Raw genomic sequence first — 72,089 nt, forward strand, 5'->3', positions numbered from 1 at the left:
TTTTTTCTGAATAGAAAGAGATCCAAGATATAGCAACTTATTTTTATTTTTGAGGGGATATCTCAATATATCCAGATCACTGGACCTGCAGAAACATTCACTGAGTAAAAAGACATTTATTTTTATGAGATCACAAAATTTCATGGAATGAAATGCTGTTTTCTGGATTTCTTATCAGAATAAGCTCATTACTTGGTGGACAAGTATGATGTCCTGTGGGACAGTACAATGATCAATATTCTGCAAATTAAAATGTGTTCTAAATTTAGAAGCAAAATGGAGAAAATGTATTGCTCTCTTGCCTTGTGGAAGCAAACTACTTCTGAGTATTTGGCATAGGGGAGATGAGGAGAGAGAGAGAGAAAGAGATTGAATTTCCAGATCAATAGTAATAATAAAATAAAAACTAGTTTTATAACTAGCTATAAAACAAGTGCTTGGAATTTGACTTGTGTTTAATTTCCTCAAGTAAGGAAACAACGTCTGGAAGAATAGCTGAAATTGAAGTTACTTCCTGCTTAAAATAATCCCCTTTCATATTCCAAGATCACTCTTTCTTGAGCTTTAGGCTAACAAGTGAAATAAAGGAGATGGGACAGCAACCACCTGTGACAGATGGCTATTGACCCAATAATACTGCATATCAAGATATGCAATATTTTAGCAGCTTAAAGCAACAACCCTATTATTTCTCATGACTCTAAATTCAATTGGGTGGCTTTGCTGAGCTGGGTCAGGCTTGACTGCTGTCTGCTAATCTCATTCACACATTTGTGATCAGAGGGCAGGATGCCGTAGGATGGCCTCAGATGGGATAACTCAGCTCTCTACCTGCCCTTCTCCACACAATTTATCCTCCTACAGGCTACCAGGGCATGTTTTGATGGTTAGTTGGAAGAACAAAATGGGCTAAACAGCAAGTCTTACTGTGCAAAAACTGTGCTTTTCCAACCTCAGCTTGCATCCCGTTTGTTACCATCTGGTTTGCCAAAGCAAGTCACATGTGTGGAGCAGAGCACCCTATCCCCAGTGGTACCATTGACGAAATCCATCTGCACTCTACTACTCCTATATCTTTGGTAAATTCATCACATTTCTAGTATCTTTGTCTCTACCATAGATGTGTTTTTGTTTTAGTTTATACCTTTAATGGAATGTCGGTAATACACAAACTTTCATTTTCTCTTTCTCGCCTAATGACCCTCACACTTTGATTCAGGGAGCCAATATGATGAGAAGACAGATAGGCATACGTATCTTAATTATAGCTCAAGAATCTGGGAAATGACATGAGTATGAATTTGTTATGCCACTGTGCCAATTGTGAGATAGCATCGGGTAAAAATGTCATTTTCTACTTAAATTCCACAAGCCTTCACTCTAACTGGCAGATCACAGTTACACTTTGTGTTCCCAGAGATTGGTTCAGAGCCAGTGTTCAATAGTTCCTAATAGGCTGAAGAGTTACTGTTTCCAAGCATGCAGGTACCATTTTCCCTGTTCCAAAGGCTAGAAGGAAGATACTGTATAGACTTGTGTTGTTACTGTAGAGTCCTCCCTTAAATGTACCAGATATGCTTTTATTCAAGGGGCTTTAGGATTATCTATTGAGTCATGTCTCAGAAGTGAGTAAAAGCCCCTGAAACTTTATTATGGTAAGCCAAATCAAGCCTTTGTTTACCAGATATATTATTTTCTATGATTACATAGATCAAGTCAGAACTACCTTATCAGGATTACCATCTATTTGATTTTGAGTGACTGATTATGTATTTGCTATCACCAAAGATCTCTGAAAGTCAGCCTGTTCTAATCACCATTGCCGTTTTTCTGCCTGTTATGAGAACTGCAGTTCTCTTTGGAAACTCTCTTTGGAAACTAAAAACAATGACTTGGTCTATGACCCCAGTATCACATCATTCTTGTTGAAATCCGGCAGCCTATGAGGGTGTCTCCTACCCTCATCTCCAGTTTATAGAAGACAATCACCACAGAACTTTCTACTTATACTTGGTTCTCATCACCAATGTATTTATCAAAGTCAGGACAAAAGGAATCCCATAGCTCTCCGTCTTTATGTTTATCATTATCTCACTCTTCCTGTCTATATCACTCTCTTTGTATCTCTATTCCAGTCTCTATATCTTTTGCAGTTCTATTGCCAGACTTTGATTTTTCCCCTTCACTCGAACATTCCAGATTTATATATTCACCTCTTTACTTCACAACTTGACTTAGATGCCCCATATGTGCCTTAAACCATTCCAGAATGTCAATTTTCAATTACATGCCCCATTAAAAAGTGAATCCAGATATAATGCCATTGAATCTCACCTTCCACAGAAGGCTTAGGCCAGATACATTGCATCAATCCTATATTTTGTGTAATTGAAATTTTGGGCCCATTTATGACATTATGCTGGTATTCCACTGTATTTTCAAAACAGACTACTTTTGTCCATGTCTTTATTATGAACATCTTCAAACACATAGAAAAACTGAAATAAAAGTATGATAAATACCTTAAAATAAACTCTTGATGTTTTCTCCTATTTCCTTTCTAATCCACGAAATCACCCTCATCGAGTAAATAGGAACCATCAGTCAGTTTTCAGTTCAAAACCTAGGATTCATACTTGACTCCTCTTTTTCCTTATATTTGGTATCTAATCCCTGTACAAATCCTTTTGGCTCTATCCTCCAAATATGGCCTTGGCCCAATTAATCCTCAAGAACTCTGTAGCTAGTCCTAACCACAATAATCGTTCACCTCCATTATTGAGATAGCCTCCAACTAGTATCTTACTTCCACTCTATACAATCTCACAGGAAGAAGTCAGAGATATTTTTGATACATAACTATAAAACACACTCCTGTTCAAAATCCTTTCATTTCTTCCCCAGATGCCTAGAAGAAATTTAAACTCCCTGTCCTTCCTATCCTGGCCCTAAATGATCAAAACCATGTCTGCATAAGTGACCTCATCTCTGTCCACTTTCTCCTTGCTCCTTCCATTCCGGGACAGTGACGCGAACTCAGACAAAGGAATCAGGACTCCTTAGCTCAATTCCTACCTCAATCCCCTGACTAATTGTGTAAATTTTAATATGCTGCTCAATATCAAAAATTTTGGACATATATTTGTTTTTATAGAATGCAGTTCTTTTAACAGATTATTTCTAAAGTCTATAACAGATGAGCAGGTTTTTTTTAATCTATAATGTAGAAAAGAACCTATCAAGAAAGACTGCAAATCCTTGAAGAAAGAAACAGGGGACAGGTTGTTAGGGTTTTTTTGTTGTTGTTGTTGTAACACTTGCTTCCTTTCAGTAATCCATCAATAATCAGAGTAAATGATCTTCAACTAGGCAGGGGGTTTTATCTGTGTGATGTAGTACATCTATATGCACTATGTACCTGTGTCTATATATACCCATATTCCTCTTCTTGGATGGCATATAGGTGAAGTTTTGTATGAAGCGACCACAACAAAATGATTCCAGGAAAAGAAGAGATTTTGACTAGGCATGGCAGCTTGATGAAAATTTTGCCAAGTTAAGAATATCTGGAGGTGTTCCCTTCCGTTCTTTTTTCCTCCAATATCTTCTTCTTTCTTCCTACTTTTCTTTTCCTAGCCCTCAATTTCAACTCCTAACTCTATTCTCCAATCACCTCATGTATGTATGCTGTCTCACATTACTTATTTTAAAATATAATAGCTCTAACATTGAGCAACAACCAAAGTTTTTCCGTACTTAAGCCATGTGTTATATTTTTGTTTGGGCTTTTCGATCACATTTTTATTCTTTCGTTTACTTTTTGTTGTTGTTGTTGCAATGTTTACTTGAGGATTTGGCTTTCAATTAAAACTCCTGATTAGCTCATCATGCTGATTAGGGATAATCTCTTTCCAATATTCCCTCATGTAAACACAGAATAAGAGTTCTTTTTCCCAATTTGTTTCTTATTTACTGAAGTCTTACTTCTTAAGATAAGCTCCATTTTCTTATTTCTTATTATGTGATTGAATTAGTTAACTCTTCAAACAAAAGTTAAATTTTAATTTATTTACCTTTGAGTAAAGCTGTCGAACAAGGTGACTCTCACACAACTGCTTCTAAATGAGTAAATTCCTTTTACTTTTTTTTTAGTGTATCACTTTTGCACAATTTTCTCAGAAAACATAACAAGAAAAACAAAAAAAGTAAAACAAAAAATTCATTACTTTTCTATGACAATATTTTCAAGTCCCACATATATGTTTATAGAATAAGTTATATAAATTCAATTTTAAAAAGGAAAAAAATTGATGGGCTTAAAGTCAGAGAACCAAGCTTATTACAAAAAGCATGACACACAATCTCTCTCTGATTAACTGAGGCTATACAACCGCTTTGTCATATTTACCTTGGCAAAGCCTGCTAGATATCCACTCAAAGCAAGTATACCCTTCTTAATGAAATATGGCTAGACTACGTTGCCTATCCATCTTTGCTTTTACGTGCAGAACCAGCTACACAATCTGCAGGGCCGAGTGAAGAATGAAAGGGTGGGGCCCCTTGTTAAAAAATTTCAAGATGGTGAGGGCAGAGAACTAAAATAAACACGGAGCCCTTCTAAGCATGGGGCCCTATGCAACTGTACAGATCATAAGATCATGAAATAGGCTTTGGTTAAGTGTGGTTATCTGTGACTAAATTCTTGATAAAAGAACATAAGCCTAAGTGGTATGTACATTATTTGGTCCTGGGCTTCAAAATCTGGGCACATATCTTCCATGCTTTTCTATCATCTGACATTACCATGTAATAGTCTGTTATTTTTGAACAAAGAATATTCTATTTTCTATCTCTGTGCTACCTTTTCACGTAATTCCTTTTGCAGTGAGTGTCAGCTCCCCTTTCTTCTTATATGGAACTTCTATTCTTACTTCAAGACCTTATTTAAATGTCAAGTCCTTTGAAAAGCTTTTCTCAGTTCACCAGGCAGTCTCTCACTGCTCTTTCCCCACAGCATGATATACATGCCTCCAGTATAAAACTGTTCAATTGAAATTAGAGTTATATTCGTCTTCTGGACATGAGCTCTCGGTAGATTGAGTATCCTTCTTATTAACCTTTGTATTCCCAAGACCTATTACGTAGGTATGAAATGTTTAACAACTATACGCTGAATGATTAAAAATCTGTGTTAATAGGTAGTAAGTATACAGTCTTTTGATATTATCTTCCAATCTCATAAATATTTTGAATTCAAAAACTAGAGATGAGTTCTCTCTCTTCTCTTCCAAAATGTGTATTTGTTGCACTCCAGGATAATTTGCAGAAATTTAATCCTCTATATGACTATAATTTATAGTGCTTATTAAATGAAATGCTGAGAAGACAGTTATATTTTTTAAGTTAAGCTGAAGGAAGAAAAATAATAACACATTAAGTGCCATTTAAGTTCAATAAATCCTGGTACAAACTAAATACAACAGCCAGATTGTATAGAGAAAGTTCATTCAGTGCACTGACTTTCATTCACACAAACAAGGAGCGTGAGTGATTATAAAATGTTGAATATGTGAATTCAGCATGTGAGAGTGTTCACTTATGCTATGTGTAATAGACTATACCTGTTATATTCAGTTTCTGGTGGGAATATTTTTGGATGAGTGTTTAAAAATAACTGATAAAACATATTTATGTTGGAGAATAACTTGAGTTTAACACTCATTGGTCTTTACATTTTATCTGCTATGGTAAAAATATACTGTGTCTTTCTGGCATTAACTACAGGTCAGAACAAGATAATGTTCGTGTCGTGAGATAATGCGAAGTAGTGGAAAGAACAAGATTGAAGGGCTATAGATACTGTGTTTGCATTTCTCACTGTCTATTTGTAGTTGGTTTATCACTTAAACTTCAGCTTTCTGACCTATAACATGAGTAGGTTGTGTCAAGCAATTTCTAAGACAGAAATTTTAAAGCCATATACTATCAAAATGGGAATAAATTTCAGCGTATATGCATACGTAAACCATTTTTTTTTCCTTAGGAATACATTCCATAAATTTCAGAATATTCTAAAAGATAAAATTCAGTCATACAAAAAGAATTGGTTGTATTCTTTCACATTCTTTCGAGACTTTAAGTTTTTCTATGATATCATTCCTAGTTTATTACCAAAAATGATCTGAATTTTTAATGTGATTCGGAGACAAAATTTCTTCCTTTTAATATAAATTTAAATACACACAAAAGTCTTAGTGCCAAATTATTAACATCCATTAAAGTCATGCATATCCAAATATAGCAGAAACTAGTTAGCTGTTAACAAAATTCACAACACTTTCCTTCTGAGCTCAGAGTTAGGCTCCGTGTCTCAGTCCCCCTTGCAGTTATAGGTGGTGATGTGACAGAACCATAGCCAATGACTGGTGGCAAAACTTGTCCACCAATTTCAGGAATGACACTAAAAACCTCGTATTTTTCCAATTGCCAGTTACTTGTTAATGACAAGGGAAATATGGGCAGCACTAGCTTGAAGATGACAGAATCACGTTAGCCTGAATCTAACACTCCCACCCCCACCACCAATCATATTCTACATAAGGAATAAACATATGTTTCTTTTAAATTAAGTTAAATTACTAAGATGTCAAGTTTTATTAGCTACAACAGCTCCTTACTAACTCACAAAGGTCAACTTGAAAGAACAACTTGTGGATACATACATTTATGATTCTCAATCTTGTACCCTCTTTTATATTTTGCAGGAGCAAAATTATTTAATATTTTTCATTTTAATTCCTTTGTGACATTGCATTATGTTTTTATCATGTTTTTAAGTAGATTATTTAATGTATTTATTATGGACCAGAAAAATATAACCAGCATATGATATATGATATATGCTATGTTACATTGCTTATCCATATACATGTTATACATTTAACATTAACTAAAAAATAGTTGTCACAAAATTTCATTGTATATGAATTGTGCTCTATAAAAGAAGACATTTTCTTTCATTTTTGTCCCATTTTATATTTTAGCTTATTACCAACCTTCACCTTTCATGTTACAGTTTTATATATATGTGTGTATATACACACGTATATACTTTTCATCCCTGAATGAATGCATCATTCTTAAAAAGCCACGATATCCAAATTCCCACCAATATGTTGCTTTCTGCTGTTTTTATACCTTTATATATTTGCTACAATAGTCCTTAGCCTGATCCACTTATTAGACTGTAAGTTTGGGCTGTATGAGAATATATGTATATATGTATTGTAGGGGAGGAAGAAGTATTCCTCTACCCTCTAAGTTCTTCTGGCGTAAGAATTAAACTGACATAAGACAAAATAAGAGGAGAAAATCAAACACATTTAATAACATGTATACGTGGGAGAAACCCAGGAAAACTGAGTAACTCACCAAAATGACTGAAGCCACCACCTTAAATACCATCTTCAGCTAAATCAATGGAGGATGTTGGAGGTGTGGTTTGTGGCTTCAAAAGGAGAGGAAGGCAACTTACATGGAGATGGAAAAAGAAATGTTTGGTAAACAAACATTTGCTGGGCCATTTATAGACAATATGACCCAAGAGAGAATTTTTATAAAATAGGCCTTGTTAGTGTCTTCCTGTCCAACACACCTAGAGTTATCTATGGTGATAGCTCCTTTCTGGAACAGGCCTTCTATCTTATATTCTTTTAGGTAGTTAGGGGGAAAGTTAAAGTTTTGTTTTGAGTCTTTTGTTCTTAAAAATAATCAGGGGCTGGCCTGATGGCATAGCCGTTAAGTTTGTGCACTTCGCTTCAGCGGCCCAGGTTTTGCCAGTTTGGATCCTGTGTGCGGACCTACAGACCAGTCATCAAGCCATGCTGAGGTGGTGTCCCACATAGAGCAACTAGAAGGATGTACAACTATGACATACAACTATCTACTGGGGCTTTGGGGAGAAAAAAGGAAGAACGGAGGAAGATTGGCAACAGATGTTAGCTCAGGGCCAATTGTTCTAAAAAAAAAAAAAATAACATGTTACAAAAAATATAAAATAAGCCAAAGAGACACATTTTGGGATGGCAAATTCTGATCCCCCACAAAATGTACACACACACACACATTATATATCCCCAGAAGAAAGGATGATACTTAACACAGACTGAACTTCATAAATAAATATGAGTGAATACACAAATCAATGAATCTAATGTTGAATGTAATGTTCCCCAAATGATCTAATCAATACAAAATACAAGGGAATATTTCTCATAGTTAGGAAATAGTAGTTTCTATTAATGTGGGATAAGAGTGATAGTTTATTTGGAGACGTAACTGTTAGATCACACTGCAAGTGTTCTTAACTAACATATTATGATTTTAATTTCACCTAATTTTTTTCAAATCTATGTTCACATCTTTAACAAAGAAATTTAGTTTTTGAGAAACAAAGCAATTATTTTAAAAAACTTCTACTGCATTTTTCTTTTTCAATTTTCACTTGAATTTTCAATCTCATTGAGATCATTTTACAAATTGATCCTGACTCTTTAGTGGTTTGTCCTCCAGGTTTTATCATGGTTCTCAACCTGAAGTTTCAGAAATCTCTAGGGTCAAAGAGATAGTATGTGGGGGCCGGCTCAGTGGTGTAGCGGTTAAGTTTGTGCACTCCGTTTTGGCAGCCCGGGGTTCACAGGTTCGGATCCTGGCGGCAGACCAATGCACCGTTCGTCAAGCCATGCTGTGGCGGCGTCCCATATAAAGTAGAGGAAGATGGGCATGGATGTTAGCTCAGTGCTAATCTTCCTCACCAAAAAAAAAAGATAATATGTGGTATACCTATAGCTCATCCTTCTAATAGTTAATGGAATTAATATAATTTTGAGAACTCTAAACAAAGTCAAATCTTAATGATATTTGCTTTGGGTTGAAATTTTACAATTCAGTGGGTTCACATTATTTCAATTTAAAGAAAACTCTCATTGGCTGTTACATTAATCTATGATTTATATAATTAAGAAAATATTAATCAATGTGGATCCTGACAAATAAGAAATTTAAACATCTTTAGTTTACAACATCCAAAAAACAATAAAATATATCTTTCAATGAATAACACTTTGAAACTGTTTCAAATAAATATTAGTCAATATCTTAGAGAATGGTTTTACAATCCATTCTGAATAAATCTTGTTGTATATAATCCTTCAGCAATCCTGTAGTGCTACCTTAAAATATATGCAGAGTCAAAGCATTTCTTACCATCTCCATAGATAAAGTCTAATGCAAGCCACATGAGATGAAGAGAAAACCTTCGTAGTGTATTAACCTCTTTCCTCAGCTTACTATAGTCTACTTTCAATTCAGCAATGAAACATTTCTTTTAAAACGTATGTCATATTTTAGTCTCCTCTGACTAAATCTTACTTTGGACTTCTAACTCAGAATAAAATCTGTACTCCTCAGCATGGCCTTCAAGGTCCTATATGATCTTGCATTCTTTACCTTTGTCAACTTAACCTCTAATTATTCTATCTCTAATATGCTTAATGCTTAACTATGGACTTAGTGGCTTCTTTGAGGTTGTAGAAGCCCTCTCCTGCTTCAGAGACTTTGCAATTACTATTTGTTCTGTCTTAAAAATTCTTCCTTCCGTTATCAACATAATTAGCTCTCTTATGCTCTGTAGGTTTTTCCCAAAATATGTCCCAGGAGCGAGGCCTTCCCTCTCCACCCCATCCAGAATAGCAAGGTCCCTTATGACACCCTAGCTCATTTCCTCTACATTTTCTTCATGGTACTTATCACCATCTTACATGGTATGTGTTAGCTTATTTCTTGATTGTTTTTCTTCCTTAATGAGAATATGACTTCCGTGAGGGTGGGGGCTCGGTTTTATCCACTGCTTTACCTCCAAGGCATAAAACAGAGCATGACGTACAGAAGAAATGATGTACTGAAAAAAATTAAGTATTTAATGCATGAAGCTTTGCCACTATTAACTAGTCACTTCTTGACACTGTCGTTTTCTTTAGCTTCCATGATGGTACACATCTTGATATTTTTAATAACTTGTCAGCTGAAACTCTGTCCCTTTTCAAAACCTATGTTTATTATGAATACATAAATATTATAATCTTATCCTCTGTATTTCTATCTTCTCCACAAGAAACTTCTCTCAGTTATATACAAATCTTTAATTTTCATACAAATATCAATAACTCAAATTTATTTCACAAATGAGATTTCTTCTATGAGGTCTAGAAACACATTTTCAGCTTTCTACTTATCATTTCTATTTGTAGATTTATGAAGATACTTCAAAATCAAGACAATCAAAATATATAATCTCACACGCTCCAACCTTGTTTCAGCAAAATTTTCTCAGAAAACCGTTCCCTAATCTCCTGGTCTAGCTTGGGTGTTTTTTTTTTTTTTAAATATACTCTCATAAAAACATATTTATTTCTTTAAGTCAATTCACATCATTTATATTAATAAATATAATACTATGAGCAGTATGTAATATGTATTTCTGTATCATTATATTATACACACACACACACACACACACACGGCGTTGTCCTCTATTTTGGGATAGTCTGAGTATAAGAAAAGAAAAATAATGAAGACATTGGCAATAATTTCTTCTTTGATACAATATTTTACAAAAAGAAAACTTGAAAACAAGGTCTTTGTTGGTTAGTTCATATATCATTAAAGACTCCATAGTCATACTTTCATTTATCATAATATTCAAATTTAATGAATGTAAGAACCTAATTTCCTAAAATTTATAACCTAGTACTAAATAAGCCACACACAGGCTCGAGAAAGGAAACATCTAATTGGAATACACAAACGAGGAAGCAAGAGTTGCTAAAGAGTCCTGTCATATATTAAAAAGTAATCAAGCACAAAAGTGTAAGAAGATGCATAATTTGGAGAGCTTTATTTCCCAACTATTTTACCATATTTCTCAGTACTTAAGAACAGTAAATATAATTTTTATTATAATATGAATCTTATCCTAAAGTATTAAAATGCCAATGTGTTTGCAAAATCTCAGACTATCTCATTTAAATAACAGTGATATTTAAATAATAAAAATATTTTGTTTTGATAAACAATTGAAAAAGCGGTGTTAACATTGCACCTGATTGATGAAATTCCCTAAAAAATTCATTTGACCAATATTAAAATTTGTACATTATAAATAAATACTCCTTCCTTTTAAATTAACTATTTGATATGAAAAAATTAGATAATATATAGTTAATCATATATTGCCTAATTTCAGATTTCTAACTATTTTAATTCTATTGTTTCGTTTTTATTGCCGGGCTCTAGAATTTTAAAAAATTACAGAGAATATATAAGTAAAAGATACGGTTTCCTGAAATCCATCAATGACCTTACTTGTCCAATCCATTTTATACATTTGCAAACATTTTCAATTTATTTTGTAAAGCAGCATTAATAGTATTTACATTTATAATGCCAACAAATGATACTTTTTCCAGTTTTATTGAGATATAATTGACATATAACATTATGTTAGTTTAAGGTGTGTACATTACATGTACACATATAATGATTTGATATATGTACATACTGTGATATGCTTAACACAATAAGTTTAGTTAACATCCATCACCTCATATACTTATTATTTTTTTTTCTTATAATGAGAGCTTTAAAGATCTACTCTCCTAACAACTGTCAAACATACACTACAGTATTATTAACTACAGTTACCATGCTGTAAATTACATCCCTAGAACTTATTTATTTTGTAACTGGAAGTCGTTTGTACCTTTTGACCACCCTCACCCGTTTCTCCCACCCCACACGCCCCACCTCCAGCAGCAACAAATCAGTTCTCTGTTCCTATGAGTTTTGGGATTTTTGGATTACACATATAAATGATATAAAACAGCATTTGTATTTCTCTCTCTGACTTATTTCACTTAGCAAAATGTCCTCAAAGTCCATCCATGTTGTTGCAATAGACAGGATTTCCTTCTTTTTTATGCCTGAATAATGTTCTAACATATATATATATGTGTGTATATATATATATATTTTTTTTTCTTTATCTACTCATACATTGATGGACACTTACAATGTTTCCATATCTTGGCTAGTATAAATAATGCTACAATTGACATGGGCATGCACATATCTTTTCGAATTAGTGTCTTCGTTTTTTTTGGATAAATGCCCAGAAGTGGAATTGCTGAATCATATGGTAGTTCTATTTTTAATTTTTTGAGGAACCTCCATACTGTTTTCCATAGTGGCTGCACCAATTTACATTCCCACCAACAATGCATGAGGGTACCCTTTTCTCCAAATCCTTGCCAACACTTATTATCTCTTGTCTTTTTCATGACAGCCATTCTAACAAGTGTGCAATAATATCTCATTGTGATTTTGATTTATATTTTCCTGATGATTAGTGATGTTATGCATCTTTTCATGCACCTTTTGGCCATTAGTATGTCTTCTCTGGAAAAATGTCTATTTAGTTCCTTTGCCCATTATTAACTCAGATTTCTCTTTTCTTTTTTTTGCTATTGAGTTGTATGAGTTCTTTATATATTTTGGATATTAACCCTTTATCAGATATATGATTTCCAAATATTTTCTCCTATTCCATAGGTTGCCTTTTCATTCTGTTGATGATTTCTTTTGCTGTGCAGAAGCTTTCTAGTTTGATATAGTCTCACTTGTTTGTTTTTTCTTTTGTTGCCTTTGCTTTTGGCGTCAAATCCAAAAAATTTATCACCAAGACTGATGTCAAGGAGCTTACCATCAATGTTTTCTTCTAGGAGTTTTATGGTTTCCGGTCTTATGCTCAAGTCTTTAAGCCATTTGGAGTTTATTTTTGTGTATGGTGAAAGATGGGAGGCCAGTTTCATTCTTTTGCATGTGGCTGTCCAGTTTTCCCAGCACCATTTACCGAAGAGACTATCCTTTTCCAATGCATATTCTTGGCTCTTTTGTTGTAAATTAATTGACCATATATGTGTGGATTTATACCTAGGCTCTCTATTCAGTTCCAGTGACACGTGTCCTGTTTTCAAGCCAATATCATACTATTTTGATTACTAGAGCTTTGTAATATAGTTTGAAATCAGGAAATGTGATGCCACCAGCTTTGTTCTTCTTTCTCAAGACTGTTTTGGCTATTCAGGGTCTTTTGTGGTTCCATATACATTTTAGGATTGTTTGTTCTATTTCTGTGAAAAATACCATTGGAATTTTGATAGGGATTGCACTGAATCTGTAGATTGCTTTGGGTAGTATAGATATTTTAATAATATTAATAATTTCAATCCATGAGCATGGAATATCTTTCCATTTATTTGTATCTTCTTCAATATATTTCATCAATGTCTTATAGTTTTCAGTGTACAAATCTTTCACTTTCTTGGTTAAATTCATTCCTAGGTATTCTATTCTTTTTGATATGATTATAAATGAGATTGTTTTCTCACTTTCTTTTTCAAATAGCTTGTTGTTAGTGCATAGAAACACAAATGATTTTTGTATATCGATTTTGTATCTTGCAACTTTACTGAATTTGTTTATTAATTCTACCATTTTTTCATGGAGTCTTTAGAGTTTTCTATATATAACATTATGTCATCTGCAAATGGAGACAATTTTACTTCTTCCTTTCCAATTTAGATGACTTTTATTTCTTTTTCTGCCTAATTGCTCTGACTAGGACTTCCAGTACTATGTTGAATAAAAGTTGCAAGACTGGGCATCCTTGTCTTGTTCCTGATCTTAGAGGAAAAGCTTTCAGCTTTCCATAGTTGAGTATAATGTTAGCTGTGGGCTTGTCATATATGGCCTGTGTTATGCTGAGATATGTTCCCTCTGTACCCACTTTATTGGGTATAGATATAACTTTTATCATGAATTGATATTGAATTGTGTCAACTGCTTTTTCTGCATCTATTGAGATGATCATATGATTTTTATCTTTAATTTTGTTCAGGCGGTGTATCACACTGACTGATTTGCAGATGTTGGACCATCCTTGCAACTCTGGGATAAATCCCATTGATCATGATGTATAATCCTTTTAATGTATTGTTGTATTCAATTTGCCAATATTTGGTTGAGGATTTTTGCATCTATGTTCATCAGTGATATTGGTCTGTAATTTTCTTTTCTTGTAGTATCCTTTTCTGGTTTTGGTATTAGGGTAATGTTGGCCTTGTGAAATGAGTTTGGAAGTGTTCCATCCTCTTCTATTTTTGGGAAGACTTTGAGAAGGATTGGTTTTAAGTCTTCTTTTAATGTTTGCTAGAATTCACCAGTGAGACCGTCTGGTCTTGGACTTTTCTTCGTGGGGAGAGTTTTTGTTTGTTTGTTTGTTTGTTTTTGGTAAGGAAGATTCACTCTGAGCTAACATCTGTTGCCAATCTTCCTCTTTCCTTTTTTGCTTGAGGAAGATTAGCCCTGAGCTAACATCTGTGTCAATCTTCCCCTATTTTGTATGTGGGATGCTGCTACAGCATGGTTTGATGAGCGATGTGTAGGTTGGCGCCTGGGATCCCAACCTGCGAACCCTGGGTCACCAAAGCAGAGTGTGCGAACTGAACCATTATACCACTGGACCAGCCCCAAGTGGGGGAGGTATTTGATTACTGATTCAATCTCCTTACTAGTAAGTGAACTATTCAGATTTTCTATTTCTTCATGATTTAGTCTTGGTAGATTGTACGTTTCTAGGAATTTACCCATTTCTTCTAAGTTGTCCAATTTGTTGACACATAATTGTACATAGTACTTTCTTATGATCCTTTGAATATTGTGGTATCAGTTGTAATGTCTCCTCTTTCATTTATAATTTTATTCATTTGAATCTTTCTTTTTTGCTTGGTAAGACTACCTAAAGATTTGTCTATTTTATCTTTTTAGAAAATCAGCTTTTAGTTTCACTGATGTTTTCTATTGTGCTTTTAGTCTTTATTTCATTTATTTTTGCTCTTATCTTTGTTATTTCCTCCCTTCTACTAACTTTGGGCTTAATTTGTTCTTCTTTTCTAGTTCCTAGAGGTGTGAAGTTAGGTTGTTTATTTTAAAGATATTTTAATAACCTTTTTTTTTTTTTGATGAGGAAGATCAGCCCTGAGCTAACATCCATGCTAATCCTCCTCTTTTTGCTGAAGAAGACTGGCTCTGAGCTAACATCTATTGCCAATCCTCCTCCTTTTTTTTTCCCCCAAAGCCCCAGTAGATAGTTGTGTGTCATAGTTGCACATCCCTCTAGTTCCTGTATGTGGGACGTGGCCTCAGTATGGCCCAAGAAGTGGTGCTTCGGTGTGGCCCGGGATCCAAACCCAGGCCGCCAGTAGCGCAGCACGTGCACGTAATTGCTAAGCCACAGGGCCAGCCCTAAAGATATTTTAAAATATACATCATTATGATGCATTAATGTCATATGGATTTTTTGTCATTCAGTGACTTAAATAAAACAACTGTCTTTTTGATAAGAACACATTGCATCTTGGGCCACAGTACCACACAGGACCTTCTATATTTTACTTTGTAAATTAATCCTAAAATTAATAAACATTAAAAATGTATGGATTTTCTATTTCTTAAGTTCTTATGAACTGTTTAGAAGTATAACACATACTACTTCTTACTCATTAAGGGATGGATTTTATAGACAGTACAAAAATCAAAACAACAACTAACGACAAACATACACATACACACTATTTAGAAAAAGTTTGTTTTCTGTAAGTTTCCATAAAGTTTGGTAAATAAATGACTAAATAAACACGTCAACCACTAAAACTAGGTATTAATTAGTCATGGTAAAATGAAATTGAATATATAATCCATAAATTAGGCTAATCTATGCATTATTTATGTCACAGAATTAAATGGAAGCCTGGTAATTTTTTTTTTGTTTTCCCCTATCAATCAATGTATGTGACCAATCTAGCCAGGATACAATTTTTGTTTACTTGGTGCTAAAATCATAAAATTTATAAAAATTAGAAGTAAACATTCTAGAAGATTATATCTTCTATACACCATCTGTGTGGTGGTATAGCTATAGCATGCATTTAATGATTTCACTGTTCAGTTAAGTATAATTTTACATGTAAAGAAATGTATTACAGTGATAAATGAATTCCACATAAAGGTAAATAAATTAAATACATATAAATACATAAATATTAATATCAGTCTGTAATAATGTAATTTTAAATATAAAGAAATTAAGTATGAATATAAAATTATTTAAAGATTTATTTTTAGATGTGAAACTGAAAGACACTTTTTAAAATTAAAGATGTGATGCAAGGCAGGAAGCTGGTGGTAGCAGCTGTTACAGTACAGTTTTAAGTCTTCCTCACTCCCTCAATAAAGTAAAAATATCAGAGCAACTAGAATAGCAAAACCAAAAACTCGAGGACAATACCTACAACAGAAGTACATGAAAGGCATCCCTATGGACATTCAAATACACAGATCCAACCAGAATGGAGCAAGAATGGCCTGACCTCAGCATTTGTGTGGAGGAGACAGAAGATGCAAGAATGGTAGACTTACCTGAGAAGAGAGGAACTTCAGATTAGCCAGAAGATACTCATTGGAAAATGCAGCAGGGCAACTTACACGGCTAAAACTGGGTACTTCCAATTCAGGATAAGTGCAAGGGTCCACGGTGAGGTTTGAACGTGATGAAAAAGTCTAGATACTACAAACTCTCAAAACAAACCATCAGCAGTCCATTTCCAGAACACATCCCGTATTCCACTATGGAGAAATTGCTGGAGGCAGAACCAAGTTTGAGCCACAAAGTTATTAAAAAGGGTAAAGAAAAGAGTCATGGGATAGTAGGGAACATGAAGAACACTAGAAGGTGTCAGAAAGAAAAAGGCGACAAGTTATAACACTTTATAAAAATAGCCAAAGAAGAAATTCCAAAGCCATGAATCTATAAAAGGTTTTGGAACCCATTCTTCCTTCCAAAAAACCAGAAAAACCAATTTCACATCAAAATAAACAATAGATAAAAAAATGACTAAATGAATAAATACAAAATTATTGTTATAAAATAAAGAATAAGAACTAGAATAATATTATTTCAGAAAATGAAACAATGTTGGAATTTGACCATAAATAGAAATAAAGTATAGGTTCGTATTTCAAAATAAGCTAAAAGAAAGTAAAAAAGAAAAGTTAGAAAATAAAAAATAGGGCCAGCCCTGGTGGCCTAGTGGTTGACTTTTTGGTGCACTCTGCTTCAGTGGCCTGGGTTCGGTTCCCGGGCGTGGACCTATGCCACTCATCAGTGGCCATGCAGTGGTGGTGCTCACATATAAAAAGAGGAAGACTGGCAATGGATGTTAGCTCGGGGGAATCTTCCTCAGAAAAAAGAGGAAGATTTGCAACAGAGGTTAGCTCAGGGAGAATCTTCCTCAGAAAAAATAAATAAATAAATAAAATAGTAATAATAGACACAAAAAATCTACATTTATGATATAAAAATGCAGGGAAAATTAGAAATATAAGAAAAAATCTTCCTTTTACAAATGAAGATTAACTAGAAGAAAGACAAGAATGAATAAATACAACAGGTACTACCTTAAGAGACTAGAAGATTCAAAAAGGAACACTTAAAAAACAAAAAAAAAAGAATAATTAAAAAAATATGATATTAGAAGCAGAAGCTAAAATTATGAGAAATCAAAAAGCAACAAACAAAATATCACAAACATTAGAATAAGTCTGTGTCGTATAGACAGCTACTTTGGGAGTTTTCTCCTTACTTCATCTGTTTCATTATTTTATATCACACTTTTATATTATAAATTTAAAATAAAGGCAACATTGACATTCAGGTAGTACAAGGAATTTATACTTTTCTTTTCATATTATTTTATTATTAAAATTTTCTATCATCAAATAGTTGAAACAATTTTACAATGAACATCCATATACTCTCCACGTAGATTTTACAAGTAGAATTTACTGATTATCACACAGAATTCATCTATTTATCTATCTATCTACCTATCTACCTATTGATCAATCTATCCTATCAATCGACCTTATTTTTCATTGATTTCATAGTAAGTTTCAGATATTGGTTCATTTTCCCTCAAATACTTCAGCATGCATATCAATATCAAGAGTTCACTATGTGTTTATGGCTCTTCTATTTTATTTTTTTGTATTTGATGTAAAATTTACAAACAGTGAAATGCACAAATCTTAAGAGTACCTATTCAATGAGTGTTGACAAATGCATAAACTGTCAAAGCTTTATCAAGATATAGAACTTTATAGTTCTATATATAGAACATTATCAGCACACCTGAAAGTTCCCTTATGCTTTTTCAATCAATCCCTACTCCTTAAATCTAGGAAGCAACAGCTATTAAATTATTTTTGGGGGGGCCGGCCCTGTGGCTTAGCAGTTAAGTGTGCGAGCTCCGCTGCTGGCGGCCCAGGTTCGGATCCTGGGCTCGCACTGACCCACTGCTTCTCTGCCTATGCTGAGGCCGCATCTCACATACAGCAACTAGAAGGATGTGCAGCTATGACATACAACTATCTACTGGGGCTTTGGGGGAAAAAATACATAAATAAATTTAAAAATTTAAAATTATTTTTTTATCACAGATTAGTTTTGCCAATTCCAAATATCACATATTATTTACTCTTTTGTACAAGCCTTATATCACTCAGGGTTATCGTTTCTGGATTTATCCATGTTATTTTATGTATGAGAGTGTTCTTTTTTATGGTTGAGTAATATTTAATTGTAAGAATATGTCACAGTTTGTGCAAGCATTCTAAACAAAATTGATAGACTTCTAGGTTGTTTCTAGATTTTGACTATGATAAATAAAGTAACTATGATTATTCTTCAAGCCCTGGTGGATACATATATATATTTTACTTGGATAAAATGGATAAAAACATAATGGTGGAATTAGTGGGTCTCAGGGAATGTATGTGTTTACTTTATAAGAAAATGGCACAATTTCCCTAAATTTTTGTATCATTATATATTTTCACCATCAATTTATGAGAGTTTCAGTTGGTCCACATCCTTGTTTTTGCCCATATTTAATGTCATTAGTCTTTTTTTTTTTTTTTTTAATTTTAGCCATACTAGTAGTCCAGTGGTGCCATTTCATTGTGGAGAGATAGATATAGACGTAGATATAGATCTATAGATATAGATGTATCTAGATCTCTCTCTCTATAGATAGATACATCTAAATATACAACTATGTCTAGAGAGAGAGAGAGAGAGAGAGAGACAGAAATATGTCTATGTATATACAGACAGAGAGATAAGAGAGAGAGAGGAGAGAAATAATGTTTTTTAAGAAAAATTCCAAATTGAGAATGCAAACATATTTTGTTTCTTCAAACCTTCAAGGCAAGTCTTATTCATATACTGAATTTCACAATGTTATTTCACAAAGTTATTGTGATTTTATTACATAGATTAATACCCTGATGTATACTAGTGAATATTTACAGACACAAAGTGACATAATCACACAACCTATTGATCTGTAACATTGTGGGGGAAAACTTGGGATTACAAATTATATTAAAAAGCCTTGATTATTTAATTTATTTTCAGTAAGTAGTCATTACGTAAACTTTTCAAAAGTCTCGAATAATTTTGATTACTAAAGGCAATAGTGATACAAAAACATGATGAGGATGAATGTTTCAAGATTTTTTTTACAAAAACAACCCCTCAAAAATGTAAAATTCTGAAAACAAAAATGGAATGAAGAAATAGCTAACTGAGACGGGTGGGGAAACACCATTTTATAGCCCCAATGTACATTCTTATTTTTGTTACGATTAATATTCTATTGCTCTTTGAACTTTATAGCAAAACAAATGTTTTTACCAATAAATGACTGAGGAAGAAATAGTTAATTTGGTGGGAAAAAAACAGAAAACAAAATGCTATTTATATCCATATTCTTGTTGACAGTAACAACAGGACTAAATGTTTACCCCTTTACACCAGTATTTCAAGCTATGCTATCAAATTTTACCATTAAAACTTTAGGAATGACATTAGTCTTGCCGTGTACATTATAATAGGCAATTTCATCCTTAGTTGTGTGTGGCTGTATTGTTTCATGAAATTTTTGTGTCCAATTTACAAATTGGAGAAATCTGCTAAAATGTCTTCTTGAAATAAAGTTGCTACTGTCAACTTTGACAGCTTGCAGTATTAATTGCGGCTGCCAGCTTTCCTGCAGTATAAATGTTCACCTACATGGAACATTAAATGGACCATTAGTAAAATTCCTGAAAATTTGAGTTATCGTAAATGTGTCATATTCATTTTGTCATGAATTGTAGTGGAATTAAACTGTCAAAAAGATTATTTGCAACTGAGTAAAATATATACTCAGCAGAATGAGAATAGCTTATTTTTTAGGTGGCTTACTGTGCAATAAAAGAAAAATTATGCAACAAAACTACCCGAGGAGGCACACTAACTTTTCAAATTATATAATCACACATAGGTGGTTAGCTTCACTAGCCATAGGGTGGCTCCTGTGGTGTTACCTCCCCTCTATTACATTGTCACACAGGTAAATTAACACGATGAGGAAAAATCCTCCACTGAGGGTCACATACGTTATCTAACTCCAAAACCCAGATGAGCTGACATGACGTATGTTAAAAGGGAGCAAAATAGAGCATTAATAATTCAGTACAACTAAACAATAACTGTAGAAAATGACTTTAAATTTTGAATTCAGAGAATTATCATTAAACATCTCATAGTCAGTCACTTAAGTACTCTGGATTTAATATTAAACGTTATAGATAAATTATTGTAAACTCTTGAATGCTATAAAAGTAATTTAAATATACTTCAAAGAATAGGTTTTAAAAAGAGGTGTCAAATTTGTGGATAAAGTATCTATAATTTTTGATAAAATTAACTGAGGGAAATCATTATAAGTAATAGATCTATTCAGAAACATTCAAATGATTAACTTAATCGCCAGTATAATATTTTGCTAGATTCTGTGTAACAAATACATTTATATTTATATATTAATATATAAACAAATAACTATATATATAAAATTAGGTAGAAAAGTAAATAAAATGGCTCTTGCTCTCTTACTCATTTGAAAAGATTCTCAAATTCATTCATAATTTAAAAAATACAAATTAAAATTTGTATTTTGAAATTTGTATTTTGAAAAATTAGGAAAACCTAGATCGGTGACCATGTGAAAAAAAGGTATTTTCATGAATTCCAGGTGGCAATAAAAAGTATTAAACATCTTTGAAGAAAAATTTGGCATGAACTAATAAAAAAATTTGATTTGAATTGTGTAAAATTTTATTTTACCTATAAACGTGCAAATATTAGAAAAGATATATTTAAAAAATTATTTATCAAGGCACTACCTAAGAAAATATTTGAAAACTGCATGCTAAGACTAGTTAGGTATATTAAATTGCTCCCATATAAAGTTATATGTTAGACTACTTTTACATATATTGAATTGCTTCCATATAAAGTTATAATGCTCTGCAATTTAATAAAATGGAGGCTCTATATAGTCTGTCAGTGACTCATAAACAATTAAAAAAATAGTAGTTCAGTAAAGCAAGGGAAAAACAGGGAATGTAGTAGTTAGCACACTACCAGTTACACATCCATGCATATCCTTCTCCCCCACAGCTGTAGAGATGATTTCTGGAAAATTCAGAAGGAAATATTAGACTCCTATTAGAATGGTTTCTTTGAAGTGGGAAATTGTGCCCCTAATGGATAGTGGTAATATTTTCTTTCCTCTATTTTCCTTTATTTTTCCTCATTGTGTATGTGTGTGTGTTTAACCAGGGATGAGTATTGGTATTCTCAAAGAAATTAGAAAAATTGCAACTACACATTTTAATGTGTCTGTGCTTTTCTGTGAAATGACATACTAAATATTATTACCTTGCCTTAAATATAATAGATTGCTTTGATATTTTTGTATACGTCGTGAATTCTTAAAAGCAAGTATATAATTAATTTAAATATATCAGTTGAAATGCCATTTTTATTAAATTAAATCTGCATTTTTGGACACATGATAAATAGTTACATAAACTAATATGATATTTTAAAAAATTGACATAAAAAATTACATCAAAAGTTTACAGAGCTCTAAATTACTTTTTGAACTTGGTAGTATATAAAAGGCAATATTTAAAATACAATAACAATTTATTTAACATTTGATCTACATTCTAATCTTCAAATCACTTTTGTTGTCTAAAGAGCAAAAAGATAATGTAATTACTGATTACTGTGAGAACACGGCCTTAATTACAAATGAAATTGAATTGTATAGGTATAAGAATCAGTAAATCTATATTATTTAATAAAAGACAAAATACAATGGCAAGTCATTCTGGCTGACATATTTCACATGTTCATGATGGAATAACTTAATCACATCTGAATTTCAATAGTTACCCTGCTTTGCCCTATAGAAAACATGAATTAGTTGGTTTAAAGGAAAAATCACACAATACTAGAATCAAGGATATATACAACAGAATAAAATAGTAGAATTGATAAACACAGAACAGTGGTTTTCAAAATATGCAATAAAACTGACAAATTTCAGGAAAGTTTGTTTATTAAGAAAATAAATATATTAATAAGAAAATGTTTTATAAATACAAATATGTTAAACATAGCACAATGACTATACTATAGACTATGTGCCATATGTTCTAATAAATTTGAAATTTCTGGGGGAAATATACAAAATTACAATTCACACAAAAATATTTTTATACTTTGTGAATCATATGCATAAATGAACATTTATCACAGCATCATATATATTAATATATAATTGATATAACCTGATTATCCAATAATAAGAATAAGCTAAATACAGTTTGGTATATATATAACTAAGAATAATAAAAATATTTAAGAGTAATGCTGTAGAATAATTGAAATCACTTGCATAAATATTAGTAATATGTTAATAGAAAAATTACAATATTAGTAGTAGTGCCATTTGATTAAGTGACAGACAGATATAGATATACATAGGGCATTTTACAACCTGGATAAAAATATACAATAATAATAACAATAATAAGGTATGATATTGGAAATAAATATTTTACACAATAGTTATTTTGTTTTTAAAAAATATTTTATGGCATATGTGCTATTCTTTAATGGTAGAAAAAAATAAATAAAACAAAATAGATACATGTTTTTCTGCCCTTATAGTCTATAATTCTAAATCTAATCCTGTCACAAACCATTTATCTGGTTCTTAATTGATTTGAAAGTTAGTTGTTACCTCAAATGACATACTTCATGTGAAAATGCTTATCCTCTTTGAGTTATCTGATCATTGTTTTCCCTAAAAATTTGCTAATAATGTTAAAGTTGATTCTTTAACAGACACAGTCACTCATTTTATCCAAGAAAGTCAGATTTATTGAAACAAATCACATTCTATACAGAATGTTTTTGATTACTTCAAATATGAATAAATTTTAAATAAGTAGCTACTTGAATGTTGTTTTCTGTCTCTTCATTATAAAGGCAAATGAATGAGAGACAAATTTCAATAAAGCTAACTAATTTACCCTGTAAACAATAAAAACAAAATACAAATGAACAATATTTTGTGCTATTTTATCTTCTATGTTATCATTATTCAGTTTTCTGAGTCATATATTACATGATACACTGATATGTTTATTCAGCAAATACATATTTTCAGTGTGTAAAGTAAGTTAGAAATTATGATGAGTACTGGAAACGAAAAAAAATTAAGCACCGTTCTTGTACTCGATAAGAGATAAGAACATTTATATTATTTGAAAAAAAGAAAGGCCATTATACCTAGCTTGCCAAAAACTTCATAAACGAGAAGTCTTTGAAGGATGAAGAAAAGTTGGAAAAGCAAGAAGTGTTCTTAGAATTCAAAGGGAATGGTCAATGTGGAACCCAGACCCATAAAACAGAATTGAAGAGTACATATGAAAAAGAGTGCTTTCTAAGAAATGAAGTTGAAGAGGCTGTCAGGAGTCATGTCATTGATAAATTCTCCTGCAGACAAACATAACCAAATATACATTAAGAGAGGGCAGTTACTGAAGTGAATTTGGGAAGGAAAATAAAAATTATCTTTGCAATAAAAGAAGAAGTCTGGAACATGGAGGGCTAAGGTTATACATAAACCTTAGTGCTGCAAACTCAAATGCTACACAGAAATAATGATATCAATAACAATTTCAATATGTCTCTGAGCTCAAAGAGAAAACTACAGCCAGAGTGCCTTGTCTTTACCTTAGGTGTAGTTAAAAACAAAAACAAAAATCTGCATATGTATGTACTGAATTCAACTCAAACTATTCTCTTGTCATGGTTATTGTCAAACCTGAAACCTCCTTCATAAAACCAAGTTTGAAGTGAATACAATGTAAGGAAAAGCAGACTAGAAAAAAATTTGCATAGTGGCAAAGATGTCAAAGAATAAAATGTGCCTCTTTATTTTATGGTTTAAGGGGTGGGAAAGAGATTGTTAATAGAATAAAACTCATGATTTAAATGAAATAATATTTATGGGAGTGCTAAAATGGTGGAATGAAGACCTCCATAATCTATCTCTCCACGAAAGCAAGGAAAACTCTGGCAACAATGGTCAAAATCAACATTTTCAGAACTCTGCAAATTAAACAAAGGCTTAAAAAAATCTAAGAACTGTTTATTCAAGAACAACTGCTGAATCTCAGTAATAACAACAGGGTTTGTAGTGTTGTAAATCAACCTCCTCCTAGCACCCCCTCATCACTTTGCAAATACAGTGGATGTGAAACTAGCAGACTTGGAACTACCAAAGGGAACAGATACTGTACCGAGTTACTTAAAGCTCCTATTTCCAGAGGACTGCCACTTCTTGACCTCCTTTGCAACTCTATGACAAAGACCCATTCCCAGGGCATTGTAGTTATCTGTCTGGACTTGAGCTACAAGCTCCATTTTGTGAAATGCCTTATCCCCAAAGCATTTGTTAGAAACAATCAGTGGTATTTGTTTAACATGGTTGATGACTGAGGCTGTGATACCTGCTGGTACAAACAAGATCATGGACAAAACTTAAAAGGAAGAGCTGGGAAATGAGATGTTCACAGGACCTTGAAAAGCTCTAATATTTTCCAGGGGAATCTAGAAAGTCACACTCATGTACAGGGCTGTATGCATGCCCAGGAAAGACCTGAGTGGGCCCCAATGTCTCACTTGTGTGGCTAATCTTCACAAGTAAGGAATAAAAGCTAATGCAAAGTTGTAAACTGAATAAGAAATGAAGGCATGCATCAATTAATACACAGAGTCCCTTGGTGAAGGGTGGAAGATTATTGGTTCAATACATTTAAGGAAATCTCTAGCCATCATTAGCTGACCACTTAGCTAACAAAGCAGTGACTTCACTGGCCACACACTGTAAAGGAAATAAACAAACAAATGGCTACAACAATACCTACAGCAACAACAACAAAAATAGCAATAACAAAAAACCCTGGGGAGGAAGACTATACGATGTGTAGAGTTGCCACGTCATATTAAATAAAGAATCTAGTTTTTATCAAAAAATACAAATTATGAAAATAAACAAGAAAATATGGTCTCAACATAGAAAAATAAAATCAGTCAATAGAAATTGTCTCAAAGGGAAGACAGATGTTAAACTTACCAAAGATTTTAAATCAGCTGTTATAAATACACTCAAAGAACTAAAGAAAATCATGTCTGAGAGTTAAATGAAAGTATAGTAACAATACCTTATCAAATAGAAAATTTCAAAAAAGAAATTAAGAACCAAATATAAATTTTGGAGTTTAAGAGTACAATAAGCAAAATATAAAATTCACTAGAAGGGCTCAAGAACAAATTTGAACTGATAGAAGAAAGAATCAATGACATTCAAAATAGATCAATTGAGATTATCCAGTCTGAGGAAGACAAGGAATAAAATGAAGAAAAATGAACAGACTGTGGGATACCATCAAGTGAACAGTATATGTATAATGAGACTCTCAGAAAGAGTGGAGAGAGGGAAGTGGGCAGAAAAAATATCTGAAGAAATAATGGCTGAAGACAGTGAAAATTTGATGAAAAATATTAATCTACACAAACCCAAGAAACTCAACAAATTCCAAATAGGATTAAATGAAAGAGATCTACACCTAGTCCCATACAGGTCAAACTTTCAAAAGACAAAAACAGTATCTTGAAAACAGCAAGAGAAAAAGACGTCATCAAATAAAAGAAACCATGGAGGCCAGAAGGCAGTAGGGCACCATATTCAAAGTGGTGGGGGGGAAGAAAAGACTATCAACAAAGAAATCTTTATCTAGAAACTATCCTTCAAAAATGAAGGGGAAATTAAGACATCCCAATATAAACAAAACATGCGAGAATCTGTGGGTTGGCAGATGAGCCCCGCAAAAAGTACTAAAGGGAGGGGCCGGCCCAGTGGCACAAGTGGTTAAGTGCTCACGTTCCACTGCGGCAGCCTGGGGTTCGCCAGTTCGGATCCCGGGCACACACTGACACACCGCTTGTTAGGCCATGCCGTGGCCGTGTCTCATATAAAGTGGAAGAAGATGGGCACAGATGTTAGCCCAGGGCCAGTCTTCTCAGCAAAAAAAAAAAGAAGAGGATTGGTATCAGATGTTAGCTCAGGGCTGTTCTTCCTCACCAAAAAAAAAAAAAAAAAAAAGTACTAAAAGAAATTGTTAAGGCTGCAATGAAAGGACAGTGCAGCTCAAATCAGCACCATGAAATGAAGAACACTTGCAAAGTTAACTACACAGGTAAATATAAAAAACAACATAAAGGTATTTTTGTAACTGTTTTCTTCTCCCTTATTAAAACTTTATAGAGTAATAATTATAAACCATGTTGATAGGCTAACAATGTATAAAGATATTATTACTATAATAAAATAATAGAAGTCAAGGCTAGGAAATGGGCTACATTCGAGCAAGGTTTCTGTATGCTATTGAATTAAGTTAATATTAATCAATCTCCATTCTTTTAAGTTATGATATAATCCCCTTAGCAGTCACAAAGAAAATATCTCAAACAAGTCTATTAAAAGAAACAGCAAGGGGGCTGGCCCCGTGGCTTAGCAGTTGAGTGCACGCGCTCCGCTACTGGCAGCCCGCGTTCGGATCCCCGGCACGCACCGATGCACCGCTTGTCCGGCCATGCTGAGGCTGCGTGCCACATACAGAAACTAGAAGGATGTGCAACTATGACCTACAAATATCTACTGGGGCTTTGGGGAAAAAAAGGGAGGAGGATTAGCAATAGATGTTAGCTCAGAGCTGGTCTTTCTCAGCAAAAAAAAAAGAGCAGGATTAGCAGGGATGTTAGCTCAGGGCTGATCTTCCTCACTAAATAAATAAATACATAAATAAATAAATAAATAAATAAATAAATAAAAGAAACAACAATGGAATTAGAAGGGCAGGCTGAAAATATCTATTTAACATAAAAGAAGGCAATAATAGAGAAAAAGAGAAGCAAATACGTAATAGCAAACTGGCAAACATAAATCTTATCAAATCAGTAATTACATTAAATATAAGCAGATTAAATGGTCTAATTAAAAGGCAGAGATAGCTAGATGAACACAAAAATATGATCCAACTATATGCTATCCACAAGATACATACTTTAAATTCAAAGACATAAATAGGTTGAAAGTAAAAAGATGGAAAGATACATATTATGCAAACTATAACCAAAAGATTGCTAAATGACTACACTGATATTAAAAAAAATAAACTTTCACACAAAAAAATTTTTACTACAGATGAAGAGGGGTATTTTATAAGGACAAAATTGTAAATTTACTCTGAAGATATGAGATAATTGTAATCACATATGCTCATAACTGTATCACCCCAAATTACATGAAGAAATAACTTTAAAAATTTAAGGGAGAAATAGACAACACAACAATAACAGTTGGAAACTTCCATACCCCACTTTTAACAGTGGATAGGCAGGAGATCACCAAGGAAATAGAATCCTTGAACAACATGATAAAACAACTAGACCTAACAGACTTCTGTGTAACACTAAACTCAACAATAGCAGAATACCCATTCTTCTCAAGCACATGTGGAACATAATCCAGGATAGAATATACATTATACCATAACGCAAGCCTGGACAGATTTCAAAGGATTGATATCATATAAAATATGTTCTCAAACCAAAATATAATTAAATTAGAAATCAATAACCAAATAAAATATGGGAAATTCACAAGGAAATTAATATTAAACACCACACGTCTATATAACCAATGGGTCAAGGAGGTATCATATGAGGAATTGTAAAATACTTTGAGATAAATGAAAAGGAAAGCACAGCATACCAAAACTTATGAGATGTAGATAAAGTAGTGCTTTGGGGGAAATTTATAGATGCAAATGCCTACAGCAAAAAATGAGACAGATCTCAAATAAATTGACCTTTTTTCCTAATGAACTAGAAAAAAAAAAGAAGCAAACTAAAACCAAAGCGAGTAGAAAAATAGAAGAAAATTATAACTATTAGAATAGAAATTAATGATATAGAAAATAGATAAACAGCAGAAAATATCATCCAAACTAAAAGTTGCTTCTTTGTAAAGAGCATCACAAATGACTAATCCTTAGCAAGACTGAGTAAAGAAAAAAAAAAAATCAAAACCAAAAGAAACAAATAAACCAAAAAAAAATCCCAGAGATGTTAGCATTCACTAGTATCAATATGAAAGAGAAGAAATCAATACCTATCATAAAGAAATAAAAAGGAATATAAAGCAATGCTACAAAGAACTATATGCCAACAAATTAGATAACTAAGATACTAAGATGAAATGGATAAAATCCTAGAAAGACACATCGTACCAGAACTGACTCAAAAAGAAATAGAAAATCTGAATTTATCTTTAACAACTAAAAATATTGAATTAGTAATTTTAAAACTTCCCCTCAAATCAAACAAACAAAACATAGTCTCAGAAGTCTTCACTGGCAAATTCTATCAAAAATTTAGGTAAGAATTAATACCAATCTTTCACAAGCTCTTCCAAAAAAATAGAAGAGGAGTAAACACTTCCCAAGTGATTCTAAGAGGCCAGTATGAGCCTGATAGTAAAACCAGACGCAGATACCACAAAAAAAAGAGAAAACTACTGGCCTACATACCTTATGAATATAGACAAAAAATCCTCAAAAAAGTATGAGTAAAACAAATCTAGCAACTTATAAAATGATAAAAAGACAAATTACCCAATTTTACAATGAGAGAAAGATTTGAAGAGATATTTCTCCAAGGAAGAAATACAAATGTCTAATAAGCCCAAGAAAATATGTTCATATTCATTAGTCATTAGATAAATGCAAAGCAAAACTGTGCTGAGTTATGACTTCACACATTAAAACGGCTAATATAAAAAGACAATAACAAATGTCGGTGAGAATAGAAAGAAATCGAAATCCTCATGCATTGCAGGTGGGCATGTGAAATGGTATAGCCACTTTTGAAAACAATTTGGCAGTTCCTCAAAATATTAAACATGGTTACCATAGGATCCAGCCATTATACTGCTAAGTATATACGTATGAGAACTGTACACTTACATCCATACAAAAACTTGTACATAAATGCTCATAGCAGCATTATCCATAACAACTAAAAAGTAGAAACAATGCAAACGTCTATCAATGGGTGGATAGATAATTAAAATATAGTATATCTACTAAATAAAATATTATTCAGCAATATGAAAGAGTGAATACTGATATATTTTTCAACATGGATGAAACTTGAAAACATTAAGCTAATTGAAATGTCAGTTACCAAAAAAATTTATGGGATGTCATTTATATGAAATGTCCAGAATAAGCAAATCTATGAGACAGACAGTAGATTACTGGTTTCCAGGGGTTTGGGGGAAAGATAAATGGGAGTGACTGCTAATGGGAATGAAATTTCTCTTTGGAGAGATGAAAATATTCTAAACGTAGATGCCGGCAGTGGTTGCACAAATCTATGAATATACGAGAAAACACTGCATTGTACATTTTAAATAGATGAATTTTATAGTTTGTGATTCATATCTTGATAAAATTTGTTTAAAAATTTGACAATAAATGTGTTAATAAAACAGAATTATCTCCATCCACCTTACCTCGTAGATAAAGATCAAAGGAAATATCAGATGTAGAAGATATAAGAAGCTGCTCCTTAATGTTTACAATAACATCAAAACTATATGATACCAAAAAATAGACTATTATAGGAATTTATTTTTAAAACAGCTAATTTCGCACATACAATCCATAAATTTAAACATTAAAGGAAGATCAATATTGTTTTTAGAATAAACAAGATAAAGACACAAAGATAAATAAAACTAACTCAGAAGTCAACAGAGTTTCTCTTTTCTGTATGAGAAATTGGTATTTGACAGAGGAAGTATAAAATAAGGAAGTCTAAAGAGAATAACATAAATGAGAGTATTAGTGATGAGGGAATACTATGACTGTAAAAATGGCTACAACATTAAAAATGGGTACATAGAAAGTTAAATATGCATTCTAATAAAAGTTATGTTAACTTAATGAATATAAAAATATATACTAGAATGGGAAATAAGCTGTAGAATGGTGTTTACATGGTGAGTCATACAGGGAATCACTTGTGAATAGTATTTATACAACCATTATGATGTAAAATCCAAATATTGATCCCACAAAATTTATAATGCAGTTTTATTGGAAAGATAGGGCAGAGCTCTATGCACATGTTTCGGGGTTGATGTGAGAAGATCTAAAATCTTATCCTAACTACAAATAATTGTAAATTGCCTAAAACTGAAAGATAAAGAAATAGAAATAGAAACATGTTATTCAGAGACATGAAGGTCAAAACTAAACCAAACAGCTAAAATAATCAAAAGTATTTACCTCTAGGTTGCAGAAAACATGGCTGAAAGGAAGCATTTGTCTTCAATAATTTTGCATGCATAAGTTTGATAAAAATAAAAATAATAGTAAATAAGAATATCAGATTCAATGTCTGTCAAATTTAATAGTGATAAAATAGCTATCATTTTGTATTCTTCTGAGCACTTGAAATATCTCATACTTTTAGAACCATACTTTTATAGTATTTTTATGAAGTGAGCAAATCTCCTTACTATGCCCACTCTTTTTTATGTGTAATTAGAAATACATGAACAGATGGGCTTCCTCATAAAATAGAGGAGAGCTTTACCTATCCTTTTCTAAAATTTGTAATTTTAAAGGCCATTTGGCCTTTAGAAGTAATATTAAAAATTCATTCCTAATCTACTAACTTGTTTTTGTTTCCTTGGAGTGTGTATAGATAGTCTTTTCCAACATGCGATGTCATGTTTGAATAATAGTTAAAACCCAAGTCTTTTTATATTACTACATACATATTCAACAAATACAAGAAATGAGTGCCTAGTACTATTTTGAATCAGGGATCAAACAATATTTTTTGTTTGTAATTTGAATGCATTTTTATTTTATGATGAACCCAATTTAATTTCTTTAACAGCCCCATTAGTAGAAACATAATCATCGTGTTTGTTAGTTTTTATTCATTTTCCACATATCTTCAATAACTACGAACTCTGAATATAAATTATGTAAAGATACGATTCTGTTCAGTAGCTTCAAAATAATTATAGGCAAATGTCTAAATCTACTTATGATGCATTTTGATGTCCATACCAGTTGGTGGCCTAGATCTCAGCTTGATGCCACAAAGATTATTTTTGTCTAGGACTTTTTAATTTTTGCCAAGTCTGGTGAAGGAGGATTGAAAAAGTGTCCTATTGTTTTTTCTTAAATTTGATTGTTACAATCAAGAGACAATGAAGCTTTCGTGGTGTGCTTACTGCATTCATGTGTGGGAGTACATTAAAAATAGTTCATTTGTACATTACCTACTTTACAAAGTCAGTTGGAAATATGTTATTATACTTCTTTGCATAATTCTCTCATCAATAAGAAAGGAAAAGGTGCAACATTTTTCTCCTCTCTTTAAAAGGGAAAGAATCAATCGTAAAATAAAGCAAAATGTAAAGCAGGCAATACTAACAGTAAACCAAGATCTTTAATCCAAATATCAATATTCATTAAAGTTTTATATTGCCCACCTACGGTTTAATTACTCTAGTATATCATATGTAACCTCTCTTTTTCTTCCCTGATCATCAGCAAATAAGGTTCCTTCTTCTTATAATGAAGACAATAGAAATTCTATAAGTAAGAGTATCTCAGGACAAAAAATAAAAGAAAAAGAAAAATTGATTTTAAAATTTAGAAATTGATTTTAAAAAGCTTTAATGAAAAGCATACTAAATGAGGACACAGCCCACACCATGTCTGCTTCTCCTATGGCTCTGTTCCATTGATTATAATGTCCTTGGCGATAGAGGTCACGTTAATTTTATCACATCCAAGGATTCTAGGTGAAATATGTGGCACATGTGCAGGCTGCATGCTCGTTTGTCACATTATTACTTGCTGTCACTTTTGAAGGTAGGTGTCTTTTTGAAGAATGTGCCACAGCTAGAGGGTCATGCTATTTGCATAAAGCTCTGAAAGCTGTCTTTCCAGAGAAAGTGACTGGGATGTTGCTTCATTTTCTGTTTACAGAAAGCATATAGGGGGCAGCTGTCAGGAGCTGATGCTGACTCTCTTGTACAGGGATAGTTCTCAAGAAAAAAAATGCTTAACAACATATTAATGAATTGTAACTAAAAATTCCATTTACTAGTCTGCATGTTAATTTTACCACTCGGAATAAAGTAGTTCTGGTCTGCTGTCAGCAGATATTTTTGCTTTATAATGTCAAAAGATGCCTATAAATTGAAGTGATTTATAGAAGCTTCCATTGCTTTTGGTTGATAACCAAATAATTTCCTTCCTTTACAAAGATTAGAGGAAGAAGGATAGAGTTGTATTTTTAAAGCTATTACAATGATTTTGCTAAAGATCTTAGGAAGGTTTTCAAAATAATGCAAGGGTAAGTATTGTTATTGGAGTCAAAAATTATGTTATTATGCATATTTGTATAGGAACTTATTTTAAATAAGATGCCATTTTAAAAAAATGAATAATTTCATGGGTGGATAAACATTTTTTCTTAGATTAATGTATAAGATTAATAATTTTAAGTAAAGCCTATTTTTTAAATGATATAACAATGAAATTAGTCTAACCTACAATGACAAATAAAAAAGACATCTCTCTTCTACGTAATGAGGGTATTTAGTATAATTAAGAAAAGTATCTAATTTGATGTATAATTATATACACATCCATATGCTCAGATTCTGCTGATTAAAAACAAGACAGAAATACATTCAGTCAAAATATAGAATATAAACAATACATTACTTCAAATGTGTTATTTAGCTTATTGTTTATTTTGATGGCTTAAAAATGGCTATAAATTCTTTCATAAACTGCACATTAAGTGACTGGTTTTTAACTTCCTCCTGAATCTAGACAGGCACTGGGACTGCTTTTACCAATACGGTGTGGCAGAAGTATTGCCATCGCAGTTTCCAGCCTGGACCTTAGGGCACTGGAGGATCTTCAGCTTTCTCACAGAATGTTTCCTGAACTGCTTTGTAGGAAGTTCAACTACGCTGCTGGTGAGACCGCGTGGAGAGACCTGGCCGATAATGGAGAGAGAGGGCAGCCCAGCTGAGCCCAGCTTTCCAGTCATCCACACCTATGTGCCAGTCACGAAGGCAAAGCCTTTTTGGACTCTCCAGTCCAACCCAGCTGCCCACTCAATACCATCAAGTCACCTTATTAAGGCACAAGGAGCACGTGGAGCAGAAAAATTGCCTACCTGAACGCGACGTGAATCCCTTACCCACAGATCATGAGTATCATAAAATGATTGCTGTTTTAAGTCACAAATCTCAGAGCAAAGTGTTACCAGCGATAGATAACTGAAGCAATTGTGTGTGTGTTTTTTAAATCAGAGGTATTGATAATTCTGAAGCAATTTTCAAGCACAGCTTCTCTTTATAAGCAAGGCCTAAAATGAATGTAATAGTTAAACATAATACTCTTCATAATTTCCACAATCCCCAGTGAAGACAAGTTGAGTATAGTAAAAAGAAATAGTTGGAAAAAGGATGGGTATTTTGCTATTTGGCACCCAAGCATTTTAAGATAATAGCTCAACAAAATTTGTTGAATAGTTAACATCACATGGGCATAAAAGAAGGCAATCTGATTGGAGTATGACCTCTTTCCATTGGTTAGTTACATGGTCTATAATAACCTGATTGGTTTGAATAGCAATACAAAGACAGAGAAGGTAAAGAAACTCTATCAATTACAACTTTTGACTATTTTGGATAACAAGAACCATAATTTTTAAAATTGCTTCACATCATGTAGAAATATGTTTTCATAAAAAATATATATTTGGGTTTGGTAGATGATTTGGTGAAGCAGACCTTTATGTGTGTTTCCTAATGAGAAAAACTTCTATTTAATTGTTGCTGATCACTCCTTTTTCCAGTGGAAGAGATATGTGATTGCCTTAGAACATGGCCTTTAGAGACCACTGACATGGTTAAAAATTCTTTTCTCACTTCGCAACCAAGTTAAACACAACCTAGTCCTTTTACCCTGTAACCTCAAGTAAAATACGGTAAAAATAATTTCTACCTGATGTTTTGTTGTGCAGATTAATTGCTATAACTGATAGAAATTCATTAGCACAGTATCTGGCAAATAAATGTACTAACTAAATATTGGCAATAATATGATTTAGTTTAAAAGCAGTTGAGTATTCCCTTTCATTTGATATATATTTTTCCTTTTTTCTTTTTGTCTTTTCACAGACCAACTATCTCCTAACCTCTTGATAAGCAGATGTTGAAACCTTTACACAGAGGCCAAAGAGCCTCCTTGTGGAATGAAAATGGCATCCTAACCTTTTGAATATTCAAAGGTTATAGAGCATCAGCTGGCATGAAAGGAAGCCAGAGGTCCTGAGGGGTCCTTCCCCTTAAGGATGATATGTGTACTGGTTACTCAGACTTAATACCTAAAACTGAATAGTGCTAGAGAAGCACGAGTTCTATGCAGAAATAGACACTTTCCTCCTGGTATAGATTCCTTTGACTGGTAAAATGATACATTTTGGCTGCATACGCAATTTACAGCACCATCCCAAATATGAAGCAGAAAAAATTCAGTTCTGACATTCTTTTTCTCTCTCTCTCTCCACACACACACACATAGACACAGACACATACACGCACACTCATTTTAATCTATCAAGCCATGAAACCAAGTGTGCTGAAGAACATACTCCTTCATATGCAGATCTATTGGTTTTATGTGGATTCAATACTTTGTTGATAGACTTATTAGTCTGTACTCTGTTGAGTGCTCTGCACCAGTCTCCAGTTGTCTGCACCAGTTTATGCTCTCCCGGGAAATAGCAGATTAGTTTAGTAGCGCGTAGGGCACTTAGTAAAAGTATTTGAGCAGAAGGCATGCTATAACATGGTAATAATAAAATTTACTTAATTAGAATATGTGAACATTGCTGTGTTTGACTGAAAGGTCAGGTAGCAGATTGTGTGGCTTCTAACTGACCACCTGGAAACCTAAAGCTTGCCTTTCAGCTGCAGATTTCTACAAAAGAGAAGTTTAAAATTGGCAAATAGTTTGAAAATGCAAGTAGGAAAGGGGGTGACTGGGGAAATTGTTAGAAGCTGCTTTTGCATTAAATTTTGCTTAAAGTATAAAAAATTCAATTGTTCCTATCAGAGAAGGGGAGACTAATGATGGAGAAATTACTTATAAGGGGCTGTACTATAACCTGCCCCCCCCCAACACACACAATAAATAAACCCTTGCAATGTCACTGATGTGGAAGAAATGAGGTAGTGAATTTTCTTTTTCTTTACTCAAATCTCCAGATCTCACCATTTATAGTCACAATCCCTTCACATATCTCTAACACTACAATCAGTGTGGCCTTCATCCTCCTTCCAGCCTCTTTCCTTCCACTGTTTCAAAGCTTGTAGCTACTTAGGAAAAAAAAAAAAACCTTCCCTTCCCAAAAATTTTATTAAATTAAGGTTCATGACAAGTTGGTAATTTTAATAAACTTTCTGGTATTTGAAAATGAGTAAGAGAAATATTTGTCAGCTCATATGGAAAAAGGGAACCCAGCAGAATTAAAGAAAGGGAAAAATTCCTTGCCCGTAATGATTAAAGGGGCACCTGGAGGGTAGCACGTGGTGAGATTGCCTTGAAATGTTAGCACTTCTTATATTTCCTTTCAGACATTTTGACAAAAATGCATATACATCTCATCATAGTCAACACAGTATATGTGTGAAGAGAACGAAGTATTGATTATTCATTGATATTTTTAGCCATATATACATTCAAATAAAACCTATAATTTATGTTTATCCACTACTGACCTGGAAATGGCACTTTGTGATAACACTTCCTATCAATAGAATGATATTTTATTTATCAAATGTGGGTAATAATATTTCTCTAGGCACAAAATTGTCTGTACTATTTAACAGAACACATGACTTCAGAGTGTGTTTGCATTCAAAAAGATAGGCAATAACATGAGGGAGTCCACTAAGATTATTCTTAAGATTAAGCCATATAACATATTAAGCCATGTAACATACTGAATGACAACCCAAAGAGCAACTCTCTGTGTAAAATATTAAAATCAGCATAAATTAATCCTCCAGCATTTAAAAATATGAAATTATAAGTTAAAAAGTTTGAGCTCTAAATAGCTGTTGATATTGTAGCTTATACGTGGAAAGGAATCCCACATTGAGGTTTATGAAATATCTTCATCTTTTCTACTTCAATTACTAGCAACAGTGCACTTAAAATTCATTGGAATGAATTTACATAATCTACAAATATTTAATTCAAGAAAATAATTGTGATTTTTCTGAACAATCCTTTTAAGTACCATAGTGAAATTTATAATGCTCAAAAACATATTTCAAGAAAGTTTCAATATTTTCTACTATAAGCAATATTGAGATGATATAACCATATGCTTCATAATTTACAAGTCTAAATATTGAGTGACATAATTACTGTAATAAAATCTAAATGTTTTTTCAACTACTTACCAATTTAGGACAAGAAATATTTATCCTTTAAAGAAGAAATGCCAATACTGGTTATCTATATTAATATATATAATCTTGTATTTTAACTAATATATTTTGGAGTAATTGTGTTGTCAAATGTTTCAATAATTATTTTTCATCTAGTAATTTTTGTCACATTAATATGGTACAGATTTTTTACACATAAAATTGTTCTGATTAAAATTAAGTGTTTTTAAATTACTGAAGCAGATTGTAACATTAAGGTCTAATATTAAGCAAAATATAATTATCTAAGTGGTGAGTTTTTCTGTAAATAAAATATCTATAGTGAACGAAGTGGTTAAATTGTGGCAAAATTTTTTCCAAAAGCTTTTAGGGTCTTGAATTTGTACAGAAACCATTATAGTATTTAAAAAAATTTTTTCTTTTAAATTTCACTTTCCAAAAATCACAGTTAAAAATAGAAGGATAAATGGAATTATATAATTTATTTGGATATTTTCTGACTCCAAATACAAATGGGGATGGCTAGTGTATATTGGAATTTTGGCATAAATTAACATGACAATTAGACATTATGTATTAAGACTCAGTAACTGAGCTCTGTGTTAGAAAGAGTCCTAAGATTTGCAAAAGTAATTATTATTTGTGTGACAATATTACATTAATAGGCTCTGGACACTGGCCTGGTCGCTGTAAAAACACTTTTTTTTTTTTTTTTTAATCACCCTGCCACTAACTAGTTTTGAGATATTGCGGAATTTCGTTGGCTTTACTGGTCCTCAAATTCTTCTTATGGATAATGTGGAGCTTGTGAGTCACATTGTGAAATACAATCCAGTTCTTCAATTCTTGTAATCAATAAATTTATATGAGTAATAACTAGTTGTATTATTTTCAAGGGAAATAATCACTAATAAAAATCTAAAATGTTGCCAAGTCTTAGTGTTTCCAAGGTCCTGATATTTGGGATTCCTTTATCTTGTTAGGGCATTACTCTGAAGAGCAAAGTGACTAGGTTATCACACATTTTGGCAAAACTAATCTTCACTGCAGTTGTCAATTTGATCCCTCTGGTCCAGGCTCACAATCTGTAAGGAGGTCTTTCCCTTAAGAGTGTATAATGCTAAAACAAGTTGTCAGTAGAAAAGTGAATGAATCCTCAGTATGGAATAGCTATATAAAATTTTCTGAGCAGTGATTTATACAGATAAGCATACAAATATCTACAGGACCAACTACCAGCATGTGGTTATAACTAGCATGTAGAATAGAGTGTTGTTAAAACATTACTAGTCTCTAAAATATGATGTAAAATAAAATGTATAAACATTGAAATCCTAGTTTGAACACTTATTGTCTAGGTAACCTTGAATTTGGTTTTATATCTTTGAGTTTTCAATCCATAATTAGTAAATAATATAGGTGAAGCTCTTAGATTCTGACATTCCATCCAATGCCCTGTTCCTATAGTTGTTTTTATTGTATTTTTATCTGTTTTCCAACCTAATTTCCTTTCAAATCCATAATATAGACTTACTTCTGTGTGTGTTTGTGTTCGTGTGTGTGTGTGTGTGTGTGTGTGTGTGTGTCTGGGGAGAGAGAAAGGGAGAAAGAGAGAGAAAGAGAGAGGTAGAGGGCAGTCCACTCTTTAAATGGTGTGTCAATAGAGATCCTTGCATATAGGAATCAAGTCCTACTTATGAACATTTCTATAGTATAAATCCCCAGAGATATGTGTATATCTCTAAAATATTTATCATGCAGTTTTGTAAATATGTTTATATTTATACAAATTATTTTTCTAAACTATTGTATTTCAAAATCGATTAAATCCACAATGTTTTATAAGATGTAGCCATGCTGTAGTATACAATTCCAACCAAACATGTAATGAAATATACACATACAAAAAATAAAAACCACAATATTAGGACCACAAATGAAATATTTAAGAAGTCAAACATGTATTAGGTCTTGAGGGAAGCCTCGAAAAAAACATATAGAAGTTTGTAGTTTCTGAGAGAAAATCTGATTAAATTAGAAATCAATAAAGAAATTATTATTAAAAACCATATCTTAAAACTAAAAGTATAATACGAAAATCCTTTGTGCTAAATGAGAAAGCATAAGGAAATTACAAAATAATTACAATGTAAGGGCAATTAAAACACTATAAAAACATCCTGTGTGACACAGTCTCACTGCTTTAAAACTTAGTTATGTTTGTCAGAAATTAAGAACAAATTTTTAAAAATGGGCTAGGTATTCAACTCAAGAAGCTTGAGCAATAGAGTAAAGCCAAATAAGTGAGATGAAAGGAAATGACAGAAATAAGAACAAAAACCTTTGAAGAGAGGAATAGGAAAATGTAGCATAGCTAAATAAAACAAAAATCTCATTCTTGGAAAATGATTAACAAATAAACAACTTCTGCAACATGAAACAAAAATATTTTAAAAGTAAGAAAATATATAAAGAACAGGGAAGAAACAACCAGAGATGCAATAGATATTTTTAAAGTAAAACGAAATATTCAACCATCATATGCCAAGAAACTTTGGAAAATAACATGAAATGGTACATTTATGGAAAAACTATAAAATCACAAAATTGGAGCAAGAGGAAATAAAAACTGTAAATTATCAAAATTCATATAAAAAATTAAATTAAAATGAGATCCAGAATCTTCCACCAACAGCCAAGATTTCTTCATGCTTTTTCTCCTTCACGTCTGCATGTTTGGTCACACTTTTTCTGTGCCATTTCCTAATTTATTTCCAAAATTCATATTAAAACCGGTTGATTCTTGTGTCATTGCTTATGCAGTATTGAAAGGAATTTCCCTGCCTATGATTATAGCTTTTTAAAATTCATGCTTTAGGTATGAAGTTTTCAGCAGCATTTTATTTATCCCCATGTCCTGCTGACTATCTTTGACTTGATTTTTAATGTTTATTAGCTCTTTATACAGAAAATACTGTAACTCTGTTAAAAGCAATGACTTCCAGCTCTCTTTGTCTCAGATTAACGGACCTTAGAACCTTGAGTTAGTTGAGAAAATAGTTGAGAGTTAATATTTTGTGCAGAAATATGATTTAGCAAAGAAAGCAAATTAGAAACTAAACTGTAATATGATAAGGGCACTTGCATTGATTTGGGCAGTGTTACGTGGCTACTGTTTAGAAAAGATAAAAATAATATATGCCAATTAGATGTAACTGGAATTAAAAGAATTTAACAAAGATAGATTAAAGAAACCAAGCTGGTTTCAGTATTTGGAAGGTAAAGTAATTTTTCAAGAGTCATTTTACCATTACAGACTTGGTTTTGATTTTCTTCTTTTCTTCTCCAAAGTAATTTGGAATTGTGGAAAATGGAATTTTACAGGAATTGTACAGTATTCTTACTCAATATTAATTAAAATGATCAACAGAATTATAAAATAAAGTATATGTTCTATTTAAGATATAATTTTGATGGCTTTTATGTTGACTTTTCAAAATATGCAAAATTCTCTATCAAACTTTTAATATGAATTGCTCCTGTAGATTATTATGCTAAATTAAAAGAGAAAGAAATTCTTGACTTGCTCGTTCTTAATATTCTGATGTTTAAAAATTTCTTCTAAATGCATGATATTTAATAAATTTCTATTGTATTAAAATATACCTACATGAAGGCATTTTATTTGTTAGTGTAGTAGAGTGGAAGACACATTGAACATCTAAACGGAAACTATTATATTGAGTCCAGTGACTAGCACTTAGTAACCCCCAATAAATGTTAGTTTTTATAATTTTCATACTAATTTTGTCCTGAAAAATGGTGTCTACGTAGACAACTTACTTAATGTTATTGAGACTCAATTTCCTCATCAATAAAATGAAAAGAAAGGACTGATATAGTGATCCTCGATGAGCTTTAGGTTGTAAAATTAATTTATAGGATGCCAATTTTTTGTTCTGTGCCTAATAGTGTATGAAGCTACATTGTCCTGAACGTGAGGCCGGGTTGTGGGGCAGGAATGGGAGCTTCCCAAGTCTCTGTTAAAATTGTGCTAATATTGCAGAATTAGCTGTAGGAACACGTTTGAGAGGGACCATTCATGAGAAAGCAAAATTATCACGGGAAAATTGCTGTATGACTATGTTCTACAAATCAATTTCCCAAAGACAAAGCTCTACAAAAAGTTCCTTTATGAAAGAGATGTGTTTGCTTGCAGCAAATTTGGACAAATCACTTTTCACCTTCTCATTTGCTTCAACTTCTACTCACCCAATATAAACCTATTTAGATATGACATATTTTCCACTGTGCAGCCAGATAAAATGTTACTTGGTTCTCTCAGACCAAATTAATATGGGAGCTGCCCCCTCCCCTTCCATAAGTAATGCAACACTTCAATTTACCATGTATTATAAGCTATCTAGAACTACACTTTTGGTTCACATAACTGTCTCCTCACCAGGAGAGTAATATCTTCAAAAATGTGAAAACTTGTTCTGTCTTATACTGCTCATTGGCCTTGTAATGGACCTGGCACATAATAAAAACTCAAAAGTTAGTAAATGAAAGTAAGAGAAAAAAAGGGTGAAGAGAGAGAAATACGTAAGCCTCTACTTTGGGGGAATATTACAAGACTAACATTATAAAGCAAAATGAAGTAAATCCTTTTTACATTAAATTTGGACATGTAGCTACTCTTATCTGCTAATCATTTCATTAGTTATCTGAAATTAATTATTTTCATATTTTTCAAGATCTAATTTATTTATTTTTTTCCACTTTGATTTTGAGCAGCAACCTCAACTTTACTATCATGTTCCTCAGGACTGAAGAATCGGCCCTCAGTGCTCAACATTCTCCTAGCAATACCCTTCCCTCTTCCCCATAACTCTCCTGCCTCATTACTAAACACGGCCTAAGAGATCAATTCCAGAAAAGACTTTATATTAATTATTATTTGTGTCCCTCTTAGAGACTATCAAGATTAACCCCATCATGCCTTATATCTCCATTTATCTCAGTTCCCATAAGAAATTCAAGACTTGAACCATTTTCATCTCTATATCGTTTTGTATACTTCTTAATTTGTCCCAATGTCACAGCCTATAAATTTAATACCAAACTTTACATTATTTCTCTGAACTCAATCAACAGCGAAATTTCTTGTATCATTAATGTGTTTTTTTTACATTCCTGTCACTTTATTTTTCTCCCAAAACTGGTTGTCATTTAACATTAGTGTATCCTGTGCAACCTCCGTTAAGTAGTCTCTGTTGTTGTTTTTTTCTTTTCTCCCATACTTCACATATAATAGAGCCTGGAGATGAAATAAGAGTCCTCTTTACTCCTTATTGAAATTTCAGCGTCTGTTTCTCCTGATTTCTAACCTTCTCATCTACTCCCTTTGAAGTACCAATGTACTCTACCCATTAGCCTCCATTGTTTCAGCCATCTAGCATTGCTTTCATTGGAGCTTTTAAGACCTGGATCACATTTCCTTCCCAAACATTTATCCCGCCATTATTATTGAAATATCCACTCTCTATAGATGTTTCCATTTAATATGCTAATTTTTCCTGTCTGAGATGTCTTCTCCCTTTAATGTCTTGCCTTTCAATCCATTCAGTGCTCCATTCTCATGGTCAGACACTAGAAGACCTTGATATCGGCAAGCTCTTCAAAATTTCAGTCTCAAATATCTGACATTCAGAATATCACATTTTAATTTTCCAATTCACTTGCTATAGAACCCCAATTTAACAATTTTGAATTCTACCAGGACATTAAATCTATTGTCCTCACCATCTCTGTCTTTCCTCTTCCCCTGCCACTCTCCACTTCCACACAGCCCCCCCACCCCACTCATTTTCTTACTTCCCTCACTAATCACTATTCTAATTACTCAATTAAATATATAAGCAACTATCTTACCCTTTGCTCTCTGTCAAACATTTTGGGGAAAATACCAACGATGATTCAAATTCAAATTCCCACCTTTACTTTATCTGGTAAAATACACACAACCATGCCGATTTTAAATTCGTCATACAAATCTCAGGTGAAATCTCAATGCTGATTGCCAATCACTATACACGTCCTTAGTCATTACACTCTCCTACACTCCAACATTTCATACTTTTTACACTCTGCTAAATCTTTAGTACCCCTCCCTGGTACACGCTTTCAGCTGCTTGCTTATTCCTCAATTTACTGAGGAAATAGAAACCATCAGAAGAGAATGCCTTCTCTTATAGTTACTCCTAAACTACTAGACATTCCTTTTCATATTCACATCTCAAAGTGAAGGCTTAGTTCTGAGACTTCTCTGCTCTAATTATCTCCATTTTCTAGTTGATATTATCTATATTGAAGTCTTTAAATAATATGTTTATGGTGATGACTGCAAAATTCATATCTCCTGCTTTGATCATGTTCCTAAATTCCAGAAACATATATCCAATTGCCTACTAAACATTTCCATTTGGATCTCTGACAAAATTAACATGTCCAAAGACAAATTTTTATTTCCTTCCATATCTGCTCTGCCCCCACCTATCTTTACTCCAATTTCTCCATGTCAGTTATTTTCAATTCCGTTCATCCAGTTCTCAGGCCCAAAACTGTGGAATTATTCATTTTACTTTTGTTTTATTTTTGTGTGTGTGAGGAAGATTGGCCCTGCACTAAGATCCGTGCCCATCTTCCTTCCTCTATTTTGTATGTGAGAAGCCACCACATTGTGGCCTGATGAGCGGTGCATAGGTCCACACCTGGGGTTCCAAACCCGTGAACCCTGGGCTGCCAAAGCAGAGTGTGCGAACTTAAGCACTACACCAAGAGGCTGGCACCGCAGAATTATTCTCTACCTTCTTTCTGTCATATCCATGACTAGTCCATTAGGGAATTTTATTGCTTCTTCTTCTAATATATATCAAGAGTCTGTCCATTTCTCACCCCACCTTCATTGCAACCACCTTAGTCCCCAAAACCATCCTCTCTTCTCCAGATAATATTATTTTATCCACCCTCTTTGTGTCCATTCTTGTCTCTCTACAGTCTCTCCTTTTCATACAGAAACCAGAATAATATTTTAAGTATATCTCAGCTCAAATCTTTCCAATATTTCCATCTCAGAATAAAATCCAGTATCCTTACCATGACTTGGAAATTGATACCTGGGCTAACCCTATTTATCTTCTGATTCACCCACTCACTTTGTTCTAACAACTCTGGCTTTTCTTTTTTCAATTCCTGGGAAAGATAAAGCAGGCACTTACCTCAAATATCACTTAGAGATCTCAAATTGTTGTTACTCCTTGTGGAATGCTCTCATTCAAATATTTACTTGGCACATACTCTCATTCAGATATCTGCTCAGAAATACTTTAACTCATTAGAAATAATTGTAAACTATATTTTAAAAAAATTCAAGTGTAGAGTAATAGATTGAGCTTCACAATCTCTAGACAAAAAGATATATAGTTTAAAATTGCATATAAATCTTAGAGATTTTATCAAGCATATTAGTTAATTCAATGGCTGGTATTTTATTTTCCTCAGAACTTTCTTCCAAACTTCTCACAATCATTGCAAAATAAGAGATTAAGAGTAATCATCAAAATAAAAACACAGTTAACCTCATTTATTTTGCAAGGATAATTAATTATGTCTACAAAGTGGGTAAAATGCCAATAATATCTCTAAAGAAAGGGAAAAAGGAAATTCAGAGCATTTTGTCAGAGCATTACTCAGAATAATACTGTTGTCAATAGCAATTGGTCAGGGCTGTATTTAGATAATTATTTTGGAAGAGTTTTTCTTGTCTATCTTCAAAGGATTTAGTTAATGATGCTGCATATCTTTCAGAAAACCCCTCCATAGTCTAATAAAGCATCTTGGCATAGAACTGTTTTCCTATAAAACCTCTTAAATTTTCTTTCACACTATTTTCACTAGTTTATGTATAATCTTTGCTCATGAATGCAGTCAACATATTTTATCCCCATCAATAAACATTCAGTATTTTACTTTAATGATCTTTTGTATATCTGTTAAAATTCTCACATCTACTTCTTTCTCCTATAATTGGCACATATAGTTTGCTGAATTGCTGTGATTGCCTGTTTGTGTTTAGGACTTTACCTTTTCCAGAGGTCATTCTCCTTTATGTAAAAAGCAAAAAAAAAAAATATATATATATACACATATATATATATATATACACACACACACACACACAAAAACACCATAAGTTTCTTAATATACATAAAACCTTCATTCATGGATAACGGCTACTGATTGGAACACTATCGTTGAACATATCTGAGAATTGGCAGATATTTAACTCTCTCAGGGAAAAATGTAATTGTTTCATTTGTTCAGAAAATTTTAGAGTGCTTAGTTTAATGGTTCATATATAACTGGAAATTTTACTTTCCTTATGAAAGAAAAAGAGAATTTTCATTTATTGTTATTATGTTTCCTGTGGCTCAATTTTAACGCTACAAAATAAAAGAAACATTAAATGAAAGCACTTGTGAGGGAATGTCAAGAGAAAGAACTCTAGTGATGAGAAAGAGTTAAATGTAGCATATTTTGAAATCACTATTTAACTCTGTGGTGCAGGTAGAATGATTAGATTCATCTCAAGGGATCTCAACAAACTTGTCTAGAATGATACAAGAGATACCTCAGGATTTTCCAGTCCTTTCAATTGATTTCAAGGACATATGATATTATTAGGTAAAGGATTTGGCTATTTGGGGGGCTGAGTATGTTAAAGATGATGATGGTGAAATAGATTCAGAGGTCATTTGAAACTGAAAGAATACCTGACCTAATTTGTCAGTATCTACAATTAATTTATCATTGTTACCAATATATTTGTGTTTTATTAAATGGAGGGTAGTTGAGGAAAGTTAGTTGTTTAGTTAGAGTAATTTATTTTATTTGTTGCTATAAAAAAGCAACTCCAAAATCTCAGTGGCTTAACAGTATAATTTTTTTTCTCACTCGTCACAATTCAATGCTAGTGAGAAACTCAGTTTGGCAAATATCCTCCAAGTGTTGACCTAGGAATTCATTCTCAATCTGACTTTTGAGACTACCATATTAAAGAGCTGGCTGAAGAAACACTTGAGGATAGAACAAGGTATTTTTATGGACCAAGTCTAGAGGTGGTACACATCAATTACACCCACATTACATTGGACAGAACCTTGTTACAAGGCCTAAGTTAAATGCAAGTGAGACTATAAAAAGTATTTATTTCATATGCTAGAAAAGAGGAAATGAGATAAGTAATCTAGCCAGGATTTTCCAAAGGGTATAGAAATGGGTAAAGCTATTTTTATTACCATTCATTTGCACTTTCATATCTAATACTTATAAACAGATAAATTCCAGGGTATTTTTATTTGGAAAAGAAAATTTCTATGTTCCTATTATAGTCTAGGTGAAGATATAGGATTTGAACTGAAGAAAATCACCTGGAACAACCACAGTAGAAGATTAGAGAATAACATGATGCCTTTGTGTCTAGTTCACATGCAATTTTTTGGAACCATTAAGAAATTCTGAGCTCACTGAATATCATTTTAACTGAAAAATTATACTACTGTTTCTAACTTATTTATATCTCATTTTATGCTGATATTTTCTGTACTATTTTGTTGGGAAGATGTTGAAAATATTAATTCAATTTCAGAATCCTGCTAGTGTAGCAGATAGAAGATTTTTAAGTGAATAGTTCCTTTGTTGCAGGCGCCAGAATAATGCTCATGGATTCAGGACATTTACCATAGTGATTAATAACTCAATCTTTGGAGCCAAGTTGTATGGGTTAAAGTCTTGGTTCTACTACTTATTAGCTGTATCAGACAAGATCCCAGAAGGAAATAGAAACGGGTTAAATGCTAAACATTGAATAAAGGGGGTTAGGAAACAAACCTCCACAAATACTCTTTCATAAGAGCTCTAAAAACATTGTTAAGGGGTGATTAAATGGCAAACATGCTTTGGAAATTAGAGATTATGTATTGTTCTATATAAATTTATATACGTATCTCCCTCGGAACCATATGCTTACATTTTAGGGAGACATTCACCTCTCGTGTCAGGAGATTATTTGTATTTATTCCAGAGTAAAGATCTTTCTCTTGAGGGGAGATTAGGCCAATGTGCCAATCACCATATATAAACTCTGAGTCTTCTTCTCCTGTGCTGTAGGTCCGCTGAAGGAACAGGTGAACATTTGGCTCTTATCATGCCACCCCATGAAAAATTGGGGAATACAGAATTGAATCAAAGATGCTCTGTGAGTAATAAACTGTCTGAACCAGAGATCTCATGTTTCCTGTTACAACTATTTATAAAGATGTGGGAAATTAATAAGGGCTTAGGACATGGTTAACAACTACAGGAAACTAACCTTTGGCCTGCAGAGGCAGAAAGAGGGAATAGTCATTGCACAACAAGCGTAGTGGCTGACAATTAGGAGTTTTGGGTTTTAAAAGAGTAAATTATTGTTTCTACTTCACTCTTTCTCTTCAGTGTGATCTTTTTCACACGCATCTCTTTGACAAATCCAAGTGGAAGCCAGACAGCAAATGAGTCCATTGATACAGTTCACAAAATTTAGCCTCCTGAGGCACAGAACATGGTGGAAAAGGGTAGAGAGTCAATCTGGAAGAACAAAGGGAATAAATCACAGTTTCTACCCTTAAAGATTTCATGCTTTGTGTTTAAAATACTCTTTTCTTGTACACACAAACCTCCAACTATAAAGCATGGCTGAATTTCCCCCTCTAAAATTCCCTGAACTAGACATTCTTCTGTTCTAAAAACTCATTCGAGTCCTGAGTACAATTGAGCTGTCATATTTATCTCTTAGTTTATCTTTCTTACTATTTTAAAATCATGGTCACTTTCAACAAAACAAAACGTCATAATTATTGTGCAATACACCCCCTAGGGTGATTCTCAATGAGTGACACCCTTGAGTTGCTTCTAATGAATAGAGTATGCATGTTACTCCCTTGATTGGGTTACGTTATATAAGACTCAGTATTTGCAGACTGGAGTGAGAGAAACTCCCTTGCTGGCTTTGAAATAGTATCTTGCCATATTATGAAAGGGCTTACGAGAGGACCATTTAACAAGGAACCATAGGTGGCCTCTAGGAGGTGACTCCAGGCCTATAACCAATAAGAAAATCCCCCTTCAGCTGCAACATTGTAAATTCTCCCAGCTACTTGAATGATATTGGAAGCAGACTCTTGCCAGTCAAGGCTCCAGATAAGAATGCAGCCCAGTCAACATCTTGATGGAAGCCTTGTGAGGCCCTGAGCAGAGGACCCAGTTAAGCTGCACCTGGACTCCTGACCCAAAGATACTGAGAGATAATAAACATATGCCAGTTTAAGCCTGTAAGTGTGTGGTAATTTGTCACAGAGAATAGGAAACTAATATTATTATTTTTTGTAATACCACTTGTAAAAACTATTTTTTCAAAGATCTCAGCTTTTCTTACGTGATCACTAATGTCTCATTACCTTCATGCCATGTCTCCTATAATTCATTATTTTTTATCAGAAAATCTCAACATGAAGCAATACCGTTTTTTCAAGTTAACATATGCACTAGGAAGAAACTTTTATAAGAGTATAAAATATGGACATAAAGTATAAAAATTACTCGATATTTTACGTAGATTTTGAGATTAAAAAAGACAAATATATTTGTTTAAAAGCAGAAGGCCTTTCATATTGCTGATTTTCTGAAAATGATTCCTTCTCTAATGTAGACACTAGTCAAACGGATGAGTAACAGTGTTAAAAACTTATACCTCTTCATGCTCAGAAATTATGTATTGTCAAGTTAAATGGGAAGATTTGAGATCGTTCAAATTATTCTTTACTTATTATAGACTATATAAAATTTTTGACAAAGATTTTCATCACCAGGACAAAGATGCATTAACTGTATCAATAAAAAATCTAATAATGATCAAGCTACACTGTTTACATCTTTTACACTGTGAACTTCCAGTGTGTAAAAATGCAGCAATCTTTTTTCCCTAGGTGTACCTGGAGAATAATTGGAAGTACGGATTTACTGGTCTCTCTTTAAATGTAATTGTATCAGAGCGAGCTCCCTACCATCTTTCTAGGCTCCGGCGACTGTTGTGACAGTCAATGCTGGCCCTAATCTTATTGCTAATGTCAAAGACCGAGCGTGACAGCCCCAGACAAGATAGGTTCCAGTGAATGACAGAGTAATCAGTCTGGAAAAGAACTGGCTCATCCATAAAGGATCAGACGCTGGAAAGTCACTATCTGCATGTTCACATGTTTGCTTCTTTTCTCATTCTGATGGCAGCTAGATCATTTAAAATCGCATCCTTATGTCAAAGATTATTTGAAATTCATGTTATTCTAACACTCTAAATGAAAAGGGATAAAAATGTTGTATATGTCAGTATTATCAATATATGAAATTTAAAATATCTGAGGGCATTCTATGAAAATAATTTTAAAATATGGGATTTTACAAACTGCTCCAAAGAATGTCCTTTCACCATCCCATACTCAAATTTCTAAAATGCAGTATTGAACAGTTTCTGTTTAGGTTATAAAAGTGTGTAACCTTCTTTATGTCCTTGATTTCTATTCCATTTGGTTATAATGTATATTTTAAGTGATTAAGTAAATTTATATTTGATGCTCCAAAGACAGGTACACATTCATCAACTTAGTATATTGCATATATTCAATAATTTTTAAGAACATGAAGAAAATCCATTTAGTAAAATTTTATTTCTGTGAAATCTTTTATCATATATATTTTTAAAAGGTTAAAATTTAAATCTCTTATTAAAGAAAATACATTATATATGACATGAAAGTGTCACTATTGTGTGTTTCTAAGTATCTTCTATAATACTTTTTGAAAAGCGTCTGTATCTTATTTTAAGAAATTTCACTATATGTGTATATAGTACAACCAATTCTGCAAAAAACTACTTTGTAATATATAGCTTCACAGCAATTTATCTGGACCAAAAAAACTTGAACACTCTTCCAGTTATTGAAAAACAAATTATAACCTCAGGTGATAATATAAATACACTATTAATATCTCACTTTAGAAGATATAGAGGAAAATATGTTCCTTTTTTGATAAATTTATGATAGATTTCCAAAATAACTGAGGAGTGTATTCAGTCTTTGGGAAATTTTTGGCTAGTAAAAAAATAAAAATTAAAACAAAACAAACAGGAAAATGACAATCATTTTAATTTTAAGATGATAGTTACAATTATCGTATTTATTCTGATGTTCTATTAAGAATCAAATCAGGGGGCCAGCCCGGTGGCGCAAGCGGTTAAGTGCGCGCGCTCCGCTGCGGCGGCCCAGGGTTCGCTGGTTCGGATCCCGGGCACGCACCGACGCACTGCTTGGCAAGCCATGCTGTGGCGGCGTCCCATATAAAGTGGAGGAAGATGGGCACAGATGTTAGCCCAGGGCCGCCTTCCTCAGCAAAAAAAAAAAAGGAGGATTGGCGGATGTTAGCACAGGGCTGATCTCCTCACAAAAAAAAAATAAAAAGAATCAAAGAATTTTTAATAATATAAATTTCCCATGACTACATGATGAGTCAGTGGGGTTATGCAATATAGTTTTATATCAAAATGCACTTTGATTTAGTATTTTATAAATATACATTTATATAAATTATGAGTTTTAATGTTTATATAATTTTTGTTCCTCAAAATAACCATCTATCCTAGCAATGATGCTAAAAACTTGGAATTAAAAATGCAGATTTATATTTAAATCTTATTTCAGTTATTTGACTATAGTCAATAATAAATCTCTCAGTGGCTAGCCCCATGGCATAGTGGTTAAATTTGGCTCATTCCACTTTGGCAGCCCAGGTTTGCAGGTTCAGATCCTGGTCGTGGACCTACACCACTCATCAGCCATGCTGTGGCAGCAACCCACATATATAGTAGAGGAAGATTGGCACAGATGTTAGCTCAGGCCTAATCTTCCTTAAGCAAAAAATGAGGAAGATTGGGAACAGTTGTTAATTCAGAGCTAACCGTCCTCACCAAAAATAATAATAATAATAAAAAATCTTACAGCCAATGGACTTACAATATTCAAGTTTTTGTTGACCTTGAAACAAGCTGTTTCATTGAAGGAGAAAAGCCTACTTGTTGAATGTTAAAATCCATAAAAGTGTCAATGCAAATAATCCATAATTGATCTATAAATCAAAATTGGGGTGAGTTTATTATATGAGCCAGGTCTGAGGACTATAGCCCAGGGGCTTCCTTCCCCAAGGAAGGAAGCATGTACAAAGAAGTAGAGTGTACAAAGTGATTATATACCATCTTGGAACAAAGAGCATACACTGCATATGATAAGAATATCTACTATCACAAGCTGCTTAGCTAGCATGGCAGGTCAGTGGTCACAAGGTGAGCACAGCAAGTGAGGGTTTAGCAGTCAGTAATTAATTGTGAGATTAATTTCTGAGAAGAAATGCTTATCCTCAAAGAAATGCTGATCCGGGGAGAAGCTACATCCTTATCTTTAAGGGTATCATTCTTGTCTTTGGGACATTGTAAATGTTTAAAGCAGATGTACAATGCATGCTCAACAGGCCATGTCAGGCCTTTCTGGAAAAACAATGTCAGGTCAAATTATTTTTAAACCAAATGGCTTCCTTGTATACTCCAAAATATCCTATTGTTTTTCATTTATTCATCAAAAGTTAAAGAAAATTAAAGAAATTTTACCAAAGATATTTCTGTCAATGATAGCAGACAAAGAAAACAATAACTAGAAGTGATTATAGCGTCAAGGATAATTATTGAATTTAATTTTTTTCTTTCCTTCAAGATGGGACGTACTGGAGTATGTTGAATATTGCTGAAAATGACTTATATGGGAAAGAGAAGTTAATAATGCAAGAAAAATAAAGCAAGAGAAATTGGAATCCATTGAAATGGGCAGGGATAAATCTCCCATCCATATGAAAGAAACTAGAAAATAGGAGCACAGACATAGGGCAGTTTATACATTGGTCCTTGGAAGCTGATTGACTGTCTAATTTATTCTAATTTTCTATAAAAGATAAGGATATCAGCTGAGATTATGGGGAAAAGAAAGTCTCTTAGATGTTTTCAGAGAAAAGAAAAAGACAAAATTATCAATCAAGAAAATAAGAAAGCTAAATTAAAATGAAAAATATATGTTAAGGTTCAGCATCCTGATTATAAAATGAGAAATATCAGGACTACTGTGTTATCCCCCACTTCAACCTTTAATTCGTTAGGTTCAGGCAGACAAGATGTAGATGTTTGGGGCTTAACCTGGATTTGTTATCACTAGGTGAGTGTAATAAGAAAGAAGTGGATACAGCATAGAGGGATATGTAAAAGTGAAATCAAGTGAGCAATTACAAGAATAGACCATAAAAAAAATTTGAGCATATAAAGGGGGTGGTGGACCAAGAAATAATGATGGAGTTAATGGATTAGATGAATCAATATCTCAAAGAGTTACTGAAATGGATAGAATTTGAGGACGTGAACTGGTGATATAAGTAGTGCCACCAGAGCAAGGGATTTCTGAAATTGATATATCAGAATTGGTACAGTTTTTTATAATGAGCAAAGCGCCTACCATGGAAATGGATGTCTGTGGAAAGAGATAAACTGTTGTAACAGTAATAATGGTGACAGAAGTAGAGACAAAGTAGAAATCAATGAGCTAGATACTAAATCAATCAGTGAATGGGAAATAGGTTCTGGATTTGGGTAGTCATTAGGTACGAAGTGGGAGAGCTCATGGTATAAATGTATTGGCAAGAGCTAAAACAGAATTGGTCTTCTTAAAACTAAAAACAGTATAAATGACTGAAAAATACACACCTTCATACTTTTCAGTATGCGTGGTATGTGCACAGTTGCAAAATGATGACAGCGATTAATGGAAAGGTATGGAGTGGAACAGTCATTTCTCGTTCCCTATGCTGCCTTCCTTCTGCTCATTTCTGACACCAACAATAACTATGATGGACTGTTTTGTGTACAGAAATAGAATCTAACCTCACATATCTTTCATGACTCTAATCTTTCTGCTTTTCTTCCTTAGGGCTTTCTCTGATGTGTCTGGCAATTAACACCTCCGGCAACAACCTTCAACCAATAGGGGATGGGAGGTGGTACACAAGTGGTGGGGCAGTGAACGACAGAGCCTTTTGTTTTTCAGACAGTCGGCTCTAGGCTCAGAGGGCTTGGAGAGTTGAGTCCCAGTAGCCTACACCAATAGCTTCACAAGAAAACGTCTGTGTCTGTTCCATATTCACCATCTCATACACCTTATTTCCATTCCTGCTTCCTCAGATCACCTCCAAATAATCTAGCTATAACCAACTTCTTTTCACAGACTTTACTTTCAGACACTGAGATTTACACATGTAAAAGTTACATATTTCTTTAAGTAAGTGATACAAGATATTAGCTGTGAAGAAGTTCTTTCAAAACACAAGATACAATTCTTCTGGTTAGAGTAGCAAGTTTCCCTGGCCTTCAAGTCCTCAAACAGGGATCCACTAGTTGTTACCCCTTGATAAACATGAGAAACCTGTCAGGTTTTTAAGAAGGTTTATTTTGCATTTTCAAGGTGATTTGGTATACCTTCCCGGAACTTCTTGTCTTTTGGAGGAATTCTGCCTGTATGTCGGCTTGTCTACCATGTTCCAAATAACCAGAAAAACCTCTAGGTTCCTGAGTGTTGATTAAGATGGTGAATTGAAAGCCAATTTTCTAGGTGCACCATCTCCACTAATAGTTGTCTCCGTCTTAAACTCAGCTGGAAGTGTAATCCTTCAATGTGAGAAAAAGTAGGCATCCCATCAGAGGGGTGCAGGAGGGGTGGTAATCTCAGAGGAAAAACAGAATTTAATGTGTAAGAAAGTGAAGAGCATATTTAGAGTGCACAGTGGAAGTACATAAGAGGATGGAAAGGAGTGGGTATTTCATTATATATGGAAATACAGACAGCTGTATGAGAAAATGAATCCACTTTGGGTGAAATGGGCTCTTACAATTCTGTTGGTGACTGTGGTGGACAGGTGTGTGAACTACTGTGAAAATAGTCCTGAAAGTCTTTTTAGAGGAAAATAGTCATTGTTTTGCTTATTATATTCAGCAGAAGAAGCTCTTAAGCAAACGACACAACTGTTCTTCCTTGTGGGAATTTTATCCTCCTAGTATCCTAACGACTTGATGGCTAGTGGTGTTCAGTTTCCCGGCATCTCCTAGAGTCATTAGTTTATTGGATGTGGTAATTTGAGTGCATGGTATTGTGATGGCTTCTGTGTGGTGTTTGGTCTTGCCAGAATTGCAGGGCAATGTGAATGTCCTTGACAAGAGATTTTCACATATTGAAGTATATGGGGTAACTATTCAGGTTCAAAACTGATTTGGCTTACACTAAAAAGGCTGACTATGGCCTATCAAACATACATTGTACATCTGCTTTAATCATTAAAGTAAAGAATGCACTGGGGCCTGCCCTGTGGCTTGGCAGTTGGGTGCGCGTGCTCCACTACCGGTGGCCCGGGTTCGGATCCCGGGCGCGCACCAACGCACTGCTTCTCCGGCCATGCTGAGGCGGCGTCCCACATACAGCAACTGGAAGGATGTGCAACTGTGACATACAACTATCTACTGGTGCTTTGGGGGAAAAAAAAAGGAGGAGGATTGGCAATAGATGTTAGCTCAGGGCTGATCTTCCTCACAAAAAAAAAAAACAAAAAAAGAATGCACTCTCTCAAGATAAGAATGCGTACTTCCCCTCCTACATCCTATTGGTAATGCCCTATTTGTGTTAATCCCCTTCCTGACATCCGGCTCATGTCGACCTGTTAATTTGCAACTGAATATCTCTTTGAAACTTTGTTGAATATGTATGTATGTATCCTGGTGTTACTGCCCAATGTGAGGCCTTCTGCTCACTGCAAGACATGCCAATAGTCAAGAGGCAAGGTGGTAGGAGAAAAAGGACTTTTTATTACAGCTTGCTAGCAAGAGGGAAGATAGCTGACTAACATCTGAAAAAAAAAACCATCTTAAGGGGCACAAAGTCTTACAGCAGTTATATAGGCTGGTGGGTTACAGGGGAAGGGGTTAGGAATGTTGATCTTCTGGTGTTACAGACTGGGAGTCGCCACACCAGTTCTTTCAATTTTCATTGATGATGACTATTAACATAGATTCTCTGTTTGAGGGTGATCACATTCCTAAGAAACTCAAAAGAACAAACTTATCATCTTATCACAGCTGGGAGGTACATGCACAAGCAGGGGTCGTAAAATCCTCAGAGTAGTTAGATCTCCTGGAGGGTGCATAGCCAGCTAAGTTAGTTAGTCAGAGGTCATTCAAAGTTACAGTAGGGTTTCTTTTCTACAATATGGCTTCCCTCATGTCAACCTTGTCTTGAGCCAGTATCGCTGGGTGTGTTCAATGTATGTTCTTTGTTCTAAAAAGACTGTACTGAAAACCATGCTTCTCTGGAATGCTTTCTTCCTTTCTGGAAAAGGCCTTCCTGGATTATAATCCTCAGTTTTGGCTCAAGTAAAATTCACCTTATTGCTCTTATCTATAGAACTGTTATTGGTTATTTCGCATTGACACCCTCTTGGAGCAGAAATGCTGTGATGAACGAAAGTTTCATTTCTTGTGGTCCTTGAGGTGGTATTTGTGGATTGGCAAGACCTCAAGTTGCTGTTATAGCTTTCTTAGGCTCCTCTCCTCTGTGGATTTCAATTAGTGAAGAAGTAAGTAGTAAAAATAGTGCATTTTGTGTATATTATCAATTTCACTTTGCCATTTTCAGTGGAAAAACTAGACCACAGTTATAAGATACTTTCTCCATAATATATTGGATGTGTAGGAGAAATAGTCATATGAATTTATGGAATGTGTAATAAAATTTGAAAAATGTTTGAGTCAAAGTTGGTAGAGACTATTTGTATAATTTAAAGTAGCTTGCTCAAGTGGTATAGCTAAATAAATGAGATAATAATGAGAATTTGCCTGTAATTGGGACCTGAGATTGTCCACATTGTATTTGGCATGTGCCTGTTACAATTTTAAGACTAGCCCTCTGTATGGTGGGGAGCCCACATTACAATCATTTTTTTTCTCTGAACCATAATCAATATCATTTCATTACATCTTTTGCCTGAATGTGAAGCATTGAGGGAAGATGTGCCTCATTTGTAATTCCACTGCTGAAACGCTGTGGTTTACAAATCCTTTTTGCTTGCTAGTTTTGATACATATGTCTCAATTTCATAGTTTAGAAAGAAATTTAGTCACATTCTCTCTAACAGAGTGTGGGGGATCAGAATTGGCCACCCCAAAATTTGTCTCTTTGGCATAAGGATTATTTGGGCTCATTACTTTTAAAAACTGAAAACGCGGGAGAAGCTCTGAAAAGTAGAATTTACCCTTTGTAAGAGACATCTACGTTTGTAAGGGAACCATTTGTAAAGATATCTCCCTCTCCATACCAGGAAGAAGAGGAGATGACCTTATCTCTAGAAACTCTTATCATACGGAAGGTGAGGACTTAAATCTGCATTATAACCTTACTCTTGTTTTCTGTGCTTTTCTAGTAATCTCCCATAACTGACTCTCCCCACCCCCAACATCCTCCTTGTCTTCAGCTGAAGATGGTATTAAAGATGAGAGCCTCCACCATTTTGGTGAGTTATCCAGTTTTTCTTGGGTCTTTCCCACGTATACATGTTATAAAGCTTTGTTTGATTTTCTCCTGTTATTCTGTCTCATGTCAATTTAGTTCATGCCCCAGCCAGAAGCAGCCAGTGGGTAGAGGATATGTCTTCCTCCCCTACAAGAGCAAGAGAAAATTAGAATTGTGTTTTAACAAAGATTGACACATTCTTCCCTGGATAAAGTAATAAAATAGATTAAAAATAATCTCTTCCCCTTCTATTAGAAGGACTGGGTTGTTCCTAAAGACTCTTGGTTGTAAACTGTGGAAAAACTCTTCAGGTAACCACCAGCCACCAGGGAAAAAGTCATCCCTAAATTCGGATGACTATTAAACTATAGACTGATGCATCTTTGTGTACAAAGATACCAAAGCTTTTAATGAAAAGGACATTGTATTTTTTAGGTTTTTTTTCCATTTTATTTGTTTCTTAGCTTTAGACTTCGGGGGGGCAGGTTTGTTAATAATACTTTTCTGTTTATAGTGCATTATCAGAAAGATTGCTTAAGAACACTGATGTAATTCTGGTGAAATCTGCTTAATCACTGAAACTCCCAACAATTAGTGTTTGTCTTAGTACATTTGGAATGGTATAACAAAATTTCACAGACTACGTGGCTTATAAACAAAATAAATTTATATATTAAAGTTCTGGAGGCTGGAAGTCCAAAATCAGGGTGCCAGCATGGTCGGGTGAGGGCCCTCTTCCAGGTTGCAGACTGATGACCTCTTGCTGTGTCCTCAAGTAGTGGAAGGAGTGAGAGATTTCTCCGGGGCCTCTCTTATAATAGCACTAATCCTATTCATGAGGGCTCTGCTCTCTACAACTTCATCACCTCCCAAAGGCCCCACTTCCAAATACCATCACCTTGGACATTAGGTTTTCAGGGGAACACAAACATTCAGCCTACAATAGTGTTTTTCTTCACTTATTGAATATGGGAACCATCATTTATTAATAGTTATATTTAAAATCTAATCTAGTACCAATCTCAATTCTGATCACAAACTATGATTCTGCTCACCAATTCCAATGTATGGATGGGTTTTTCCCCACACCAACAAGAATCCAGACATAGCAATTATACTTAGCAAGAAGAAGCAGTTCTGTAACCAACAAGCAGTTATGCAATACCAACTGGTTGTCCTACAATTCACCTCAATTTTGATACTAATTATGCATAGATAGCATCAGATCCCACAGGTTAAGGGCTGAGTCCTACAAGACTGCTCCCTGACGCACTTCAGACACCAGCTGCAAGTCCAGTTTGTCACCTATGCTTCTGATCGAGTAGCTGCAGACTGGAGGTTCTGAAGCCAGGTACCTGACGGGTACTGTAGATATTAAACCAATTTGCTGTTTCTTCCTGTGAAATTTGAGGGGTGACTCAGGGGTCTCAAGGATTGGTGAGCTCGTTTTGCAGAAGAAAGAGAATGCCTTTGGGGAAATTGTGATCACTGGATGGCCAGCAGACGTTAAAGACCAGAAGTCAGATTGCCCAGGGGCTTGTCAGGAGTGACCTCTTTTTTCTCCAAAGCCTCTCCTGCCAAGCTCCTTAGCTCTATAAAATCCCCCCGCTTTCTATTGTTGGGAAGATGGATGTGAGTGAACCCAGGCTCCCACCCACACTTCTTGGCCAATTTGAATAAATCTTTCTCCATCTCCAAACACCGAAGTCTCAGTGTTTGGCTTGTTGTGCTTTGGGCACACGAACTTGAGGTTAAGAGGTTTGGTATCAGCTCCAAGCACTCCCTCCTTGGGTTCAATTAATTTGCTAGAGTGGCTCACAGAACTCAGAGAAACATTTTACTTAGTAGATTACCAGTTTACTACAAAGGGATATGACTCGGGAATAGCCAGATGGAAGAGATGCATAGGGCAAATTATGTGGGAAGGGGTGCAGAGCTTCCATGACCTCTCTGAGCATGCCAGTCTCCCCAAATCTCCACGTGTTCACCAACAGAAAAGCTCTCCAAACCCTGTCCTTTTGGGTTTTTATGGAGGCTTCATTACATCGGCATGATTGACTAAATCTTGGCCGTTGGCTACCAATTCATCCTCCAGCTCCTCTCCCCTCTCTAGATGTGAAGAGGGTGGGACTGAAAGTTCCAGCTCTTTAATCACGTTGGTTGTCCTGGCAACCAGCCCCCAACTGCATTTTACGTGCAGTTCAAAAGTCACTTCACTAGCATAACAAAGGACACCTTTTACTGCTCCATCACTGAGGAAATTCCAAGGGTTTTAGGAGCTCTGTGCCAGAAACAGGGATGAAAACCAAATATATAGTTCTTATATAAATCATAAGATCACAAGTCATACACAAGTAGTTCAACAGAAATTTTTTTTTATTTTTTGTGAGGAAGATCAGGCCTGAGCTAACATCCATGCTAATCCTCCTCTTTTTGCTGAGGAAGACCAGCTCTGAGCTAACATCTATTGCCAATCCTCCCCCTTTTTTATCCCCAAAGCCCCAGTAGATAGTTGTATGTCGTAGTTGCACATCCTTCTAGTTGCTGTATGTGCGATGCGGCCTCAGCATGGCCGGACAAGTTGTGCGTCAGTGTGCACCCGGGATCCAAACCCGGGCTGCCAGTAGCGGAGCACGCGCACTCAATCGCTAAGCCACAGGGCCGGCCCAGTTTAACAGAACTTTAAGAAACACCTTAGCATGCTGAATGCTATCAAAGGTAGATTTTGAATACACTTTCTTGTCTCAATATTACAACTTATGTGTATTATATGTTGACTGACAGAGAGATAAAAGTGGTGACAAGAGATTTTTCACATATTGAGGTATATGAGGTGACTCTTCCGGTTCAAAACTGATTTGGCTTGAACTAATGGCCTATCAATTGTACTTTGTACCTCTGGAAGGGAATGGGGTCCTTTGTCTGTAGCTCGAGGCACATGCAGACCATTTCTCCCTGAAGCAACTGTACAGTGGAGATACTCTGGCCATGGGGGACCCTATGGTCACTATGGAAGCTGACCTTACTCTGTCTCTTCTGTGTGTTCCATCTGGGGCCTGTGTAAGTTGTGCCTTCCTTGGCCATTCCAATTCCTGTAAACTATGCAGCAGGTTGACATCCCGGGACAACTGCCCCCGGTTGCAGGCATTGTTATGCTTTCCGCTACACTCCGTGCAATGGGACTCCTCCTCTGGAGGTGGTAACAAGCGTCACTTGCTTGATAATTTACTATTATTACTTATTTTAAATTATCATATATATTTTATTTTTAAACACGAGAATTTATCTTTTATTTAACTTTTGTTTTACTTAAAATTGATGTTCCATGTATACGTTAAAACCAATTAAGTAGTACATTGATGCGAATAGCTTAAGAAATGAATACTTCTCAAGAGTAAAATTAGATATATAACAGCTTGACTCAGTTAATCATACTTTTTTTAAGTGGGTAATGGCATTGTTCTGATAATCAGCTCATTTAAATGGAAGAAATTTCCTAGATCTTTTAATGATTTTATATATGTCCCTACTAGAAAACAACTATTCTTTTAAGATTCCTTAGCTCTATGTAGCTATGCGTTGCCATAATTTCTGGACAGATTTTAACTTGCATCACTTTCTAGTGATCTAATTCTGCTCCTAAGAAAAGTTGAAAGCTCTTAGGAAATTCATTTAAGAGCTTAGAAAAAGTATTTCTTCTCTTTGATTCTTTCTTTTCCTGCTCTGGCTTGTGCATGGGGGTTATTCAAACCCTTATTTCTGCTGCACCTTAAAGAAAGAGTTCCCCCTGTTTCATAGAGTGATGGGAAGCTTGTTACTCATTATCCTGTTAACCAAATTCTTCTCTGGAATTCTTGAATATCAAATCTCCCTTTATCTTTTATTCATTTTAGATTTTTGTCACCTTTTATTTAAAATACTCTTGGTTCCATTTTTCTCTTCATTACCGGTAATGCTTAAAGTAGGCTTTTAGGAATAATTACATTCACAATAGCACCCAAATTTAGTTAAAAATTGTATTATTAAAATTATTGATTCAGAAGCAAGTCATCTCAAACTACACCTTATAAAATAAACGAAAACAAAATAAAATACTCAATATAAGTAAATCAAATAACCTTTGAGAAATATAACTAATTTCTGGAAAAATATAATTTTTATGCCTATACATTGGCAAGATATGAAACGTACATTTTTCTAATATACTTAAGCCTATAAAAGACATTATTATATTGATTGTTTTCTTTCTTTTTTACAGAAAAAATGGTTGAATCATAAAATCTTCTTTGTAATTCACTATATATAAATAAAATATATGTAATTGGAGATTTGGGGAGAGAATGCTGGCTGCTTAACACCATGTGTGGTTTTCTTCCTCCTGGACTCACAAGTTATCTTTCCTCCAAACTTGTATTTAGCTTTGGCCCTGTGACTGTATCATAGCCCATGGCGTGCAGGAAGAGAAGCAGCACGCCACTTCCGTCTTGCCTCTCGGAAACCACTCACAATCTCTCTTCTATGCTCCTTCACCATCTGATGGTTACATATCTCTTCCCAGGGCAGCTTTGGTGCATTAATGACTTCCTAGATCAAACTGTCTCAGCCCTTGAGCAGGAAAACCAACATTGGTCTATTATTAGATTTAGAAATAAACTTCTATTTGTATTAAGACACAGAAATGCAGGTCCTAATTTATTGTAGGGGATACCACAATCTGAATTAATGCATTGTATCCATGTTTTGTTAGGTAATAGTGCACTGAAAAATAGAATTTCGTGTTTATCTTTCTTATGAATTCACCCAGATTATAAATTCATAACTTAAAACTTATAATTTAAGATAATCAATTAAACCGGTACAACATTTGACAATATATTGTTACCTTGCCTTAAATTGATTGGTGATAGATGGTAGGTTAAAAAGAACACCATAACCGATCTGAGATTTTATCCTCATACAATAAATAAGCCTTAGAGAATATTGGCAATGCTCAAGCCTGGTTTTTTTTTTGTTGTTGTTGTTGTTTGTTTGTTTTCCATTTTTACGGCTTAAGTCATTACTAAAAAACCAAAATAATATTTTGCATGTTTCCCAATTTCTCCTCCCTTTCAGCATAACACTGTCATTTACAATATTTGATGGGGAAGACTGGAAGAGTAGGAAAAGCATAACGAAGAGAAGCAGGATAAATAAGCTTGTCAGTACAAATTTGCAGCCAATTTTTAACAGAGATTCTGTGGTGACTTATGACCATGTAACCCATAAATCCACAAAGGTGTACTTGCTACCATTTTAAACTTAGATCACTTCCTCTTGTCCAGAAAAATACCAAATTTCTTAGATATAAAATAAGGGACCCAAACACATTCTAAAAAATATAAGAGAGAGAGTAGCTTACTGCAGTGTGGGTTCCTCTAATTGGTATGCAGTCTACACAGGCAAACATTTGCTTAATCCCAAAGCAGCTGGGTCCGCTGACTCCTTTTTTTTTTTTTTAATTTTTTGTTTATTGCAGTAACATTGGTTTATGACATTGTATAAATTTCAGGTGTACATCACTATACTTCTATTTCTGCGTAGATTACATCATGTTCACCACCCAAATACTAATTACAACCCATCACCACACACATGTGCCGAATTATCCCTTTCACTCTCCTCCCTTCCCCCTTCCCCTCTGGTAACCACCAGTCCAATCTCTGTCTCTACGTGTTGTTGTTTTTGTTTGTTTATTGTTGTTATTATCTACCACTTAATGAAGGAAATCATGCTGACTCCTGATGCTTAGGTGTGAGGGGATCCTGGAAGGCTTCTATCCTAAAACTTGGAACCTATAATTTCCTAAAATTTTCAAACAAAAATATATAGATAAATGCAAAAGTCTAATAAAATAATTAAATTATGAGAAATATATTAATATACTCATGTTAATAAAAACATTTATTTTTGGAGGCAGATATGAGTTTGCTATAGCAAAATTCCCTGGCTAGATTTCTAGCTCCCTAACTCATGACCTTGGCTTACTTCATTTCTCTGAACTAGGTTTCCTCATCACAAAAGGGACGTAATGAAAGTTAGTTTATGGATTTACAATGAAGATTGAATGAGGTAGAACAATTCCTGGCACATAGAAACTGTTCAATAAGTGTGACTTGTTGCTGACATTGTGATTATTAATAATAGTGGTGGTGGTGGTAGTAAAGTAGGAGTAGTAATTGTTGTTTTGGTTATTTTTCAATTTTTCCTTGGTCATATGGTTATCTCACACATATGTTTCTTAGATAAAATTGCAAAATTCTTCTCTTTTTCTTTAGAAGCAGATGCCCACACTATTTTACAAATTCTATGCAAAAATAATCTTAGCACTTATGAAAATAGCTTCTAGTGAACTGATTCCTATTTGTTTGCTCAAAAAAGCAGACTAGTAGATAGTGACATTTTATACTTGCCATAAATGGCATCCGGGAAGCAGTTTTAATTTTTGATCTCTAAAATGTGCCAGATTATATCTTCAAGGATTAAGTTATATCTAAATATTTTAAACAAATTCAGTAAGACAAAATTAATTGTCTTCTTTTCAATTCAAGTCAGTTTTGCTAGATAATATATTTCTTTTTGATGGCAAAAAGCCATGCCAGTACATAAGCAGTATATAAAAAGTTATTTAAAATCTCGTAACTTGATAACATTCAAAATGCTGAATATTGAGGGGAAAATATGTGCCACATAGGAATATTTTTGTGATTTTTTTTGAAAGATTAAATAGTTAAACAGTGTAAATTATACAACAGCACTTTTTCAATAATTTAAGGTATATTGAAATCTATTACAAAAAATGCACAATCTGTGCATATTAAGCAAACAAGTTATCCACCACATGTAAATATCAAATAAGACGACACTCTGAGGACTAAAGTTTACTGATAATAACTTTTCTGTGGAATGTTTTGAGATATAAATAATGGAATATAATTTCCCATGTATGACTGTAAAACTGAATATATTTCTGCTGATATTCATTTCCAGTCTCATTAATTTATTTTATGACCTTAATTGATATTCTGCTGTATTCTAAACCTAAGAAATTTTGGTTCAGAATAACAATGCATAGGGATATTTTCCTCCTAATGTATAATTTTTGAGGTATTACTATTTCCCACATTGTGTTTGGCAAGAAAACTGGAAGACAAAGATGTACCCTGCCCTCATTGTATTAACAGCAAGTAAAAATGCTTATTAAGTTCCTTGTAATTAATGAAAAAAAATAGATACAAAGTTCTAAGAGAGCACAAAGTGATTCCTATTTAGATATAGAGGTTGTATATTTAATTTAGTTTTTCATTTACAACATTCAAATATTTAATTTCATTGTAATACTTGTTTCCTACCATCAGTGGACATTGGTTTCTAAAGGGGTCAATATCCCATTTCAGTAAATACAGTCATCTGGAATATTGAAATCATATTGTTAATGTCGATTTAAAAAAATCCATCCAGGGGTGGACCCGGTGGGGTAGCAGTTAGGTTTACACACTCTGCCTTGACAGTCTGGGGTTCGCAGGTTTGGATTCCAGGTGTGAACCAACTCACTGCTTCTCAAGCCATGCTATGGTGGCATCCCCTATAAAGTAGTGAAAGATGGGCACGAATGTTAGCCCAGGGCCAATCTTCCTCAGCAAAAAGAGGAGGATTGGCTTCGGATGTTAGCTCAGGGCTAATCTTCCTCACACACACATACAAAAAATCCATCCCACTCTTAGATTAGTGGATAGAAGCTTATGCTCATATACAAATGTGAATAAGATAGATTCATTTATTAATCCTCATTTTTTAAAAGAGTTACTTATGAAAGAAATGATTTAATCTGCATGATTAGTAACTTTCAGTGAAGTTTTCAGAGAATAGTATTCATTCACTTTTCATTTTTTTCAAACCAGAATTTACTGAACACTTCCTTGAGTTTGACATTGTTAGAGGAGCTATTGATGTAGCAATGAACATAAAATACATTGTTCTTTCTCTCGTGTAATTTATAATCTGGTAAGGTTGGGTAGAAAACAAATAAGTAATCCAATAAATGAGAAAGACAATCACAAAGGGCAACTAATACCATAAACCAAGCAAAAAGGATAATGGAGTAGAGAGTGTGGGTAACAGAACCAGGCTACCCTGCTTAGTTAACTAGAGAAAGGGACTCTGGGGAGTTGGTGTTTCACTTGAGACTTGAATGATGAAAAGATCCAAACCATGTGATGATATGGACCCAGGAGTAGGATGTGATGTGATGGGAGGAGGGTGGCTAAAAAAGCAGTATTTAAAACGATAATCTTTAATTACATCCTGACTTTTAAAATCAATGTCAAAGATAAAATCTAGCACTTCCTAAAATTGTAAGCATCTGTGTGTATGTGAGAGAGAGAGAGAGAGACAGAGACAGAGGTAGAGAGACAGGGAGAGAGACAAAGAGAGTGAGAGAGGGTAGAAGTGATAGAAGGAGGGAAGGAGGAGGCAAGAGAGAGCACAAGAGAGACTCTTGAGTGTATAAATTGACAGCGTGGTCTTTCTGTACCTGTTTTCATCCAGTTCTCAATAAGATCCAAGACTCAATTCAGTTTAAGAACTATTATCATAATAAAATATTTCCAACCAATATTTTCCAAAATGAGATGAGAGACCAAAAAAGGATCAAATCTTTAGGCCAAGTTCAGTTATCCTGTTCTTTACTGGCTTATATTGTTTAATAGCTTAATTTGTTAATTTGGTAAAATAGTTAACAGTCTTTTAATAGTTTAATTTGTTAATGAATGTTTTTGACACAAACATAATAACTTAAGTTTATCATTTACTTTGTACTATTCGTTAAACTTTCTTTCTGTCGAGAGTTACTGTTTGCTTTGACAGATAACTGGGAAAGGCAGAGGTTGATAGCGCTTGGAGAATTTAAGCATGCCATCTGTTTGGATGAAGATGCAAATAATCACAGACATTGGGGGCTTCAACATTCCAGGCAAAACTGGATTCACATTTGTTTTCTTTTTGAAAACTAATAATTTCTTTTTTTGTTTTTATTCTTTTATAATTAATTAACTTAGTAACAATTTTGAAAAGAAACGAAGTTATTCTGGGCTAACAAAAGGTGCATTGCTATAGTATATATACCAATATATTAGATATACTGTTTTCCCTAAAGTATCTGACAATTTGTTCAGCTATATCTGAAAAAAAATGCCAAAATGATAAACTGCCAAGTTGAGAGACTTAATTAAGGAAAATTTATACCAGTTTAATTGCTTCTGATCTCATATTATTTTTATCTTAATTAATTACCTCTGCTTTGGGCAAAATAAAGAGAACAGAAATGAGTAGAAGAAGAATTAATCAAATTCCAGTCAAGTTACTTGCTTGTTACTCTTGTAAAATATATTTGGGAGAAGAAAATGAATCCTTTGGCTGGACACAGTTTTGAAATTATGTTTCAATTACTCATGCCATTCTTTACTGCATTTTTATTAGTGATCAAGTTGAAATCTTTTTTAAAGAGTGGATGGTAAGATGTCAAATTCTGTCATTTTTATTGTTTATGAGGGAAGGACTTCAGGAAAGCCTTCACAAATGTTTTAGTTAGGGATTTAACCTATTTTCCACCTAAGTTGACCAGTGTGAATTTAACCATTTTTCCACTTCTTCTCTTCTTGATGAAGTGATGATGTAATCATAAAAGAAACCAATATAAGTAATGTAAATTATTGATCATTAACTCCAGGTATTTATATGATTATTCTATATGTTTTAATAGCATCGAACAAGTTACATCTAACTCATAATTTTCTATTTGAGAGGAGTGAAACTATGATGCAGGTTGTCCTTAATTGATTACATAGTTCATATGAAAATAGGATAGCACAGTCTGTAAATCCAATAATGTTAAAGGGTGCCATAGACAGCAGCTTAACACAGGAGGAAATGTAAAGTTAAAATGAAGATATCCTTTTCTTGATAATGAATGACCTATTAACTGAATTTATGATCTCAATCATTCTCAAAAAAAAAAAAAAGTTAAATCAACTTGTTTAATCAACAATCCCAAAGACGTACATATTGCTGTCTGGGAAGCAGATGGCTGTCCTGCTGCTTCTGCCTGCCACCTTTCCCTCTAGCAGCTGTGAATCCTAGAAAAAAAATTTCCTTTATTGCCTTAATGATGTGTTCATAACTGCAGTCAGACATTGTAAAAAGTTACTTTTTGGATCCTCTAAAAAGAAGTGAGAAATATAAACAATTTTAATGGCAAGCACACCCATAACGTTCCCAAAATTTCCACAGATGAATCTAAAATTTGAGGTATAGATCAAAGATTTCTTCACTCTTTCTTTAATCTCACTCTTCTCCCTCCTTGCCTGCTTTCCAGAAGGTCTCTCACACAGGTAGAGCTCTACGTTATTGTTTTCATTATTAACTTTTTTTCAATGGAAAATTATTTGGGGAGTTAATACAAGAGAATAAGAAAGATCATGCGTAGTTGAGGATAAACGTTCCTATAGATATTTATTTTTATTATACATTAATGATTCATTCCACCTACGCTCAAGCCAGTTAGTTAGATTTTGTCTTGCATATTATAAATCAAGTACTTGTTGATTTATAATAATTTGTTGATTTATAATAATTTATAACACTGGAAATTTCTGTTCTACTGTCATTAAAAAAATTCTAATCTGAAAATCTTGATGCAAGATTTTATAGCATCCCAATCCATTTAGATTTAGTATAAAAGATATGTATATTTGACTTTCTAGCATTTTTCCCTCATAGACCAATAACCAGCTTTGATAATTATAAAATTTCCCTGTAAGTTATATAGTTATCTTAATTTTATTATCCAAAATTTGCCACAAGAATCATATTAAAACAATTAAGAGAATACTTGTTTTGACCAGAAATGCTGATATTTGGCTTATAAAAGATATAGAAATTTTGAATATTTTTTGCAACTTAGGTGTACATATATAGCTTCCTCAAGGTGGTCTCAGAATAAATTCAAAATGAACAATGCAAAATTTACTGATGAATATATATGTATATAATTTATATATTTTTATATATATATTTATATTTTTCCATATCAAGGATCAAAAGAAGGAAAAGTAAATCCCCTACGAACTGAACTGTAAAAGAAATTTAAAGCCATAATAGTGAACAAGAGTTGAAGTAGCTATTATCTTAGCTGATCCCTATAGCCTCATTAATGCTTTCTCATCCATGAAAGAAGGGAAAAATTGCAGTCAAAGGCAGCTGCTCCAGGACCTATAAACTAACAGAAATTACCAATGGCAAAGGCAACATCCTATTAGGGAGACAGCCATAAACCAGGAATCAAGGGGAATAATCTTGGAAGAAAATTGTCAGTTAGATATAGAGATAGGAAATAAGACATCAGTTAGGGCACTTAGAGGCTGTGAAAGAAAGAAATAAGAAAGATGAGATTTATTATCTTAAAAGATAATGGTGGAGGATATTCTGCAATTGAAGAGACATTCAGATTGAAAAATAGTAGCAAACAAGACCAAAAAGGGATAGTTAAAATGGTAAATATTAATAAGATAAAATAAAAACATACCTATTCATAGGGGAAAATCATAAAGCAGATGTTTCCATGGAATAATAGGAAATAGACTGATAAGAAATTTCCAGTCAGTAGCAATAGATGGCGGTGTCAAAGCATAAGGACAAATACTTGTCAATCTAGAATATTTTATCCAGTTGATCTTACTGAAGATGCTTATTCAAAAACTACTATAATAGGAAATCCAGAAAGGAGAAATAAGATACTTGATGCAAGGATGAGCACAGTAATTGGCAAATTTATATAGATAAATAAAATTATGATTAACATGAAAAATTGAATGGGTGGAAGATGAAATTTAATGAAAAGTCTACATCTCAAGTATCTGAACAAGAAGACAGGAAGGTAGAAAATGAAAGTAAAAATATTCTAAAACTTCTAGCTAAACCCAGAAGGTAAATAAATTTAGAATTTGATGAGACAACATTATATGAAACATGTATAGCAAGAAATATAAGCAGTCAAGGAATACTAAGACACTAAGATTAATTCCCAAATTAGCAGAGGGATAAAAAGAGTGAAGAAAAGACACTTAAAGCAAAAACATATTGGAGTATTTGGAATGCATTCTAAATAGAAAATATTAAATGAGACAGAAGGAATAAATATAAATATTCAGTAAATGCAATCCAAACAAAAAGTAGATTAAACCTCACAAAATGGAAAGAAAAATTTTTAACTTTATGTGCTTTTCAAAATATATTCCTTAATATAATTATAATAGAACTTAAAAATCAAGGAATTAAAGAAAAGACTTGAAAAGAAAACAACAAAAATCAAAGTTAGTGTAGCAATAATAATATTGGCCAATATAAAATTTAAGGAGTATCCCAACAAATATACAAAAACGATAAAATATTATGCACCAGAGAAAATTGCTTTGAATTAGATTAACTAATATATAATCGTTTGAAAATATTTATCAAAATTCTCTAACAAACTGATTAAGATTTAATAATAATGATAGCTAACATTTTGAGTTCTAACTATGTAAGTACTACCATATCACTTTACATTCCTTATTTAATTGAATCCTCTGAACAATTCTTTGGATAAGGAACTATTTTTATCCTCCTTTTAAGGATGATCTAACGACTAAACCGAGAGATTTAGTAATTCATCTAAAATAAAATCACTAGTAAATATATTACCTGGAATAGTTAAGTTCTAAAGTCAGTGCTTTTATTTACAACAAAGTTACCTCCTTTGAACAACCCAAGGAAAAATTACGAAAGGCATATTCACAACTCCAGTATATATTATTATCAAATAAATATCATGTTTTAAAAAATGATCGGATCAAGTCTATGAAGAAAACTTGAATGAACACCAAAGGGGGAAAAATTCACTTCCTCTGATGAGAATGAAGTAACATTTGAAAACAATTATAAAAATCCACAATCAGAAGCAATAGAAAAACAAACCCACAAACAAAACATATTTATTTGGATAACATAGAATGACAGAAAATAAGTTAAATAATATTTAAGAGTAATATTTAAGAATATAATGTTATATTAAAATTGAAAGAAAATGAGAGTACCATATAAAAACAGAATCTTGTGAGATTCTTATAGGAAAATATACATCCTTAGATACACATATATTTAAAAAAACAAGAAAGTTAATGAGTTAAACATCGAAATTGTGAAGCTGAACATAAAATCCCAATAGGACCAAAGAAATATTTTTTAAAAAAGCAGAAATTAGTGAAATAAAAAAGCTATAAAAATTATTGATAAAACAATATTTTAGAGAAGTTAGATCATTCATTCTGTAGAATATTTTACATTTTGAATTTAGCTGACTGATTCCTCATAGTGTTTTTCAATTTATTGCTCTATTTCCTACATTTCCTGTATCAATCAGGGTTCTACAAGAGAAACAGAACCAGTAGGAGAGGGGGGAGGGGGGAGATTTCCCCAGTTTTGTTTTTAAGGCCTTTCAACTGATTGGGTGAGGCCCACCCACCTTATCAAGGATAATCTTCTTTACTTAAACTCAACTGACTGTAGATATTAACCATATTTACAACATAATTTCACAGCAACACTTAAAGCTTTATTGAATAACTGGGGACTATAGATTAGTTAAATTGACAATTGAAACTATTCATCACGGTCCACGTTTTGTCAATTTTACAGTCATACATATTTCCTTAAACCATACTTAATCTCCAAATAAAAACTATGACAGTCATACTTGTATCTAACATGATACAACAATCTTGTGTACAACTACCAACATGCTAATCCTTTACCTAGAAAAGGATGCAAAGGCCTCGGGTACTGTTCACTCTTCTCCTTGGTACCTTGTGACTTAATATTGTGATTTAAAATTAACTCTTATTAATACACCTTATGCTATATGATAAGAGGATAAGGGAAGGAAGAAAACATCATTTGGTTAATATATACATGTTACGTGTACACACAAACATGAAACCACATTCAAAACAAAAAAGAAGAAAATACTTATAATAATTAAAGTCCTCATTTCTGCAACTGGTCACATGGTTGTAGCTGGTATTTATAACTGCCTTTCTCCACTACTCATTCCATATTCCCATTGCCTTCAGCAAACCTCAGATGTTGTGGTTCTTTGCCTGATAGGCTCACCCAAACCTTCATCATGAAAGGTCTGAGCTCTTAGTAGTCTTGCCGGAATCGGGATGTAGTTTTCCATTGACTTTAATCACGGGTCATGGTAGCACTGAGACACCCTAAGGGATCTCTTATATTCCAGACATAATCTTCCTTACCTCCACTGTGTGGCGGCAGCTCAATTTCCCCTTGGTAATCAAGATCACTCGACCCAGCCAGTCAAGTAACTTCCTTGTTTGCCGGTAAATTTAGAGAGATGACTAGCTCAAAGTAGATGGATGGATGTCTTAACTTCCCATTCAATGGAATCATTGTTGTATTTCCTTGTGGAAACATTCTTCCCTTTGGAACTAAGACCTCTGGATCAGTGGAGCATAAGGTCCCAGGGACAGGATGTAAAATTTTGCTAATAGGTCACTAGGCATAATAGTGAATGGGCCCACTACCATTTCCAGCCCCCTTTGATTTCTGAACCTGTGAATCCTGGCTTTGGGAGAAACAGCCTCATATACTGGAAGCTGATTTATAGCACCTACAGGCTCCTGGAGAACATTGTTCCAGCCCTACAAGGTATTGTCATCTACTGGCAACTGTAACTGCATCTTAAAAAGGCCATTTCACCATTCTTTCAAGCCAACTGTTTCAGTATGCTGGGGAACATGATAACACCAGTGAATGTGGTGGCCCATTGCCACACTTCATTTGCTGTGAAGTGAGTTTCTCCATCAGAAGCAATGCTGTGTGTAACCCATAATGGTTGACAAGGAATTATCTAAATACACAGATAGTA

Source organism: Diceros bicornis, chromosome 9, assembly GCF_020826845.1.
Source record: "Diceros bicornis minor isolate mBicDic1 chromosome 9, mDicBic1.mat.cur, whole genome shotgun sequence".
In the NCBI taxonomy this organism is placed as follows: Eukaryota; Metazoa; Chordata; class Mammalia; order Perissodactyla; family Rhinocerotidae; genus Diceros; species Diceros bicornis.